Source organism: Varroa jacobsoni, unplaced genomic scaffold (genome assembly GCF_002532875.2).
Source record: "Varroa jacobsoni isolate VJ856 unplaced genomic scaffold, vjacob_1.0 scaffold_526, whole genome shotgun sequence".
In the NCBI taxonomy this organism is placed as follows: Eukaryota; Metazoa; Arthropoda; class Arachnida; order Mesostigmata; family Varroidae; genus Varroa; species Varroa jacobsoni.
In genome coordinates, this window is record NW_019213428.1 from 115,272 (window position 1) to 177,891 (window position 62,620).

A 62,620-nucleotide genomic window follows, 5' to 3' on the forward strand; every position below is an offset into this window, starting at 1 on the left:
GCTTCATTTCATAAATGCATAGGTCATTGTAACAGAATGTTGAAGCGGATATGGTTCGTATTATGGTACGTTAAAGATCTTCTAAGAAATTTGTTGGCCTACATTGGTTTGTAGTTCATGCCTTTTTACACAACCATCATCGTAAGCCTTGCTTCATTTAACTGATGATTCATGGGAGATGCCTAACTCTTCTACAACGACCCTGCGAGTCATACGGTGATTTTGTTTAGGTGTTCATCTGTATTCGCTGCGGGAAGATCTTTAGAATTTATTTTTAAAGCTCTTTCGTCCACAGCAAAATTGTTATTGACGCTCGGTATTAACTCAGACCCTAGCCTCCAACGGTAGTCACAACGCTACTTACGAACACTTCATTTTACTCTTAACGCAGACCAGGATGCACGTTTTCCAACACTTAATTTTCTTTTTTCAAGATAAGCAAAGGTCACAGAGGATTATTCAATTCAAAACGATTGCGAAAAGCAGAGCGGATATTCAGACGCTCTGAACTCGTCTTACAAATAATACACAGATAGGCGAGTGTGATGCCATAAGCCCGGTTACAGATTTTCTTTTAACCCGCAGAAGTGGAGAATTTTTCGTCGATGATTTTTTGTCTAGTCATTATATAACTTGCTATAACAGACCGAATAAGCTTTGTTAGAAGGACGTAAAACTCGAAATATATATAGTATATCTGAGGCTAAACTACACTAAGGTTATTGAAACTAGCAGGCAAATACGTTACCCACTGAGCTATTAAGGGACAGCCTGAAGTATAGTAGGTAATCTGAACGTCCCTATGGGGCGAACGTATGTATATAGGATAATATCTGAGAAATTTTAAGGATATGTACTGGAATCAGCCACTTCCTTTTGCCTAGCCCCTCACTCACAATCCAGAGGGTTATTGTGACCTAATTTTTTGGAGACAAGGCTGCCATTGAATGGGTCTAAAGTTTTGTATTTCAATATGACATACTTATGTATTTCTCATACCTTACTTTTTATGTTCTATTGTACTCAAATTAATTTAAAAAAGATTGAACAGTATCTTGTTATCTCAATATGGTATATTAAAGCGCATATATACAATTTGGTCAGTAAACAGCCTGTACACAGAAAAAAAAATAGAACATGTAACAATGTTATATACAAAGAGGCCGATATTGCAAGCCTCAGATAGCTCGCATTCTCTATTAAATCAGTGGACGTGAAAACCATGTTCCACGTTTCAAAAAGGCTGTTTCAGCTCTTCTGAAACACGCTGACTTTGTCAGTCCGAACCTTATCGCATCAGGCCACGTAGTGCTCGTTGATACTGTGTGTAGACTGAAATCTATTAGCGCTAGTTGGGTTTTCGGTTTTATTTTTTTGTAGTGCGCCAGAACATTGCATAAGCATTAAGTGTCAATAGGCAAACCCCACGATAGTAAATAACAGGAAACACGCCGAATCTGGCTTATTAGTAAGGTCTGAAGCGCGTCTAGCAGCGTAATGGTGGTTATCTAGGGCCGGAACACATCTTCTTTCTGATTAAAACAAAAATGAATGCAGCCCGTCATACAAACGACATTGGGCAAAAAGAGTTATCCATTGGACATTGAAAACATGAAAGCGAGGCACAATAAACACTGGCAGCAATTCTTCAGGATATTAACCGTAGTACAAAACACTATTTACAACACTAGCAAAAAGATGTCTTTAGGAAGCTTGTAATTTGCTAGAAGCTATTTTAAGCGGCACGTACTTCCTCTTTCCTACCAATGCTTGTGTGAAGCTTCTGACGTTAAAAGTAAAAAAAAAGTTATTCAGCAGAAATGATAGTCCAACTGTGAAAACAGCTTGCAGATCTGAATTGCTAGCATCGCTTTTGTACTCAGCAAAAAATTAGTTTCAAACGCGATAATAGTTTATTAAGTTGGCGTGGCGACTAAGGGCGAACCTAAAACTTTTATTGATGGGGCAAAAGTCTATGTGATAGTTGTAAGTCCACTTCGGCTTTTGGCTAATATTCATTTCTGAAATACATTCGATGCTATTCATCGTGATATCATATTGGAAGAAGCAAGGGAGAGAGCGCTGGACCTCATTCCGGTAATGTGGCTCAGGCGCAGGGAACTTACTCCACTTACCGTAAGTCTACTTGAACCACCTTCTTTGGTCAATGATCTATCGTCGAGCGATCCGTTAGAACCAGCCTTCTTTTAGCTTTAGTGCTTCGAACTTGACCGTCGCTTTACAAAAGTTCTGTCAGTTTCTGGTACTTAGATGATGAACCTCAAGGTTGTACTATAGAAGGTTGCAGCCGATTTATTAGATGTAATACAGTTTGATGCAAGTGGTTTATGTACAACGGTCACTGAATGTGAAGTATCTTGTAGAAATCCACGTGAGAAACAAGTATGCATATGAGGCAACAACAGGGACACCCTTAGAGAGTCAGGCAGGTTAAGCAGGGACATCTGGAACTTTTAGGTGTACATATTCAAGATTCAAGGAACTCATAGCACTCACAAAAATTCCCAAAGCTAATACATCTCCGTTATATGGTTATACATGTACCCTGTGTACCAGTCCCATTTATCTGGAGATCCGGTTTAGGCTTACTGGATTTACTCATATATTGCGCACATAGACGTGGAAGAGAGCAGAAGAAGGCCTTGAGAGTGCGAGCCGCTACGGAATTTGTCCCAGTTTGCTGCGCGTTTCATCTGCGGTTCGGCCAACTCACTGGATCTTAAGCTGTGAACAGATAGATTCACGTCCCTTAAGGGATTATTCAGAACAGTACACTCTTTAACGTCTTCAGATGTAGTGTTATTACAAAAGACACCTTCTTCTTTTGATTTTCTTAGAAAAGATTGTTTTTAACCGCATGCGACCTTTTCAATCGTGTCTGATTCAACTTCGTTTCACGTCATCAACATATTAAAGTAGGACACTAAGCCTCAAGTTATTCCGTATGGTTTCTGGTTGAGGTTGCGGGCACCATTATGTGAGGCCTTTAAATGCATCTCCTGTGACGCCACGATAAGCAGTGACGGTTTGCATTGCTTAGCCTAGTACAGGGATCCAAGTAGAGTGACAAAACATAGTGCAGAATTAAATGAGATCATTCGAAGTATACAGGGCACAAAAGAAGGAGCTCTGATTTCTGAGTCAAGAAATCACCGAGCACTAAGTGCGAAAAGAAAGCCGGATGATGGTCTGAAGGCAAGTGCTTACATATAGTACCAAGCGTAACTGTCTCAGGTTGAATGAACCGTTTCCATGTTGATCACAGCACTTCCACCACTGAATACCTAACCAAATATGCAAAAAGGACGCCAATATCCATGATAGAGGCCTGTTCAATCCAATTTTAATGGAGATTATGGGTTCTGTTAGTGACTGATTGGAAACACTTAAGAATTAACTCTAAATCTGGGTGAAAAATGGGAAGGGGCATTAATAAGGCGTGTTTCATGATTATTATGATTTCCTTTAATAATAATAACTTTTATTGTTATATCTTATGAGCGTTCACAATGGGTTACGCAAAATGAGAATCTAGATTTTCTGCTTGTGGATCATATTTCTCGTGCGATCAAAAAGTGTCTCGATGCTGGAGACGCTCACGTGGGTCAAGAACGCAATGATGATGATAATGATGCAGTAGAAAATACACGTGAATCTACGCTACTGGTATTACTAGGGAGGCGGTAAGAGTGCGCAGCGAACGAAGAGCGAATTCTGAAGCACGAGTGAGCCACGTTCTGACCCGCGCAGCGTTAAAGGGTTGCTAGCTAAGAGTGATACGATGAGAAAGGTTGAGCGCGATGGTGGAAGGGTGATAAAGGGAACAAAAGGATCGTTCTATTAACCTATTGCCACCGACGGAGAGTTTAATTAAGAGCTTCTGTGGCCTTCGGCAGAGAGGCCTGCAAACCGCCGAGACTCGCCGGCTCGATAAGCGCACAGGCGCAGGATTGGAAGCGACGCCAGCACCGCTCGCTATTAGTATAGCTAGGTCATTTGAGCCCAGCCGGCGTTGCTGGGCGCGATGCCGAGTAGTATCCACAAGCTTGATCGTAAAGCCCGACTCCCACATCGAGTTTTTCAATCCAAATTCCTTGGATTGCTATAGCCAACTGATTCGATGACGCACCTTCCGCGCACTACATTCATTTTTTTTGCTTCAGCAGATTACTCAACCTCCTCTGTTCTTCCTCCGTCTCTACGTTTTTAATTCTCTTACATAGCAAAACAGAACACGAGCGACTAACTCAAGCAAAGTGCAACATCTAGCCAAGTATCTCTATTTCGTTTGCAAAAAATACAGACGCCATGCCCGTACTCATGCAAAGAGACAAAAATCACCATACCCTTGTGCAGCACCGTATCTTTCTCTAGGCTACATTAACATCCATTTCCAAACGTACGTTACCTATAGCTAATTCGAATGCAAACGCACATGCGTACATATATCCCGATTACATGAAAATCTATAGAAGTTTCGTGTGCTGTAGATGAGTGGGTGGAAAATGGGAAACACAACCGCATACGCGAGTACACAGGCAAACCTAGATGGCAAAAAACCTGTATAAACAGATGCCATATGCAGAAGCAGCGACTTAATAATGACGTCGCTCGCCGCTAACTGCTAAAACCGTCTCGGAGAACAAATGCTGTGGTATATGCTGAGGTAATACGTCAGCTGGATGTTTTCTTGCAAACGGAGCGAACTCCAGGACGAATTTATACTTCACTGTTGCCTGCTTCAAACGTTATTGATTAAATAGGTTTAGCTGCAAAACAGATACGTTGGCTGTTAGGCGTTGCGATATAAATCCACAAGATGGCCATTGAGACAAATATTTCAGCCTATCATACAACACTTGGTACAAAAATAAAGACGACCTCCAATTAATAAGGATATATTTGACTTGTTTACAATTTAAAATCATTTCATGATGACTCATTTTTCCTTTAGGTCGATTAGAACTACGGCGGCAGGAGTTTGCAGAGAGTGTCACAAAATTTAATAGACATATGCACTGCGGCCGTTTAATCCACTCACATAATTGGATTCGCTGATCTGCTTCGAGCTAAAAGAGTTCCCCGAACCTTCCTCTAATAGTGGCCTACCTGCTGTCCGGCTTCTGCTGTAGCTTATTCTGGTGACTAGCAATGAGAAGCTGAATTTGCTTCGTTCGAAAGCTTCGTTTAACGAAAAATTACCTTCGCAACACACGACAATCATCTGCATTCATACTTATTATTTTCCCCTTTCTCTACAGACTTGGTAACACTCATTACGTGGTGGTCATTACATCATGGCTCAATATATTAGCCGATTTTAAACGTATGCTGGAAAGTCGATATTACCTTACGATCATTCTTATTATAGTTATTATATTACACACTCTTGCTGCATAATCGGCACTGTCTCAGACACGCTAATATAACTAAGGTACTGCATAACACAAGCTCATTATCTTGACTTCGGGGAGTCGTGGCAAGAAGTTTACCGCTTGTACCAGACACGTTCGGTGTTTTGCGTCGCTAGCTGCAAAATGCCGTTGAGACGCTAAAACGATGAACTAGAAAGACCCTCATCATCTCGCCGCTAAATGGTTAGGCCTCATGCAGTGATCCGCACAGCAGTGAGTGGAAGGAGCAGCTTTACAGAAGAAGCTGATTGTTTGCCGTGACTGTTGCCGTTTTCACGAGAAACGGTGAGATAAAGAGAAGGACCAAAGGGCTATTCGAATAGCGCGAATGAGCCGCTCCATCGTCCTTACTTGCGTTGTTCAATGTAGTTACCTTCGACGCTGAGGCGCAAACGAACAGGATATTAGACTACCCGAGACAGCAACGGCTGTCTCCTGGTAGAGAGTATTAATATGAAGTATTGTTGCCCGCTAGCTCTGGTTGATTGGCTAGGTTAACCTTAGTTATAGGCTTATAGTCAGCAGTGGGAGCTGCCGGCGTCCCCGGGGGAGAAATACTAAGCAAGCGGCCGCACTGGCCAAGTAGCTATCCCCAAGCGGCGACAATCGAAGCTTCTTTCTATTGCTGTCTTTGGTCGTTGTCCTTTTCAAAGTAATAGTTCATAATGTTCATCAATGCCTCGATGGCAGGACCCGACGAAAACAACGGGGCAAGAGAGGTAGCGAACCAAACAATAAGTAAATGATTAAACGAAAAGCAAAAAATACATCCACGGCAAAGGTTGGTAATCTAATAGCTGGATTTCCTGAGGCGGAACGCACATACGACTACGGCAAGCTGTCATATACATAAGAGCGGTACGCCGTAGCGATTCGTTTCCTATTAAGACATCAATGAGATTACAGAAACGTCCATAAAAACGTAGTATTTATATCGGAACATATATACATATATATAGCCTCATTAATGGGGAAAGATGCCTGAACTTGGAACAAGAGGAATTAGATGTTGTGCCGTGTTTTTTTTTACATATTTAAAACACTCGATATATTTTTAAGCTTCAGATTATTTATCCTAAGTAACTGATAGTTCTACGGTATTTAATATTTTCGTAAAATTATGAAGCGAAAAGAAACTATGGCTGCATCCTAGGATTCCAAAAGGCATCGAATCGTTATTGCTCCACGAAACACAAATGAGATTATTATAAGAGTATAAAATTTGACTAAAAGTCACTGAAAGGCTTGTATCCCTTTCGAAAGACTGTTACGGGACTAACTGCAAAATAACTGATGGGTTCTCGACTATATGCACGTAGTAGATTAGCGTTAATCATTTACTCTCCATCGGAAAGATAACATCCGGTCTCGCGAACGTTTGTCTATATTCAGTTCACATTCTGCTCATTTAAAACCTATCTTTTACCTATTCTACAAAAACAGGTTAATTGTAAGCTCTAATTGAAAGGCTTTTCACAGCTCGCCCACTCGAAAAGGCCAACCGTTTCACAGGTCATACGTAAAAGGGATTTAGCACATTTTGTCATCAGGGTTCATCTTGACAAAAACAACCCTACTACGTGTTGCTAATCTCGTTTAACGGCAAAACGTTACACAATGGCACAGGCAGTAACATGCTTTGATGATTCGTACGCTTGTAATTAAAGAAATATAACTAGTATATGATTTAATAAGTCCAAACTTGGGTAAAGGTCAAAAGTATTTCAGACGGTAAGGAATTATAGTAGTGTTTCCATAGGGTCTGTTCGATCAAATCTGTCCAGTAGTAGCAAGGCAGGTATATATGGTGCATAGTTTGCAGTGTAACACTATAAATACAATCAAAAGAAGAATAGCTCTAAGCTCTATCATTCCATAATATTTATTAGCAGCAACTTATTAGGTACACAACAGTGCCTTATTTAGTTACTCATAACAAATACTTGGCAAACGGCATTATCAAATTTGCTTTTATGGTTTACGTATACGCCTATTGAGCGTATACTCATTTATTCACAGTTTCGACTGTGTCTCTCGAAGACACTCCTCGATATCTGCAGCGAGCGAAGTTGGTTTATCAGCTGGTCCGTACCGCTTTACCGGCGTACCTTGACGATTCACGAGGAATTTAGAAAAGTTCCATTGAATATCGTCGCCTTCATAGCCATGCTGTTCACTCTTTAAGAACTTGTACAGGGGCGAAGTAACGTCTCCGTTGACATCTACTTTCCTGAACAGGTCAAAAGTTACCTTGAAGTTTTGTGAGGTGAACTTTTTGATTTCTTCTTCCGGTGCTGGCTCTTGTGAACCAAACTGGTTGCATGGGAATCCTAAAACCGAAAGACCCTGGCCATAATATTTGTCATGGAGTTCCTGTAGACCAGCGTACTGTTTCGTAAAAGCACACTTTGATGCCACATTAACAATGAGACAAACCCTACCGTTGTACTTTTTTAGCGATACATCATTGCCATCAATGTCCTTCACAACAAAATCGTATATTGTAGCGTTCCGGAATAATAACGTAGACATTATCCGCTGTAGCTCGCAAACCCCACCTCCCGATTCGTCGAGTATACGGTGACTTTATTTTGAATCGAGAACGGATGCAACGACCAAACGCATTCGACTACCAACCGGAAGAAGCGCATCTCTTAGCACCAAAGACGCAAATCATCATGACAGGGTATAGCTGAAACGGCGGAATGTCTCGTCTGCTGCCACACGGACGCGATCCTATATCATAACAATGACGATGTCCCGGAAAGGAGAGAGTACGAAGATCGACACGGAACAAGTTACGAAATGCTTTCACTACGTTTGAACGACGGCACTATACACTAATCGTCGTCTTTTTAGCAAGTGCTGTTTAAAAAAAAAACAACGCTCCGAGCAACGGTAACTTGGCTTTGTAAGTTAGGTGCTACCCTCGAGATTATGTATTGGATTCATTAATGTTTTTCGATGTGTTGCTGTATGCGTACGATACTAAGAAGGAGTTTCAAATTAGTCTAGTAGGATGTCACGTTGAACTTTACGCCAAAGTTACATACACCTTTACGCAATAACAGTAATGGTTATATGATTTGCATCGGTTCAAGTGTTATTCACGGGTTACTGTGATTACAATTATATAAACGGTATTAGCTGATGTAGTGCATGTTGTACAGAGTCGAGTGAAAGGAACTCTGAAAAGCAAAGCATCTTGTCTGGAACTTAAGAAAATTACCAAAACAGTAAGGCCTGCCCATAACTAGTCATAGTGACAATAACGATTTAAATCGGAGCCCTATTTAGCCCGAACCCATCGCAAATATAGAGATACGAACGTGCTTTTGCCAATCTCACAGTATAGAAGATAAGTAATGAAGATCTACTTCAATGCATGATTTTTCAAGCCATCGAATTATCCTTCGTACGCTTCAATTCGATTACTCGTCGCCGTCCTAAGTGGCTTTAATTGTGGTTTACTTTTAAGCGATCGTTTGTGTATTCAAAGCCGTCGTAATTCTCTATAAAAAGCGGTGCTCTATGAGTTACGTACCGCTTTCGGAAATACTTATCTTCTTCGATCTTTTTCGCAGTCATTAGTATAGGCGGTAAGTTAAACGTTCGAAGTGCGCAATATAGTTGAAGTGCTTATAACGAGTAGTTAGAAGTGCATGCACGGGGTTAGCGGTCAGAATCGGTCACTGATTTAATCCGTATGAGCTATATATTGAAGCGCGTTTTACTGTTTGCACATAGCGGTTGCTATGTGACGTAGCACGTCGATGCTCTCGTCGAGCAACATCAAAGAAAGGCTTAGGGTAGGTGGAAGCGTCACTAACTAAGCAGGTCTTCTTAAGTCGAATTAAGTTTCTAAGATAGTAGGGCTAAGTTTAAAAAGGTACAATTACCTCGATGTGGCGTTTCGGTAACTCATTAATATATCAGCTGTATGGCTATTGTCGAACTACGAAGCCGTATCACACCCATAGTTAACAAACAGTAACAAAGACAATCGAGCCTTGAAAATAACGCACCCACTGGATCCCTACGATTAATTACCAGCTCTCAATTATAGAATAAACTAAATATCTAATAAATAATTTATAGAACTTGATCATACGTTTGGGCCAATTAGAGATAACAGCAGTTATGTACAGTAGAATGACAATTTACATGAATCATCGGAGACATTTCTCTTATCCTATTTGAACTCCGAATAGATAGCTTCTATCTCTATTATCAGTGGAGATGGACGAAGATTTATAAATAGCAACTAATTAAGTGTATCTATCTAAGTGATCTTTGAATAGTCCAATTGGTTCTTTGCCTTTTATAAGCGTATTGACATAAATGAACTGCACTCTTTTCTTCGTCGCTTCAAGTTACTATCTTTGGTCTATACGATGTGTATGATGTATAGATCTAAGTTATAAATAGGTCTCTATTCTATATAGATTTTCACAAATGATTTTTGTTTGGGTAAGACTTTCAGGTATGCCCTGCTATTTGACCTCTAAGAGCAATTCGATTTTCGTCTATTCTAATTGCAGCTCATAGTACGATCATATTATAATAAAGTAGGATAAAATAGGGTTCATTTAGTTTGATTGACGCTTCCCAGTGTTGCTGTTCTATCTACCGGCAATGCACAAATCTAATCAGGTCCCTCCGTAACGTTCAGCTTTATAGTAGTGGCAGGAAATGTGAAACAAGAAAAAAGCCATTTGTCGAAAAATTACTGATTAAATGTTAATAACTACTTAATAAATAATAACACGTTCCGCTAACTAAAACTAGTAATTTTCAATTGTATGGACGTCCAACGAACGCTATGATGTTGCCATAGTGAATATAAGTTAGTGTAAAAAGAACTTCAATTAGACGTATTGGATATCATGCATGCAATTTCTACTAAAAAATGGCATGGAAGTATTCGCATTGTTTTCCGCATCGATTTTGGGCATACCCCATCCACAAACCTCTGATTAGTGTGAGAGAATGGCGCCGGTGGTTGAAAACGTTATCTGCGAGCGCTCGCTAGGATTAAGAGGGAACTTTTGGCGCTGCGTCTCTAACGCCCCTGGGCAAATATTTTTGAAAATGTGTAAATGAGTAACGATTTCGAAGACCAAAATATGAGCTAGTTAAGTGACTTCCAAAGTACCAATTTTGTTGATTGCTTTCTTCGAGGAAGGACGTTTATGATTAATAAAGAAAAGATATTAACGGGAACTTTGTTTTATGTCTAAGACGTGTCAATTACTGCTATTTTGATTTACTGGGTGAAAATATTTCGAGTGGTTTTATTATTTCAGTTTTCTTCATTTCTACACAGACAGGACATGGAGTGATTTATTAAATTATTCGACGGTTTTCGTTTAATGTTTTAACGCTGTATTCTCCAATTTATTTATTGTATTTTAGTACTATTATTAGTCGTTTATTTTATGCGAACAGGTTCTCAGGGTCATCAATTTTTTTAGATATAACTTTTCTCGATTCTTTATTTTTCCTTCTTTTTTTTTTTTTTTTTGTTTAATTATTAATATCTAACAGAAATTTGAACTAGCATGGTAGCATACTCGTTACTTGTGGTTACGAATAACAACGCACTTACGCATTATCCAGCGAAACCGAGTTACCATCTCTTTATTTGTTGATGGCTAATATCATATAGCTCAGAAAGGCTTTTTGTCTGGCCAGCCGTTGCCGCCTGTTTTGTCCAGGCCACAAGTTTTTACCCTAAACATTTATCCCAAACATACGACTATTACCACTCAAAAACGGCTTGCTATGATGAAACATAGCACCCTAAACCCGAAGAACATACCGTAGACATGAAGACTGACTTCGAGTTTTGAACTTTTAAAAAAAAATCGTTCTTAGGTGGGCCCGTATCTCTTAACTATTGGGCTTAACCGTCTTTACCGTAGAGAAAACAATTTTTTTTTCGCCGTACGCAAACCAAATTTTAGATGTTTCCCCACCTCTAGGACCTCGAAAAGTGGGTGTCACGAACTTATTTCTACTCGACGTACCCATCTTTGAAGTCCCAATTCAAGTTAGAAAAATTGTCACTTGGACAAAGCGATATTTTTCAAAGCACAAAGAACTTTTGGATACCATATAACGCCAAACATAACAAATAGCAAACGAAAAATTAAAAAAAGCGAGCCAATAAATAAAGCAGACCAATTTTTTGAGTAAACTAACACATGGCTCATTTGACACTTTAAAAATATAACTGTAACTTCAACTTACGCGTTTATGTGATAAAAGTATTAAAATCAAAAAAATTAGCGCCTACACACGAGCCGCAAGTCTAATATGACCTTCCTTGCGAAACGAATGTATTCAATAAGATTATGTGCACTACTGAATCTATGTAGATAAAGACAAACATTCGAATGGTCGAAATTGTATGTAGACATTTGCGTTTATAAACGCTAAATCGTTCTATATTGGATACGACCCTCCGTTAGTATCCTGTAGCATTCAACCTGTGGACTCCTTTGCGTTATCTATTCAGTGGACAACGCTCGATTGGCTCTTATATTCATTCATGTCAAGATCCAAGCATTGGGATGGGTGAACGGAGATGTATTGCGCGCGTGTTATGTACTGCAAGAAGAAGCAACGGCCAACAACTGCTACAAACGTAGCAGGGAGTTCGTCATAAGCCCGTACATCGGTATTTTACCAGGCCAGCTGCTGACAAATATACCATGGTGGTATACGACTGAAGGCTATACATCGCACTGAGTAAGAATGTACGTCTCATTTAGTTGTCAAGATAACATACAATCTACAGCTTACGAAATATGTGACACGAGATATACAATGATGAAAGGCCATAGCCTTTTTGACTTTCAGCATAGAGCTTTACCGCCTGCTCATATAAATCTTCGATGTTATAAAATAGATGATTTACTTCCGCGTCGTTGGGAAGTTTATCGAACTTCGTTTCGACTTCAGAGAATTGCCCTCAGCTGTTTGTATCTCCCATATAAACAGGGCAACATTTCTTAAGATAAGACGCCAAATGTGGTTACATAGGCTGGCACGCATATGAAAGAGCATTAGGGAAATTTGGAAAAGTACTATTCTGCGTTCCTTGGATATATAGGATGTAGAGAGAAAAGCTAATAGAAAAGAGCTGGAAATGATTTTTTTTTTAGAAATATTTTTATTTTTCTCTAAGTTTACCTCTGAATTCTAACCTTTTTCACAGACTAAGTTCTTTAAAAGTTTACGCCATCAATACTTATAACCTTCTCCCATTTAGATGGTAACTTGCTTAGCTAGCAGTCTATCTAGAGACTACGATACAAGTGCCTATAAAGTCCACAAGGGCAATTTCGACGTAATTAAATTTTTTAAAGAAAATCGTCGATATTCTTAATGTCTAGCTAATATGATGCTTAGCAAAAAAACGCAAAGTGTGACTTCTGCATTTTTAGCACCGTGATTCTTGCAATGTAAAGTCAAATCTTCTTTTTGTGCACGAGCTTATCTTTGTTCATTAATTTTGGCTGCCTAATGCGGAATCTCTCCACTATCTCCGTCAGTGTTCGACATTTTGCCTTAATCGACAAACCTGTCTATTTCGAGTTTTACGTTCAGCATCGCCATTAGACATTCCATCAAACGGCTCCCAACACGACATGAAGGGTGTCTTTGCCTGGATTCAGCCGACATGTTTCTAAGGTTAGCAGGCAAATACGTTACCCCCCTAAACTAACAAGGGGACAGCCTCGATCAAGAACCTAAAACTCGATAGAGTTGCAGGATAGTACCTGCATATGACCGCCAAAGAGATACAATAAGCTATTGCAGCTGCATATTTGCCTTAGCGTAATGTCCCGCCGGCTCAATTGCATCATTACATTCTGACAGTCTGCGACTGTTATAGAGAATCAATTTTTTATTACAAGTTACAAGGATGGGCCACAATTTGTAACATGGAAGCAGAACGAAGCGAAGGTTTCTATAGCATTGCTTTTTGATACCAGCTCGGATCATGCGGCGCACATTTGTCTGATTTTTTTACCTCTGAGTTTAAATGTGAGTCCGAATATTCAGGCATTTTGTGATGGCATGGCTTATATAACAGATCCAAGATCTTCGTTATTCTCCTTTACGGGAGTTCTTCCACGAGACCCATTTTCAAATTCAAAATGTTTTTTTTTTGCCAATTCTTTTTTACCCAACAGCTAACGGTATTTTTAGTAGTAAAACCTTTAAAGAATATAGGGCTTACACGGCGAGCTGTTTCTGCCAATGCAGTTCCAAGGTGAAATCCCTATTTGTAAGCTGCTCGAATTTTCTGCTTTCCCATGGCTTACTACAAGCCATCCACCAAAAGCCGAAATAACGATATTCGAATGCACGATCTTGTATCTTAAGAAGTACAAGCACAACCTCAATATCAAAAACATTTCAATATAAGATTAATATTTGTTACGCTTTATACCAAGGGATATATATACCAAATGCAGTAAGTACGCATAAGCTCGATAGTATTGTGCTTGTTATATGATGTTGTTCATTTTATCGTTCACTACAGTATCTTAAACACAGGCAACTGCGCCCCAAAGCCCCTAAGATAGTGCTTTTTACTATGCGTTTCTCCTGTATCATCAATAGCCGCTGCGACCAAGTGATCCGCGGAGTATTCGGGTTTACAGAGAGTTTACTTCGCTTTGCGCATGTACAAAGAAGCCTTAAGTTAGCACGTTTCTCATTTGACTCATTTTTGGCAATGCGAAATTATAGTTTTGTTTCGCTTACTACAAGCTATAATCAATATTTGTTTGCTATTTCGTGCAATATTCATACATAAATATAGGGCGGGTCACGTAAATGGGTCTGATTTTATTTGGGTTAGATATCTATAATTCCTTACTGCTGAAATAAGTTTATAATAGCTCGCAATACATGCAAGGATTATGCTTATTGAAGCTTGGCCAGTACAAAATGGATAATTTTATCGCTATACTTATTCCCGCTGCCATAATGGTTAAAGTAGTCAACTACCTATCGTTTGTTACATTATGATTGCTGATTTTCCCTCCATAGTCATTACATGCTAGTCAAGCTCTTATTGTATCGCTCCATACTCTATTAAAAAATCAGGAAAAAAACAACTGGCAGCAAAAAATGCAGTACTCATCCTTTGCTAAGAAATTATTGATCTCCTTTTAATTATTTTCACTGGAGGCTGAAAGCAGAAGAAGGGGTCCAGTCTGCTAGCTGTGTAAGAAACATGTATCGGTCTGCCAACGGAAAAGAAATGATAATTAACGACACTACGTACTGTTATGAGATCGTTCGACGGTGATGCCTGTGTATATAGTTTATTTTACTGCGAGTCCGCGATTTCTCCGACTTACCATTCAAAGCAGCTTCAGCCACAATATCCGCGGTTCAGTTCATAAGCACGGCAGCTCAGAGCCAATTACCACAATAACCTAGGTAAGTCTGTCTACTTAGCTGACATCGTCGGTTTACGAAGTTGAACACGTGTCTAACTATGCGTCCGTACCACCATTAGCATAAACAATCATAAAAAGTCAGATGCGATGTTTTGATTGTATGTACAAAAAATCTACACAGTTAGCTGAAGATCGTTGAACGAGGCAGAAAACCGAAAATGTTTGTTTCAGAGCTCTATTTGGTAATCGACTTGTTTCTAACTTGTTCATTTTTACGAATATGAAACCCAAAGTTGCCAAACAGCAAACAAGGTAGTAAATAAAAGCCAATAACTCTATCATGTTCGATTGTTTTCATCTAAATGGAAGGAAACGTTCATATTCAAGAGGTGACAAAAATATTTAGAGATGTACTTTATTCGACTACAGCGTTTAGAGCGTATGGATAAATTTCTTCGTCAAGGATCCTCATTATCAACACAATAGGGTGTACTAGATGCGGCAAGAATAACATAGATACGGACTATTTTTTGACCACACCTAATTTAGGTCCCATTCACACCTACGACAAGGACCAAAAATCAGCAATGATCTGTCGAGATATATGGCCAATAAAAATGACATCATGAGCCATCTGCAGTCACTGCAATATGCACCACATTTTACAACTCTGATGAATTTGTATGACAAGCAAATTTATACTATAGAAAGCATACTTTAGCTTCAATCAGATTGTAGCCTATAGCCGTTCACACAAATGTTTATAACCATTAAATATTTAGCTCCTCGTTAACGTGCTTTCAGTTGATAGTTCCGTCGGGCTTATATAATTTCAAAGCCTATGCAAAGACCGAAGTACAAAAGGTCTTAGAACTAAGACACGTCTAACATTGTGCTTATCTTTGTGCATATCACGTACGTACTTCTATTGGTCACTGACCTCTTCTGTATATTGAACTCGAATCAATGGAAACCATTTTTACGAGAGGTCCGACTCGCCTTTCCACTTTGCCTACGACGTCCTAATAGCGCATTTCCGTGAACGAGACTTTGTGAAAAATGTCATGGAAAACTATACATGTTCACAGGGCTCGTCGGATCTCCGTTATCATGCACCACTACTAATTGTCGCGTTTCGCACATTACCCCTGGCACCCATTCACTACTTCCGATTTTAATAAAGGAAAATCTCAAGACTCAAGTCTGTAGTAGCTTCACGAATAACTTTCATCGGACCCAGCAAGAAAACACCGATACGTCTCAAGTGATAAGCGGCTTTTGAGTGTTTGCTCCGGTTGTACTGCTTGACTGGTTCCGATTAATTTCAGCAGCTAATTTTTTAATATCCGTCTTAATCGCCTACGCTGACTGTAACTGGATAATAATGACAACGATGCCCAGATCGTACTTGTCTTCGAGACCTATCTTTTTTCTGTTCATGCGGCGCAGTCCTGCGGGCCGTTTGATTTGACACAACCGAAAACGGGGTCCGTCGAAAAATACGCTCTTCTATGTTTTGAAAAATAACAACGTGCCAGCTGGACTCAAGATGCATAGCTCGGACGAAACAAGAAATAAGTTTATTATGTTTACACTGCCCTCAAATCGTACGTCTATGTAATCAGAATACTGAGCGGGTACAGCAAAACACTTGTTCATACTTTTGTCATAGCGGCGACATTTTAGGTTTCGTAGCCACAACTATACCAATTCATTTTCTTTCACAAAATGAGTTTTCGAATGCTCTACCATCGATTCTCACACTTTCCGGCAATTTAGCCTACCGCTCCATAAATCGCAACGGCCAACCTTATCCGGAGGCATACAACGTAAACGAAGACCCGGCATCTGCATGCTAATTCTAGACGCTATTTATTCTGCTTACTGTAGACAAATTACGTACCTTACATAAATTACTCAAACACAAATTAGAAATACCATCTGGTACTACGTGCGTTACTCTCGGGCTCTCGATTCACACTACATTACGCAAAGGCGATCTCACGAAAGACCTGTTTAAAGTGATACCAGAGTAACAAGTGTTCGCCTACATATGCAATCCGAATGATCTTCGTAGCATACGTCTACACATATTGATGGAGCCAGGCGCAAGCACGGTTCGTGAAAGGCAGCAATCGTAGATAGGAGCGCACCGACAATGATTATTATTTCGGGAAACACATTGCTAATTAATGGAAGTGTCCTATCTTTCTGGCCGCTTTCGAGGCACCACTTGCTGAATCTAAGTTAAAAGCTGTAAGCTATGTAACAGCGCTAGCACTGAATATATGGCGATGTACACCATTAGGTCATATAGGGTGGAAATCTATTTTTGAAGCTAGCTATTGTACGATAGATCCTTGTAGCGCAACATATAATAGATAACAATGAGGCGTGAGGAAAAATTATGGAAATCTAGTCAAAACGGATTTAAAGGGCACACCGTCATTATTGAACTCCGGTTGCTGCATCTTTAATTCCTTAATAACTAGGTGGCAACTAGGAGCAGTTGTTGAAAACGCTTATCATCCAATGGTTAATGCAAAAGAGAAATTTCCATTCAGGTACAAGGTTTATACCCGCTCCGATTTGTAATCCATTAAACAATGCCTCTGTAATATAAGTAACGACAGTTAGCTTCGATGGTCTACTATCGTTAAAATCGACTTCAAGGAGAACTTGATATTTTCTTCTTCTAATTCATACAAACTTTAGATACGCTGCCTTACCTTAAGCATAACTCTCGAACCCTTAATACCGTAATTCATTTTTACTAAATGCTTCCACTTGATGTTTATAGCCGACGCCACGGCTTCCTGTAGACGCATAAAACTTCTGACGTAAAGAGAGTATGCGTAAGACAGCTGGCAAAGTGGGCGTAGCCATTTCCTAAAAGTGCTGAAAAAAATTAGCGTATACCAGAACCTAGCAATGCAAAAAGATAGATAGGTCATAAATATTTATCGATAGATAAATATAGTTCAATTTATTTCGCATGACTATGTGAGAACAAACGACGTCTTCATTTACTGATTGGCCTCTAGAAGGGGCGGAAATTCATTCACTTCTGACAGAATGTCTGCGAAAAGCCTTAAGCGCTAACGAAGCACAAAAAAATACGTACTTACTCCAAATATACCGGGCGTTGTTTGAGGCTCATTACACTGAGCTACAGGCCTGGAAAGTAACAGGACAAAATTTCGACATCTGAATGGCTCTCGCTGGATTGTTTGTTCGTAGGCTCAAAAAAAGCTAGCAGAAAAACTTTAGACAGGTTGTAGCGAACTATTATTTTCCGAAGTAATCGTCCACTTTAGATAGTAGCAAGCTTGCCATTTCCATCGGCCGCTTAATCGTCTCATAATTTGCATTAGGAAACTACGAACTAATTGTAAGTGGGTATATGGGAACAATCTGCCTAGAACTAACAGATGCTGAAGTAAACGTTACTGTGGACTACTGTTATTATCAAGTGGGACATGTCTCAGATCGATTAGAAATAGCAGAAGTTGTTTGTTTGTGTAAAATACTTTTTCGATTGAAGACTTTCACCGATTTGCATATACAAAACTCGCACTTATCAATGCACACTATCCGACCACAAAGTAGTATATTTATATTAATCTAGATTTTAAAACCTATACCTAGAATTTATGAAGGTGATGTTTATGAGCTTTGCCGTGAGCGCGACATAATCTTTGTCGACTGTTCATTGATTACTTTACCATGTATCGTTTCCAATTTTCAAACTCTACTATGAGATCTGATCGTTTACCACACTGCTGTAGTATTGTTTGCTCGGTATGATCGCACTGGAACACAGTTTAAATGCTCTGACTCAAATCAAAGTCCATGTCAGCTTCACTAATTCGATTCCTTGAACAATTATCGAGAGTTTGAACAATTATTACGAGACATATTTGGTCTTCTGTGCAATCATCTATTATGTATGTCTGTATATACCTGACCATTTTTATTTGTAACAAATGTGAATGAATCGTAGTATGCGTCTAGTTACATGAATTTTCCAAATATAAATGTCACGACCTCTCCTTAGGTTAGGCCGTTTCTGCATTTACAAACAGAGTTTTGGAATACTCATAACAACGTGAATTAATGAATGAAGTAAAGCTTTTTTTTCTGTAAGGTTAAATTAATTTTCATTGCTTTCCGTTGGTTGTTTAATGTTGGCAAATTAGGTGAAGTTTAGCGAACTTGTGCACTATCATCAAAGCTATTTCTTCGCGCGGTGTAAGAACGTCCTGTCAGCCTATTTGTGTTTCCGGCATGTAAATGTTCCTTCAACATTACTTTAGTCACATTCAGGTCAGGGGTGCTTCATATATTGCTGTGTGCAAGCAAGCGAGCGTGCTGAACGTATCCAAACCTCTAAAATAGTCATATGTAACGACTAACAGGCGGTAAAGTAGGGCGTCCAGGTCCAAGAAATGACTGCTTCGAGTTGTGCGGAAGGCAACCTGTGTATTCCTTTCAGGTTGTCACCCGGGAAAAGGGTTATCGCGTTTGTTAGTATAATCTGTTACGGAGTTCCAGCGAACGTCTATCCACTCAAAAGCCAAGTAGTTGTTTTAATATTAGGCTTTAAAAAGCATAGGACAAAGCACGACGATCTAAAGTCACGTAACCGCATACCACTTAGTCTTATTAAAAGTTTAAGCGTTTTCGCAATACGATGTGAACCTCGTTAAAAAAAAGTACATTTTCACCCAGTAGTGTATTAACCGTCGAGCTTCATGAAAACCATTTGGAGCGCCCTCTGTTGACTAAGGTACAAAGTTGGTGCGAGCGCAAGATTTCAACCTCAGCCACCGGTGGCGCCACAGGTATCGCGCGTTAAGTAGTCTGACATCCGGTTCCCAAACCAAATCTACAGAGAAGATTAAGTTGCATGTGCACCTTAGCAAACCTAGTCTAGCTTCATTTCCACTAGCCCTTTCTCTAGCCAAGTGACATGCAGGACAAGCTTACTTCAGGACCTACTCCTACCTTATAGCTGCGCTTGGGCAAGAAAGGGAACTAGCGAGGCGACCAGTGGTTAGTTCGCACACAATGGGTCTACTACTCGCTTTCACTACCACGTTACTACGAGGCTGTGAATAGATTATAATTGTGGCAAAAACCGCACGAAAGAACGGGTTTAGGGTAGAGGTTAACAAAAATCGTCATTTATTTGTTCATTGTACCTAAGCCTACTTAGGCGACACATAATTATTATTATACAACTATAAAAAGTTTTGGAACTGTATTTATTTGCTTGCGTTTCTGTGAGTTCCAGTACTTTCCTTGTAATAGAACGTAAACAAGCTGTGGGCGCTATTGCATATCGGCTTGCAGTAGAGTTAGATGGAATGTCTTTTTTGCTTCATTATGAAGAAAATAGGATGATTTTTTTTGTTTTCGTTATCAGTTTTCATACGGCCGCTATGCATAAATAGATGACACTTATATTTGGTATAGGCAACCGTCTGAAGGACTTCGAAAACCTCTTCACCGGAAAGGTGAAAACCGAAACTAATGATAATATGCTTATTATTAAGATTGCATCACTGGACCTTGTAATCTACGAAATAGATTTTCGCCATTTAGTTCCTATAAATATAAATGATTAAGTTTATCTGTTTCTTTATACCCTTCCCCCCGCCCCTCCCCCCACCTAATCACAATTGTTGAATTGAGATTAGTCAGCTATTACCATGCGGCCAGGTGTACGGGCCGATTGGATTACTTAATATTAGATAGCCTGCATTTTCTAATTTGAAAAACTAGTTGCTTATTAACAGGTAGAGAAAGGTAGAAAAAGTGAGTGTTTATTTGGCTAAGACGTAAGATAAGGATGTCCTGCACACGTTATCCAGGATAGGAGGCTAGGTACTGCTAGGCTAAAACATTTTTCGAAACATGGTAGCTACTTTCGTAGCAAACAAGCTCAAATCGAATAACATTATGTAACGACACAATATTGGTTCTGCACCGCCACACAATTAATAATACTCTTACTGAAAAAACTCATAGCGAGAGCCGATGTTTACTATGCCAATTGTAAGCTACGATTTATCTAAGCCCTTCGGGCGCAAAATTCGTAGGGCACAAAAACGGCGTATACTTATTGCTTTGTACTGCCTGTCATAAATTTCCGTAAGTGAAAACTCATATCATTTTTCGCATAGCGCATATCGCTTCTTGAGAAACCAGCAGACTCGTCATCTCTCGAAGAGGCACTTTATCAGATTGGCCCCTATTTGTACCCCGTCATATTTCAGCAAAATCTTGTGGTCAGTACTCGTTGGTGACTATCTATGTTAGCTTGAATATTTGCAACGTTATGTTATGCTATATTGAAAGATCGAAGCGGTATCACAATATGCGGTTTGCATTTGAAGCCGACAGCAAAACGAAATTCAGTTGAGAGCCAGACGTCTTTTTATCTGTGAAATCGATAAACCTTGAAGCAACACAGAACTCTGAAAACCAACAGACCTCTACCGGCTTTTTACATGCATTTATATCGTAGAATTTTATAAATATACTATTTCGAGTTTGCGAACTACCGAAAAGCTTCTGATGCGTCAATTTCTATTCAAAACCTCCGACTAAAAAACGTTTACACAACCGGCGCAGATACTGCTTTGCCACGCAGTAACAAAGGAGATAAGACGCTTGCGTATTTCTTTACGCATGAGACATAAACAAAATAAAAAGCCGGTTTCAATGCAGAAATCGACAAGGTTTTCTTGACAGGCTATTGTCACCTTCAGATACGTTTATAAGATGACTGATATAATCATACAAGAATAGCATCCATAATTCCTGTGCTTTTTTTTCGTGATTCACCTCTCTTTATATGCAGTTTCTGTGTAGACATGTTCACATAAAAGTTACCACAAATCAACATGCTGGTTGCCCTACCAGAATTCACGCGACAGTTCTCCAATGCAATATTTTATCTCACCTTATCCCTTATAAGATCAGATCTGTCAATTATCAAATGAAATCTCAAAGTGTATCACGTCTTTTCGGTCTACCGAATAGAGAGCATTACAAGTTAGCATATTAACTTGTATACACATACATATTCGTGTTGGAAGTACACTGATTAGCAGCCACCGGCTAAGCCACTTTCGAACTCTCCTAATAGAGATGAACCTTATTCGTTACAGGTGGTCCGTCGGCTCCTCACGTTCCGGTCCCAGAATTGATGCCGAGTACTACTTTGCTTCGTGATGGCTAATGCTGAAGCGAAACGGGCTGATTGAGGGCGTCTTGTTACGCAGAGACCAGCTGTATCATTAACCAAGTGGACAATGGCTTGAGATACGATGCTGGCAGTTCTGTTTGTCGCTGTCACCATGCAATTCTCCTTACGGACCAGCCACAAAACTTCGGATCCAGTAGCTTTGCTAATAGCTAGACTTCTATTATCATATAGAAGTAAGACAACATTAGCCCCGGATTGTGAAAAATTGCCGGTGCTACGCGACGCGTCTGCTATAACGGTTATAACTATCGGTGACGAGTCTGTAGAGGCCGAAGAATGTTAAGAATAAAGTGCCTGCAGACACTGCTATTCGGGGAGATTGCGCAACGCGTTCCTGTCGATAATCCTGATCGTATTATTAGGTGTGACAGGTCAACAACAATATGGTGGCTTGGGTCGTGCAAGTACGCAAGCAGCCTCTGTGGGATGCTGCAAACACTGCCGTTGCCACGATTTTTCGATAAAGCTTGAAAATTATGTATCAATGGCCCCATATAGTGAAATGTTAGTAGCAAAATCATTTAGCGGAATATGATGCCCAGGACATGGCTGTGTAAAAAGTACAATGCCATGCTAAAGAGCGCGCCTCAAAAGAAGGTCGGTTTTTGTTCTGCTCTGAGTGACCCTGCCATGTGACGGTTTATGGAAGTAGCTGCCGACGAAATCAACTTGAGTCCGGCAGTAGACTTAGCTCTGAACCTGCCAACTATAACAATGTCTCAGTTTTGTGCTTATGGTCAGGGTGTCTCGCCAGCTTTATTACGATTAGAATAAGAACGAAAGTGTTTTTGTTATAAAAATGCCATGAAAGTCTGCGGAGAAGCCTATTATACATAAAACAAGCAATGTGAAGAAGACAACGCTCTTCTACTTCGAACATTCGACGATGAAGATATATGTGTGTGTCTGTTAACTGGTGAACAAGACAAATATAAAGCTGTAATCTAAACCGCCTTGGATCTATTTGAACGTCGGTGGTCTGATACCTTACGCTTTTAGTTCAGCTCATGGTTCAGCTATGATTGTAATCGTTGTATTTACAACCGTGTGTATATACATGCATATATACAATAATATTTTGATGTTGTAGCCTGTCCAACTGTGCATTCTGAAGCCGCATAAATAAAGCCGCCGATCTTCAAGGGACTCATAGACGAAGTTAGTCAGACCATTATGCATCTCCTATTAACCTTCGAAAGTTCGTATACCAGCAAACGTCTTCAATCAAGCACTATGGCTGACATGTTCAAAAGCAAAGATAGTCATGGATAAGTATGCGTCATAGACCACTTGAAATCTTACAACTATTAATAGTGTTTACACTGATGATGGTTTTTAATAGAAAAAAATAGTGTTCGAACAAACTGAGCCACCGGCTGCCTAACCTTATACCACGACCGATTGCCGGGCATTTGGCTACCTTCTCGCAGCCAAACAGGGCAGCAGACCATAAACCGGTTGTTTTTTCGACAAAGCAATCCCTAGTGCATCATAAAGTGGGATAAAACCCTAAACGAAACAGACGAAAACTAGACACAGGCGGGAGAGAGGGATAGAGAGAGGGAGAGGAAGTAAATAACAAGGGTTCATGTACATTTATATAAAACCTTATTAGATTCATTATGATTGGCGCAACAGGCAGTCGACACATCGTTCGGCGTCGAGCCTCGTCACCTTGTGTGACGCCCTTATCAAGTGATAAGTGTAGGCGAAATAGCCTAGCTCCACCTCAAGAGGTTAACGAAAATTGTAGTCAAGATGGAGACCCACACGGTCGTACTCAAGATCCGCTGCATGATTATATTACCCCAACAGAAGCTAGAGAAGCAGGGCCATCGAAAGATCGAAACAAGCCGGATAACCAACGTCCAGCAATGTTGAGCTCACAACAGGGTTACGCCCCTGATTCACCTGGCAAAGTAAGCGACGAAGACAGCGGTTCTACCGGCAGCGGTATTTCGGGAAGCCCCGATCCACTGGAAACACCAATTCGACGTACGCCAGTAGGCTTAAGAAGAACTACCCCTCCAACACGTCTTTCGGTGCCCGATCTGCCACCGAGAACGACGATGAGCCGGCGACGAGCCGTCAACACTCTGGACCACAAAACATGTGCACTGCTACACTCGCGTTTAAAGGGAATCAACATGGGCGACGTTGCGTGAGTATCCCTTCTTGTTATTTAATTTTTTCTTCTTCTTCAGCGACGCTTTACGATGATGCGCAATAATTTTCTAAATATATGTTTAGGCCTAAGAATAAGAACAATGTCTTTCTGTCAAGCATTCAAATAAAATAGTTTTCATGTCCTGACAAATAGATAATTTGACTGCAACCTTCATTCAGGCTATTGCTGAGAATTCCTATTCGTTTCAGGTTCCTAAACCTGTACACTTGCATAAATTATTACTTTTGTTTTTTTCATCTCTAATATTTTTCGACAGCTTCAAGCTGTGCTTGTAAGCGAAGCGTACAATTTTGATTCAAAACCACACCTGCTGCAAAGATAGAGCGGCTTTTAAAGTGATTACGATAAAGCATAATACAAGTCTGAATGTTGTGGAGTTATTTAAAGGAAAACACGATATTCCTGATACAATTCTAGTTGATATTTGGTTTTAGCAGATCAGTAGTAGTAGTAGTAGTACACCAACCGTATCGCGTTAAATTGGATCGTTCCTCATTTTAGTCAATGAAAGTCCTCAGTTAAAATATTTTTATGAGGTCACAGCTTGACACTTTAATTAAATAATAAATATTCTTTATAAAGCAGCTGAAAATTATTATTATTATTATATTATCTCGTTGTCAAATACAAAGTTTCAAGGAGGTTGCTAATGCGTTGCTGGATAAAGTATGAGCACATAGGTTCTATTAAATGTCCAGCCCGTTAGGACCCGAATGATGCATTAACCCTTTAGTCTTTCCCCTTTGTGCCATTTCAGTCTTTCTAGGTAGTGATGAAGTTGTCAAACCCATTAAAAAAGCATAATATTGCATCATTTTCTTTTTCAATAAGCGAGATCTGTGATGAGTCTATAACATGAAATTGCCGACAACACGCAGCTCTTGGAAATATATCTAAATCTCTCTTGCATATTCAGTGTATCGTTTTATGCTGATATGCCTATATGAAGGGATGAAAAAGACCTAGAAACCTATCCTCTGCCTTTCGCGTTTATTCAGTGTACTAAAATTTGAAGCAGAGCAAACTCGATTTCGAGTCGATCGCTGTACAAATCGTACTTGTTGTACAGACCGCCCTTGGTATTCGTCCCCAATGGGCGTTTAGCTATTCGCTCCTGATCGAGACACCCAATTTTTCTCACTCCGCATAGCTTTTCTCTTTCGTGTATGCAAAGGCTAGCTAGCAGGTTCGGGCTAGATTTACGAGCTTTATAAACAAAGCGCTCGAGGTCTTTTGATAGGCAATGGCAAAGCAATGAGCACACGGTACAAAGATCTCGGCTAGTTATAGTGTGGAACATTAAATACTCAGCATTAGCTACTGCAGTCCGTATTTGTCGATTGCCGCTACCAAAGCACCTAACTTTACAGCCAAAAGAGTTGGCTACCTATAACTCAACCGCCTTCATTCTATATACTCTGTGCATAAGCATTGCGTTTTTCTCCGGAAACATCGAACAGCGAATAGCAACAGCAGCAGCAGCAGCAGTAGCAAACCCAGTGCGCGAGATCTAAACCCATGTACACTAATGCTAATCATTTGAACCAATAGATACGTTAAACGTTGCGTATTTTACGAAAGCAGCGACCTCTCTAGAGAGCGCCTTGCACTAGCGACAAATCTGTTGAATGGCTTCATTTGCACTTTGCGTGACTTCATGTATGTCGATGTAGTCGAAGCATGCCAGATACTTATGCTGAGATCGAAAGGCGACAATGTATAAATGAAGGGTTCACGTGAGGACGACAGCCCAGTTGGGCATGTTTTGCTGGTAATCAGATAGTGAACAGGCTAAAGTCTATATGCTGGTAAAAAGCGCTGACAAATATTAACTCATATACCATAATATGTTTGTCACGTGTTATAGCAAATACCTTGTCGTAGTGCCAAATTGTTCAACGATGGATCGCATCAGGTTCATCTTTATGCAGACGCATAGGCGTACTGGACCGCGCCTGGATCTGTATCGGCTTGTATTTGCTTTTTGCTCTTCTTTAAATAACAAATTATTTTATTCAATAAAATGTATTGCAAAGGTAATAGAAGAAGATACGTCGTGTCTTCCCGCAGTACTTTTTCCGTATCTTATTTCTATCGATTATATTGTAATCGATAAAAATCTCGGGTGAAATGTACTGCATTGGTTAGCCGCTGTTAAGACAACATACGATGATAATGAGGGTAATCACAATGATGGATTTAAAGCCCAGAAATATCAATCGTTGTTCAAGTATGTTATGTCGTCCGCTACATGGTATCATTGGCTGGATAAACAGAATTGGTTATGATCATCTTCTGAAAGATGAGTTAATAAATATAGAAACGCGGTTTATAGACGAATGTCAACACAATTGTTTTGCTTAAGTTTAGAATAGGAGCTGCCAGGAAGTTCGTTCAGGACAAGTTTGTTTCAAATGCATCAGGTCTAATTATAGTAATTACGACACAACGAACGTACTTTACGAAGTCCTGCATGTGACGTCAATACATGTATTTTAAAGAGTGAACCTCACCTGCTTGTGCTACTTAGTCGTCTTTTAACTTAAAGTTAAAAATCGTGTCCCTGTAATGAGCAGTATGTAATACTGCTTAATGCTTTGATTGCAAACGCTCGATTCATAGCATAAAGCACACATGATGCTTCGCTAAGGCAAGTTTCAACACTCGAAATTATAGGGGTATTTACGAGGTGAGATCTCAAATTTGATTCTTTTGAATGCGTATAGAGTAATTTAGTGGATTTAGTGCGAACTTAATCTCAGTCTACTCGGCCAAGGCTGAATCGAATTTTTGATATAGGTAGAAACAAATGTAGATATTTCACTAGAAACGTGTATACAAATAGTAGATTACGCAATCTACGACTTGCAAGTCGAAGCCCCCATCGTAGATCGTGCCCCCATTACGAATGTGTCGCTAGCGGCAGATGATATATCATCATGCGTCCTTTACTCGAGACGCCAATCGCTAGTATTGTGCAAAAGGACGTCCTTTGTTGTACACGCTTGATCCATATGAGCCCATGTTTAAACAGATGGCTTTATTGCTTGGCGGTGGCATGGGTCCGGCTAGGGGGTAGGTGCAGCAGCCGCTCTAGTAACCGGTCGACCCCTTAGTAAAAACTTCAACGTTCACTCAGCTGTAGTGAAATCTGTGGGTGCGCTGGGTCAATTTCTCCCACAGTCCTAATAATCAAGTCCTTTTCCATTATGCTCACGTCGACATTGCTGAAAAAAAATGCATCAACGGACATAGACGATGTATTCGGCTAGGCTCCCGATCGATGATCCTAACAGACAAAGGGACCTGTCGTCCGTTACCCGGCAGCCAGCAACGTTTTGTTTATGGCTAACACTTATATAATAATACTAGGGTCATTTGACTAAGCGGAACATGGTTAAGGGTATGACGCGCATGCTTTTAGATAAATAAAACTTATTCACGTATTCAAATATACTTACATATTACACGCCATTTCACTAGGCGAGGCATTACGGGTCGAGGCGTAGACAGATTAAAACTCGTATCACTGGCAGCATCTTTAACAGAATGAACTTTGGCGAAAAAGTTAATGCTAAAGAAAGGATTCAGATTCAAGGTCGCAGCTCAGCTACGCATCTTTCTTTAGTTTGACTTGTAACGGTCGACGTTTAAGCGTGTTTTCAACTTTCGCTTTAACTTACGTCGTCTATTCTACGGCATCGAACTAAAGTCAGTTAAATATTCGCTCATTTATCTTATTAAGTTGTGGGTACAGTATATTGCCAGCTGCTTAATGTTTATTTAGCATAGGTTCGAAAATTCGATAGTGAGAACTGTTCCACGGGCCATAGGAGAATAGGTCTGATAACTAATTACTCTAAGCTTATCGAACGAAGGTCCCATGCTATTTGTTTTCAATAACGCTTTTTCGTAAAATTGTTTTTATTATAAATTTCAAGTCATCGGAGATACAAATCTGCCGCGTAACATATTAGCTTTGTTAGGATTACGAATTTTAGAATCGGACTGATGCATTCGTGGATGCAGCATTAGATGGAGTAAGGCAAGAAACCAAAGTACCTCGAGCCTTTCGTAGAGATCTTGCATCGCACAGCGATCGGACACGTGAAATGACTGGAAAAACAAGGCCTCCCAATGACAATACTATATATAACACTCGGTCATAGAAAACGCTTATAGAAATAGAGCGAATACCTTGTCGTTTTCGAGGGAAAATGGTTTTGATCTGACAAACTTCTAGAACCACGATATACTGTGCTAAATACTACAAAATCTACTCTTAATATACATGCGCTTTGCTGTTAAATACCAATTACAGGTCGCGAGATCGAATCTATATTAACGGCTTTCTGAAGACCTTTTTTCGTTCAATATGTGTAGATTCGAGCCGATAGTTCATATGTACATCCTAAGGTTGACTCAAGCGATGTGTAAAATATGTTTTTGTTAGGCCTATGCACTACCGGGCTTCGAGAAGAGGGTACTGCATTGGAGGGTCTAGTACATTCCCAACGTTCGAACTACATTCGTATTGTCTTCTTCATCCTTTGCCTTAGGCGCATATGAGGACTTTTAAAGAAATTACCACCATTAACCGTTTCAAGCGACACGTTTAAGATGGAAAAGCAAACGAGCTATAACATTGCCCTAAACATATATTACATTATATGTATACGTAATGAGCTAACGAAAAAGAACATTTGCTTAAAAAAAGACAGTGCCAAACAACTGTAATGCCCCGTGGGGCTTAACCCACTGGACCTGTATAACGTTTCTATTAATGAGCCCCTGCCATCGTACAAGCTACATTTCTCATCGAGTGAGATTTATGGTACATATATATAAGCAACGTCGGACTGTAATTTCTTAGCTAAACCTCGTGGTCTATTTAAGAAGTTCATCGTGGCTCTTATTGTGGCTTTAACAGAATTACTATGTTAAAAATTTGGGACGCCCTATGTTACGAAGTTGGTAAATTTAACCGGATACGTACCTCGGAAAAATTCAACTAATTAATACTAACAACGATCGATATTGTTGGACTATGTAAAGCGTAAGCCATTCTTCTAATAGAGAATATTCATCCTCTAGAAGAGTCCTTGCTGACAGAGCGTAGCTTGGCCTAAGTTAGAGGGTCTGTTATTTGTCAGCCAACAGTTAGGTACATACGCAAATGCGCATCGAATGTTGTAATTGTCACAGGACAATCTATTAAGGTATACAGTTTCTGCTTTATAATTATCTACCATTTCATCTTAGTATTAGCTATTTTATCTTGGAGGGTTTGGTAGCGCTGTTAAGAAGTACCCATTTGAAGCGTCTCCTCACTTGCTGCTGGTGGATTGAACTTTACGTCAGTTATGGTATTTTCATCCCCAATGCCAATGACTGTTCCTATCACAGTAGCATGAAAAACACATATAGGTAAATATAACAATGCTAGTTGACGTATCATCTATCTTTTTTATTATGTTCGTAACGGTCCTGTAACTCTCTCGCTAGAATCTGGCACGCGATGCTAACCTCAGGTATCGTCGGCGATTTAAGCTAAAATTTAGGATAATTTGAAACAAAGTTTCAAATAATCGACATTTACTACAGTTTCCCGCAAATTTTCCCAAAACCCCGTGTACTGCTTTGATGTTGCCATCAACTATCCGGCAATCGTCTGCCTACGAACACAATGCCTTTGGCGTACAACCGTGCTAATTTGAAAACGAAATTTTACCATGGTAACTTAAATTTTCCGTCTTCTCTGCCAAAAGTTGCATCAGTTTATAACAAACAATGTGATCAACCTGCCGCCACCGAACAGGCGCATTCATCTACGACAAAGGCAACGGGCAGACGCAAAAAAGAATTCTTTTAGAGACAAACATAGAGCTTGTCTCATCAGTAATCATTCACTGAATACGGCAATACGTATAACGTAAGTCGGTTTTCAAGCCCTTCTTCCAATCACTATGTTCCTTAAATGAAGTGACGCATACCGACTTTAGCTTTAAAGTGATGACCCCGTCTGAGGCAGTCGACTGCGTTACTGACCATAGTTAGCGAGTTATATACTCACCATTTATACGCAAGACCATTCGATAAATATGTACCTTGAATAACAAAGAGTGCCAAGGGTTACTTTTCAACTGGCAATTCTCTTTCCTAGTGATCCAGACGTCGCGCAGGCCCTGAAGAAGGATATCGGCAACAATGAACATTAGTTGGTTTGTTCAGGAATTTGACGATGGGTCTCACAGTTCCCCTTTAACTTCTGCGTTATGGCAATTTTTCTCGGATTCTTCAGAAGCCGCATGAAAACTGGTCATAAAACAGAATCTTAATTAAAAAAAAAAAAAAAATTTGTCAGTCTTGTTAGCGCTTCGCCCAGCGCGAAGAAATCGGGTAATAACTGATATTGGCGAATTCTGAAAACGACGCACTGTTGCCAAACCCGTTGTTGTATTCTATGAAGAACTGGCTTTCGTCTGGCAGCAGGACTAGGGGATGAACGACGGACAAGCCATTAGAGTTTCCCCAACTTAAACGTTACATCCTATGTATTATACGGTGCCTAGTGTGAAGAAGGCCTTTTCTACCACTGGCTAGTTAGTGATAAAATAGGCCCATTTCTATCCGAACGGTTATCTATTATTTAATGATGCAGCCATTGCGGGAACACTCTCAGGGAATTTAAGCCGATCGCCCAGACTGACCACGTGCAAAATAAGCAAGTGAACTTAATTATGGTATCAGCTTTCTGTACAAGGGATGTTTGCTAGGCAGCATATTCCCGGGGAGACGTCGAACATCTAATATCTTCTAATCTATCTAATAATAATATAAAAAGTACAAATGTGCATGCACCTAGACCCAACTGTGTACTTCAGCACCGCACGAATAGGAATTCGGTACGCAGAGCTTAACTGCTCATCTATTGCATACATTACGTCAGTCATGTATGCAATAGATGCAACTTCATCAGCAATATACCAAATAGCGGTCGCCCATAAAACAGGAAGCTTTATTTTTTTGTATTACCTTTTTAGGACTTAAGCCTTTTTATTCCGGTGCTCGTCGAAGGCTTTTGAGCTGCGGTGTTACCGGCGTCTCTTTATAGAAAACGAAGTTGCAATTGTCAAAGGAATTTCTTTTGAATAACTGTTATTTCAGTCAGCCGACTAATAATAATGAACTTTCTATAAAGACTACGTTAAAACTAAGCTTCATTATACCCTAACTTTTAACTACGCGAAATAATAGTAATTCATAACGAGAATATTCGCTAGCCAAAACGAGATGATAATCGTACTCGTAACAAATGATGTTTGTAATAATGCTGGATGATGTGATTGGCTACCGGCCCACGTTTTCTTTGTCAATCAACCCATCGGCTTCAATACACCTACGTGCATAAAGCGCCCACTCGCATCAAGCCCAATGAAGGACGGAATGGAAAAGGGAGGGCAAGTAGTGATGACTGTGGACCAAGCAGATAAACCCGTACCACCGGCTCGAATCATGTCACCAGTTGCTTCGAGTTCCTGGTCTCGCCCAGAGGGCGCTGTGCTCCGGCATCGCGAGAGGGCCCGCCCAGTGGCGCCCTTCAGTCAAAACTTTGCGGCCATGCCAGGAACTCGCGAGACCGAGATACTTGCTCGCAATGGCCCTTTGGTTGACTTAACGTATAAGTGATGAAGACGATGACACGAATATTGCCGACGACGATAACTTTCGCCATGACCTGCTGTTGCTAACTTTGTCTTTAGAAACAGCTCCAGGAGTTGTTACACCGCGAGCAGAAAATCTATTTCAATGTAGAGATAGACCCCTAGATAAAAAAAGAAAACATTTGGAAAAAAGCGAGAAAAGTTTGTCTGTTTTTTTTCTACCTTCCTATAAGTCTCTCTCATATTTTCGCTGTTCATCGTATTCACCTGTGTGTCCATACATTTATGAGCGTTTATATATTGGCCCAGTGTGTTCAATATGTCATGTGGATAGAAAACAAAGTTAAAAGTCATGCGTTAGTCTTCCCGGTTCAAGGTGCAGAGTGTTATGAGGATAGTAGTCGGCGGAGCGATGAGTGACTTTCTTGCCTCGGGCATGCGCTACGAAATAATGTCGACCGTCAATATCTCCAATGGTCGACAACAGTCATATGCCCACATAGGATATAGATCATTTGATTCGACGGTTCCGTTCACCGAATTTTTAAGGAAAAAACATATTTTTATCGCGGTTACTACGGTTTTTCAATAAAATTTGGATTCGATTGGCGCGATGACCCGCCGGCGGAAGGGAAACGGGGTCCGAAGCCACCGTCGAGCTCTTCTCTAGAATATAGAAGAAAGGGTAGGCAAATCGCTCTAAGCAGAACCGTTTGTCCGAGTAGTGCAACAATGTTGGCAGAATTCGAAGTTCACGTGCCATTCCTAATGCTGGTAAACTTACAGCGTTATACGAAGTGCTTACGTGCAAAGTGTACTCTGAGATCACCTGTTCACTTTTCTACCGGTGGTAGAAAATTTCTACTGGAGGTGCGGATATTCCGTACCGTAGCAACGCTGAAATGGAAACAACTTTACGTAAACAATGAAAACGGAAAAAAAGATTTGATCTATGCTTCGAATCAGGAATAAAGCCGCGTTTTGCTCTCTATTTGTGCAAATCGAGTCCAAAGGTCGTTAGCTTTTTAAAATCGCCTCGGTCAGTTTGTGACTCTGCATGACAATACGCTACGTTATGTCAGGTTTTGTATCGTGTGAACTGCGGCAGAATTCCATAGCCAGATATGACACCTAGGATATACGAATGACCTAGTAATAAGTAATAGCATAATTACAATTGACTAAGCACAGCGTTTATGTACTCGTCAAGCAAAAATGAAGCAATGATTAAGCTACGAAAGCAGGAAAGCTGTGCCGGAAATCGGGTGCCGTTTCATAGCTCCTGCGTTTCGTAGTTAACGAATGCTGTCCGCCAGATAATTATTAGAGTAGTAATGACAGCCACCAGGTGAAACGTTTAACAAGCTTCCTAGTAGAAGAATCATCATAATTTAGGAACGACAAAGGAATAAACCGCTAAATTTCAAACCAGAGTACAAAGTTAGCGAATCGTAGGAAGACGAATAGCAAGCTACAAGATGTTACCTGTACGATCATACAGCGTGCGTATGAAGCGCCGAAACATGGAAACGGAGGCGTCCATGCGAAAAAGCGTCTACAGGCGACGCTTTCACGCCAAGGGTGGCGCGACAGATGAGCCTGGTACGCTTTCGACTCCGACACGACGAATCTTCGGTAGCACGAACTTAACACCAGCAGCAGCCCGAACTGCTTCTATCGGTAGCAGCGCCGATGGTCCTTTACAAACGCCTCTTCGCTGCCAATTTGGTTTCGTCAGATCGCAACAACTGCGCGCAGCAACAGCGGCCACATCAGGACCGAAGTCACCTCAAACAGCCACCACGGGAACTCGTAATACGGTCGCCGAAAATGCACCGGACAGTAACTCTCTGCTAACCCCTGCCAAGGTACACATCACTCTGCCCGAGGATGACGCACTAATGATACCAGTGGGCGCAACGCCAATGGATCGCGGGTCTCCAGGCTCTAACGCTTCGTCTCTTCAACCCAAGTCGCTAGGGCTTCTTGAGGTACCCACAATGGCCGAACCGGACGTTCCACAAGAACCTGATGATGACGAATATGATGCATTCATTGACGATGACGAAGTTAAGGAAGCGGAGCCGATTGACCGACCGGAACGCGGTTCACGGCTGGCCCGTATATCGCCGTCATATGTAGTAGCTAATTCTAGAGAGGCAATGAGGAACGCGACAACGCGAAGACATCAGGACACTGCTCAAGAGCAGGATGAACGAATTAACCGAAAGCCGAGCTCGTTTTTCTCTATGTATGGTCCAACCTTCACAGAAAGTGTGGCCACCGTCGTCGGCGATAAAGTGTTTATTACTGCGTTGAAAACCAAGTCGCCGTTGAATGATAATGGAGGTCTGGATACGACTGTTTCGATACAAAAGGGCTCGGTCGCCCCCAGTAAGATGGTTACTTTCCGAATCGCAAGTCTTCAAACCGATCAAAGGTAGGTGCTACAGTGTCAACGTAGACAGGGTATCGGTAACACTTAACGCGCTATTTAATGTACTGAGTATTTACTAACCTGCAGGACTCTACCTAAATTGTAACGGTTTGAAGGTTGTCTCCTGTGTAATTTACTTTAGTTAATCGTTCACCACAAGCATGTACAACATAAGCAGCGCATATATTTACGTGAAAAAGAGCAGTGGAGGAATATGAACGAAATCATTCTTTGTTTAAAATGCCGTTATCTATTCAAAATATTAGTCAATGTCTGATATCCTTGAAGACGCGTTTTTTAAATGTTTCTCTAATAAACGATGCCGGAGAATGAACTGGGCAGAATATTATTTTGGGAACCATTCAAACTGAATTTAATGTCTTGTATGAATACACCACAAGCATATAATTATAGGTATATGGAAAAAAGAAGGACTACTTTCAGTAATAGCTAACCAAGAAAAGATAATAATATCTAAACCTGAATTAAACGTTCGAACGTGTGCACATATATCCGCATATTCTAGTTCCACAATGAGAGAAACCCTATTTTATGTATGCAAAGGTTCTAATCTAAAATTGCACCGCCTCTGCCAGAAAAACGTGGGAGATTTAAAAAAAAATACCAGGACAATGAGGCATTGAAAATCGTTAGCAAAAGACCCATCTTCATTAGCCAGTTTGCTTGCAAAAAAGGTACAGCAAAAATTAGGTCGGTCTACCAAACAAAAGCCGTCACTCTGTCCTTAACAGATTTAAACTTTATTCTTGGGCTTTATTAAAGTCCAAGGCAATATTCACGTGACTAATGTACATCTTCCCTGTGAAGCTAAGAAACATCTTATCACAGATCAGTAGGACTGAATTTAGCCTGTTTTCTAGCATCTATACTACACACGTGTGCGATCCAATCGAAGTAGAAGATCTATTGCGACCGGAGGTGTCGTTATACGTAGGATGTTCATATAGTAAACTGTTGTCATAGAGACTTTATGGGGTATTTTTGTTCAACGAGTTGAATAAGCAAGTAGTGGCTTTTACTGGCAATCTAGTGAGATATTTAAACATTTGCTCGTAGAAACCTTGAGAAACGTTTCTGTCGAACATTAACGTGTGGTAACAACTTCGCTATAGTATAGTTAAATCTAGAGGAAGTTAGGGCAGCTGACTAACTAGCTAATTAGTCAAGTAGCAAGCTAAATGATATGAGATATGGTGGCGGCGGGCTTGAAGACAAAGGCGCTTCAACGACTTGCGTGATTCCTTACGTTTCTAAATGGGTCAACGGTGACAAAGACATCCCAAGAATCGAGTTCATTAGCGTGCTTACTAAGCGCTAAGGATTCAATAGGCCCTAGGCTGCTCTGACTTTCGCCAAGGTATATAAAATTTCAGTAATGTAAAAATGACACATCGTGTAAGCGTCAATGGCCAACCTTCTCCAGCAATGGGCTGTAAGCCACTAGCCTTCTACATATTTCTTACTCGGTCTATGCTATTTCCAGCATAAGGAAACATGTGCTTTATCGAACTTGCAGGTCACTTTAGGCACTTCCCGTTTTTTTGTCCTTTAGAGTTTTCCTTCGATCTGTCATTAGTAGCGTCGTTTTCTATATAGTACGTTTTGCTTGAGTCAGATAAACGCCAGCAAGGTAGAAATGCTTGGTTTCAGGCTGTTGGAGGATAGTTCTACGCGGGTGGCAGCTGTGGACACCTAGTGGCGCAATACTCAATACGACGGATGCCGGCTGACCGCAATGCAATCTCACAAGTCCATACGGGACCGGGTAGCAGAAAAACAACCTGTAGCTTCAATGAGCATCTGGCTTCTTTTATGAATTTTCACCGTAGTGTAATAAAATGTTTAACACGTGTTTTAACATATCAGTACACAATAAAAGTACCGTTCTCCTAAACGTATTCCTTTCGCTGACCATAAATAATTACATGACCTATAACAAGAAGAGAACTGAATAATGACGAGTCGCTCTTGTTTCCGTCATATAGTCAATGAGCTCCCACAGCTTTTTGTCGCTGAAGGCGAACACTAATCAGCGCGGTGATGGTGGGCTATATGGTGCCGATTTTACTATGTTTTACGTATGTACCATCCTTCCACTTTTACTGCTGCTACTAGCACACTACTGCCAACATTCGCTGCAACGACAATTTCGTCGTTCCTCGCCGTAGTGACGGATGGAATGGATAGCGTATTAGGGATCGCCACCAAAAAACCTAAGATCGTACTAGGCGCGGCTGGCTTATAATAGCCCACTAAGTCGCTTTCTGCCGACTACAGTGTCAAAGACTCAAGCGCCAGACACAGTCAGTGAAGCATTCCCGGAGCAGCACTGCCCTGCTGCTGCGTTCGAGCAAATACTATTCCGATAAGGCCGCTGTTAGGTAGATACATCCAGGGGTTGCTGCGCGGGTGAACCTGCCTGCCCGCCTAAAATAACCACGTGTCTCAACTCTCACGGCAACTAGCACCCATGGTAACGTTAGCGGAGGCAGTGGCTCAGTTGGTCGTATGCCTAACGGGCAGTAAGGGAATGATAATAATAAACAGCGTTTTTTTTCTTTCCTTCACATGTTTTCGGTTTGTATCGTTCCCTCATTCTCGGTATCATTCTTCCTCATAAGCCGGTGGCATTGATAGTCCTCTACAATGGATCTCCATATAGAGTTTCGAGGACTAGCAGCAAGAAGCAAGCCCCAAATGGCCTTGAGGGCGGAGACCAATGGCTAGGTATGATCCGGTCCACGAAGAGAAGGAGCCAGTGGCAGGGCGACGAGCTAGGCAGACAAAAGGAAAGAACTGAAAAAATCGGACCGCCGATATCCAGTCATGGTACAGACCAATACAGAAAAGTCAATAATATACCACTGGCTATTTTTCGTAACCTTTAGCCTAAAAGCCTATCTAACAGATGAGAAGATTCGACAAGCCCGAATATGTTCAACAGTCTCCAGCGCACGATGCTTGGCCTAGAAAGGCGGAAAGAAATATATATATTGATTGATATTATATTATCTGTTAAATATAGAACAAGGTTCAGCAGAAACGAAATATGCGCAATAATTGTTACCTTTAGTTGTTTCTGTTTAAGAAATTTAGCGCTAAAAGGGTCTTAAAAAATAGAAGTTTAAGGGATGCTCTATCTATATATTTCAACTGAATATTCCTATCCCACCGTCTACTCTAACTGAACAAGCGAAGGTAATACAAGAAACGGTCCTATACGTATGTCTGTTAGTGCGCGAACTCCATAAACTACCCAGTCAACTCATATGAAACGAAATTAATTGTCACTGCTAATTTTTATAAGGATTTTTCATCTGTAGAAGAAAAAGCGATTTTCAGGCTTCAAGTGGTGTTGGATCAGATTGCCATCCAATCGATCGACCGTCAAGGTAACGGTATCTTAACTAGTAGAGAGCGACAGTGAAAGCGGCCTTCACAGTTTTCAATATTTCATAATCTTTACAATTTCAATAGCAATGGGTAACAACGTCACACTGGATCAAAGTAGACATCTTAGCGTCGGAGGGGAATTTCACATTTATTTGCTTGCTTAGATGCACGTACTGTTGAGAGATTATTAAACCGTTAAATATAGTCAAACTGTTGTCGCTCTCAGCAACATCGTCATATCTGTCGTAGAGTCAATGAATGATTCGTGATCTCGGAGCTCTACTTCGGCATTTGAATTGAACTCGCTCTGAGTAATGTCTCAGGTGGAATAGGTGGCGAGCGACCTCTGGCGCTTTTTAGTTGCGCACGACAGACGAACAGATCAAACTGTCCCGTATTGCCCTCAGCAAGCAGCATTCTGTTATATAAATATAAATAGCACATCAGCAGCAGGAAGCTAGAACAGAGCAGTATCAGCAGTTAACAGATGCGCGTTGTCGGCAACCAGCGTTGCACCGCCTGCTAGTTCATCGTGCCCACGCCAGAATAGCGAGACCGCTAATCCCCCTTTCTACTCCTATTTCCTCTGACTGGCACGCTCATAACTCAGCCATCTTACACACCCTATCCACTCAACTCCCTATCACCCCAATATTCTGCCTTTCGGTCTTAGAGTCCTTTCTGTTCTCAGGCATTCAGAAAGCGGCGTTACCTGCATCAATCGCACTCGCCACACAAAGAAAAACGGGTTCTAACGCTAAAAATAGTGTCATCAACCAGATACATATGCCACTGCTGCTTTCACCACTAGGGTTAGTGAGCGAGTCCGAATTCGGAAGAAAGGCTCTAGCGGAAGAAGATGCAAGATATAGGTTATACGAGGGTATAACTATATACTAGGGTATACTACAATATATATATACTAGGGTATCGGGGATAACAGAGACCTACGAGACGGGACAACAAAACAAGGAAGGATTACGAGAAGACGCGGGTACGTTCTCAAGATAGTGTCTACCTTTGGATCTGTTAAATCGTAATATTACGTAGGTAATTAAGTAAGTTGAATTATAGTTGGTCGTCTGAATGCAACGTAAAATCAGCGTTCAGTTTCACTACGTGGAACTGGAAGCGTACACATGCGTTAGGACCATGCATATTCGAATTACATAGCCACATGTAAAGGATACATTTTTTAGATCCGTAAATGACTTATGAAAAAGTTCCACTGGAAAATTGAGAATGCAACGATGCGACTAGAAGGCACAAAGCTCTTTAGGCCTCACAGAACCAATCGTCCGATCAGGAGTGTAGCTAAAATGACACGATCAGCTGTTTCTCTGAGTAAACTAAGTACTTTGGTTTAAGTCTGATACGGCCGTTAAGCATTACCTCGGGACGATGTTTTTCTGACTATGTAAAAACATAAATTATCTCTCTTAACGTGGTCAGTATGTTTGCATTGGGTGCTACATCGCCGAAGGTTTATATCTCTGTTAATACTGTTCGAACACCCTGTATTGTCGTCAATCATAATTATTATCATATCATAACATTAACGAACCACTGGAATACCTACTGGATATTGAAAAAAATAACTATATATATATATATATATATATAACAGGTCATATATTCATTTTTGTGCGCTATTTTTACACTAGAATAAATTAATAAGTGTAACTGGGCCGAGAATTGGCCGAATACAGGCGACTTCTTAACTTTATGCTTGACAGTCATTAGCTTACTTGATAATTATACATACGAAGACTACATAATGTTCTGGGAAATTTGTTTAATCATAGATGTACAAAAAGAAAAATATCACCTTCGAGGCAGATTTGTTATAGAACTGTTGGGGAATTTCGATTGTATCTGAATAGATTTCAATCTGATTTGATAATAGCGAAGTTCGCATATGAACAAGAAGGAGGAGAAGGACGAAGCAAAGTTGAGGGAGTTTGCAGTTTGAAAGTACAGTGACTATGGGCTCGCAATGGCACATGAATACCAAACTTGGTTCAGCATCGGCCATCTTGTTTATTGGTGTAAAGTATAGAGTCTTTATTTGCTTTGCAGATCCTTTGAATAAACGGCTATTAAGTCGTAGAAGAGCCCAGCAACAGCGACCCGCAAGAGGTCGTAACAGTCAAACGAATTTCCTAACCCGCAATGTTCCAATCTAGTTGTCAGTGCAGATCCAGGACCAGAAAATTTGAATAGGGCTTAGCCATGTACTTTGGTTACTAAAAAGGTTAGACACCAAATGCATATTCCTGACATCGGCGGAATATCTTTCAATAAACTATCAGCTCAGGTCTTATCTGAAAATTAATATCGCAAAGCTAAGTTGTTTGTGTAATAAAAAAAGAAGTTACTTAAAATAATCTGTAACATTCTTTTTGCGATCTGTTGCAAAACAAATATGCTAAGTAAGTTAATTTCCTATCGTATGAATAAAAATTAAATATTCTTATATTGACGCATCGATTCATTGATCTGTTGTAGAAGCCACTATGTACCAGAATCGTGGCAAATATTTTCTGGGTCATTTCAGCCAAAAAATAGAAGAATAAATCAAACGACGTTTCGTATGTATGGGTTTATAAGTTAAATGGGTTTCCATTTCCCTCTAAATTATTTTCGCAATTAGATCCATGTTTATAGCGATCATTGTATGGTACATAATGCCGCTGGCCATCTGTTTTAAGAACATAACGGGTAGTGGCGACTGGATAGCTGTTTATTATTATTGACGCCGCCTAAAAAATGCTTAAATTTTCCGATAAATTTAGAACATTAGCAGTATTGCTTGCTTCTAAGCAATTTCTTTTGTTTTTGCAACACAAATGCACAGCGAGGACTAGGCCATTTCAGTGTTTACAGACTGAGTAAATGGCGTCGGCGGCTTTTTCCCTTGATATAATATCTGTCCTTTTGCGTCAGCGTAATGCTTGTCAGTTTGTTTGACTGCTGTTTGCTAAACGCATCTGTGCAGAATAATAATCCAGCAAATATGTTGGCATTGAGTAGAATACGGCTCGCTCAATCAAGTAGCTACCACTATCAACACACTCATCTGTCATTCAATTGTTTGCCAGTTTTGAAATTCAGGACGCAGGGCTAAAGGAGCCGATCTATAGACAGAGTCGCACCACGGGACCGATCCTTCAACAAAGGAAGGATCTTCCTCCGATTTATCTCGCTCGATGCTAGCCCACTGGGGACAGCCCAATAGCCTTGAAAATAAACCTAACGACCTAAAACATTGAAACGATAATGATATGTTACTGTTGGTGAAAACAATCTTCACTATTACCCATTTAATTGAAAATTATTACATAGCCATATTGGTAATTGACCAACAAGGTCAATCGCTTTTGTGCTTGCTTACTATATCAATTCTTTTTATCGTATAGATCGGATTCATTTGTAGGTGTGATACGCTCACCGCAACCCTGACTATGCGTATTTATCTAAACAGAGAATTTATAACTCACTGCATTTACGAACGAGTTAACGAATAAGTTAGAATCCTCGAACACCTATTATTTATATAACTTGTAGTTGTATATATTCAAGAAGTAAGTAGTTATATTAAATATAAATATGTAGAAATTTGCTTGAGCAGCGGGCTACCATGAATCGTAATTTCTACGCCGTGTCTTCTCTTGAACATGCTTTTTGAGACGGAGTAATATTCAACATATAATAAACATAATAATAAACAATTCCTTAGAGAGCTAAGGTCAAAAGAGATGACAGTAATGTAATACAAATCGGAATGAGCACGCATGCATTGATGTACCTAGATAAACCATTCTTACTACCATTTTATTTCACGTTGAACTAAACCGTGTTTCCGTTTAAGTAGTTAATGTTAGCGGCGTCTTATCTTCGTGAAGCTTGGACTACTTTTCGTTAAATGATTGATTCACCAGTCATCTCATGCGCATCAACTCTGTGATGAAATGTATCTACTTAATTTTTGGCGTAGTTAGATTGATTCCGATTATTCGGTAAAAGAAAGCTTTTAGAGGTCACTGTTTTGAAACGTCACTTGCTGGACGTTTAAATGGTGAACAGTATGGTTGTCCGGATGATTGATCCTGTCTGATGTGACACCTGACAAAATTCAGGATCGATCTGGCACTTGTCACGACTTGGTGTGGATATTTTTTTTATCTAAATAAACGTTAACAACGTTTTAGACCGAGTGAAGGATGACTTTGGTTATACCACAATCGACCTGGATCAGTGATGTCAGGCTATATGTCAGTTTTGTCAGAAACAGAGAAAACAGCTACTTTAAGTCATTGTTGCTGAATCCGTCTTCCACATTCGGACGCAAAAATCCATAAAAGTCCATATTTTAGCCACCGGTACATGATGATGCAATTTATGGTGCTCAAAAATATTACGTTGATCGTCATAGAAAAACACATCCAGCCCTACACGACTGGAGCCTTTCTTTAATTTCTTTTTCATAACACATGGCACACTACGTGGTATCTAATCTTGGGCAGCTTTGTTCAACGCCATAGAACCGCGTGATCTTTCTGGCACCCTGTGCAAAGTAGTTCTGTTTAGGGAGAATGTTTCAATATAATTTCTATTTCTTAAGAATCAGTTATCAGATTCAGCTCGAAGCCGGCGCCCTCTGTAGAAATTTAGCAACATCTATTTGTAATTCACCCAACATGTAATAACAGCGCAAATGTTTGAATGCAGAAGCACTGTCTGTAAAGTATTCAAATCAATAAACCTTAATCTCTGCATATATGACAATGGATATATTTCGCCCGTCAATCCTGTCAGGGATTGGCTGTAAGAAAAGTTCGTTATAAACGATGCGAGGCGAAACTGTTGCCTGACTCGCATATCACTAACCGCTCAAGGGGCTTGACCATGTAAACCCTCGATTTCATAACATTGTGCCAGGCTATCAATTGGATTAACTAAGTTTTGCAGGGTGTCTCTTCTTTAAATGAGCAGACATTTCATAAAAGCGGCTTAGTTGGTGAGCATTGTTAGCTTTCAGACGATCCAGATGATTACGCGTTCAGTCTGTTATATCAACGAAGACAGAAATTCAGCGGAATTCATCATAAACCGCTGGTTAGCATAGCAAAATGAAGCCTGCTCCTCAGACGTAAACAGCAGAAAATTTAATTAAGTACCGTTTTTTGATCCTACAGTACGGCACCAGATTTACAAGATGAAAGCTATTCGTAACGGTTACATTCCTATTACCTCTATCATTCGCTTTCAATTTCTATTATTGATTCGTTTGCGTGGGCAGAAACATGAATACATCTGCACAAGTCACTCGTAAGTAGTACAAAAAAAAGCCCGCCTATGGCGCTTCTCGCGAAGTTTGCTATTCTCTGATCTGCGGTGTCCGTGTACGTAATTAGTTAGTTCTCTCGAGACGCTATTACACAGAGAGAAGCGTGCAGGGAGTTTATTCAGTACGTGGGGTCTGCTTGCTGGACTTATACGAACGTGCTTGTTGCTCCTAACGTTACGTGTATTGCATCCAATGGCATCAAAGCATCACTGTTTAAGCAAGTACGAAAGAATACCCCCTAGCTAGCCCGTAGAGCAATTATCTATCAGTGTCGTTTTGTTTGCATAGTCTAGCATTGTTTTGCTCGTTCGAAGGAAATCATATTTAATAATAATAACAGCACCGACTCATACGATCAGTTGTCTTCTGCCTGCACTAGTCCGTCCGCCATAAATGGCAAGGCCTCCTATCTCGATTCCCCAAAACGTACGCTGCACGGTGTCATTAATATCATGTACCAGTAATGCCGTTTGTCTTCAACCTGCCTATGTAACAATTTCGCCGTAAACATAATTGCCCACAATGCCAAGAGGTAGGCTCACACATTCGTAAATCTCGTCTCTATCCATTTCTCCGCCCATTGTAACGTTTTCTGTTAGTTATCGATGCGCTTTCATGTTTCAAATCATGTACATTGTATACACGAAAATGTCCAGCAATTGGGTATTAATTCGTTGCTGGGTCGTATCAATATTCTAAGGTAGTAAAAGACGCCATATGTCTCGGAGTCCGTTAGAGTTGGCGATCTCTTCACATGACCTTTTTCGGTAGATGATTGCTTTGTTTCGTTGTACTCTGAGTATCACTGTCGTCGAGTGGCAATAGCCTACCGTTTTCGCTAAGCGGCGGGCCACCTCAAGGCAGGATAATAAGTAGTACACGTTCGACACTCCGAGCGAGCTGTATGCTCTACTGCATACCTATTCATATCCAGCTATTACGAAAAAACAACTTATTGTTAGAGCTGTCAGTAGAGAGAGACGAGGACTAAGCGCTTTTAATATGGACTCTCCATTGCGTCGGGTTTTGACGATCCGAAAATTTGAGGCAGACTCGTGTGCGGCTGTTGGAGATTCTGAAGGTCAACGGAAGTCTGCTGGAGCGAGCGACGTTCCTCGCCAATCCCCTTCACCTCTAATCGACCGCTCGGCTGCGTTCGAATACTGCGGCAGAGAGACCACGCGTCCTGTCAGCGTTGCATTGTTTGGTCGTTTTCCGTTATCATCCTTATAGTTGACTCGCGTCCTATTTCGTTATCTCTCTCCTTCTCTGACAGATATACAAAAACTTTCCGACCATTCTTCCGTGATAAGTCGCATTCATTTGGACAGACAACTACGTATAGTGGACGTCTTTTTTTTGCACACACCTCCATTACTACTATTTTAGCATTCAGATATTTGGGCCCCTGCCACAGCTATATAATATAGATCAAGCCGTCAAGTAAGCTTGACGCTTGCCGAGATTGGGGAAAAATTTTATCATTATTGTTACAGATAGGGTCAACGTAAGGCTTGCAGTAGAATTAAACATGCCTTTATAATTACGAATAATACGTTCGTAGCTGAACAAATTAATTTACAGTAAAAAAAAAAAAAAAAAAAAAGCATTCGTTCGAACAATCAGTTTTCTTCCAAATGCTTTTCCCTGCTATAAAAAATAAGAAGCGTATGTTCTATGTTGTGGTAAACACCGTTCCACTTTTCTTCCTTGTACATTGACTATTGATGTCAAAAGACAGATTACTCAGAAAGTATAAGGACTACTTTTTAAGCATTTACTAAAATACAACCTGCCTTTTATAATTTTATTAATACAGTCGAAAAAACGTTAAGTCCCATTAAATGCATGGATCATCATTAACAACCGGAGCCTCTTCATAGGTTAGCATACTCATTGCTTATATCTTCATGAATACAACAAAAATATATAGAAAGTTTTATAGCGGGCCCATGGTGACATATGATGCAAATAATCGAACCATTAAAACTCGTCGAAAGCGCAGTTTTTTTTTGCTTTTATTTATAGTAATATCTGCGCCCGGTGTTGTCCAGATTATCGCTTTCCTGCATTTAAAAGTGTGGAGATTCATTGTCTCACGTGTCACACTGTCGTAGTCTACGGATCATCAAATGGTATCCAACGCATAGAAAAGTAGATATTTCAAGCAAAGCATACACAAAATGCAATATGCCATAAACGGATCGCCAAGTAATTTTTTAAAAGGATTGGGGCGGATGCGATGTTATCGTTGAACAGTTTCGTCGATTCTGTCTCATTAAGCAGGAAATTAGAAATCGCCATAAGTGCCTGTTGTTATCGACGATCAGATGACAGGATTACGTTCCCATATGTTTACGATGTCTACGGTGTTATTTGGGGTAAGCTGGTGCAGCCGAGGGTGAGTTCCCTACGAGCTGGAAAAGTTTAGTCGTCTAAAAGATTTCCCTGAAGACTCATCTATCACTTCGGGACTCACTCGGGCCCTTCCTCATAGTTTCTCCTTTTTATCTTCTTACATATTATTGATTGGAGCTATTATGATTGTTATTGCCTTTGTCCGTATAGCCTTCTCCTGTTTTAGAACGCTTTAGTCTACTTTAAAGAACCGACTGCATATATTTAACTTGAACATTGCAGCCGGTAGATGTGGCATCATTTTACGTAGTTGCTTAAATTGCTCGAAATATTACGAAATGGAATTGCTAGAATTTGACTTGGAAGCGCTATAGCTCGAATCTTCATGATGTCTACAACGAACACGCCCTCTGTAGCCGGGCCTGATAGCTCTGGTTCAAGGACCTCTGTACAACATTCTAGTTCAGGATATAGCTACTAAAAACTGAAAGAATAATTTCGAATTCGAAAATTATAAAGACAACACCAGCGCCAATGAAAAACTTAAATCTAACCTAGCTACATTCACAAAACTCACGAGACTAATATCTGCCTTGAACAGAAAATGGGCCTCCCTTAGAATGATGATCCTTAAATACCTCAAATGTTGACATTGATAGCGTATCAACGTATTTTACATGCGAAAGGTGGAAAAGATTATTACTGGTATTCGCCTCATTGCGAGGAAGCACACTGTATGGCCTAAGTGGGCTAACAGAAAATACTCATGCAGACGCGCGCATTAGGCTCAAACAGCTCCGTTGCAGGATGGGGCAATGGAGATACTATAGTGGCGATTCGCGACACTTGCCAGAGTCCTACAGGTAAACATACTGGTAGCAGCACTTCGGGGTAGAGAGGTACGGGTGAGGAAGTATCATACGTCGACAGTATTGGTCGCATTTTTTTGCTTTCTCGGCCGCAACTAGTTAGGCTGCCAGCTAAGTTGTTCTTCGCCCCACATCCAGCCACTGCTCATAGCACATTTTGCTGTACCAAAGATCTCTGCCTTACCCTGCATCGTATCTGCTTGTCACACGCTCTCTCCGTTAATTTGTTAAAGATCTGCGTAAGCTAGATATTGTCCGAACAACAGGGTAGCGGGTGGTAAAGACAAGCGGTGGGCGATAGCGTGAACAACCATTATCATTACCTATAATAGTTCTCCATTATAGTTTCCCTCGATCAATTCAACCAGCCGTATTGTAGTAACTTTCGCTTTCACTCCGAAGGCGGCACAGCCACTACACGCATTTCAACTGACGTTGGCTTCGTTGCTATAGTCTCAACATCAGAAGATCTGTAGATGGACAATGGAAGAGTAACGGGGGTGGACGTGAACGATGAGCGACTGCATAGCATCTCGCAGTTTATGAGCATGCGAATGCTGGCGAAGAAGAAAGTCTTGGCTGTTCTATCGCACACCCCGTACAAGGCTGCCGATAGAGAAGTGCGGATAGAGAAAACGACGGTGTGGATAACTTTGGCTGTTGGGAAGGGGGTCGCCTATTGTTACATAATGTGCGATTGCTACATGTAGCCCACTGTTTATGTCGCGTTTGATGCTAAGACGAGATATAAATTTATGAGCAATGTGCAGTAATGGTTATGCAACTGGCATGTCATACTGCGGTGTTCTTTCGTCGGTGGGTAACTGCACAAATGCGCAATAAACAATTGGCGGAAGAGGATATAGGGAGTGTTAACTGTTCGCATTATTGGGAAGTTTCCTTTTTAAAAGTAGCGTTTTTGCCAGGAACTCTATGCCTAAATGTCGTTGAACAGTTTTATTTGCCCTAAACAGACAATGCTCGAAGACGTAGGATCGCCTGGAAAACCTTGAATGAAAAATTATTCGGTAAGGAACACAAAACTTGAACGCTATTTGTATAACAGTGCTTCTTTATGCAAGTCAAAAGGGCATCGATCTAGTATGCATTTTAATTGTTGCGTGCAGACAAGAACCTTCAAAAAGTTATAAACAAAAAACGATAACGAGTGCCCAAAGCTGTCTATGTCAAAATGATTTTTCAGTTAAAAAAATTTTTCAGTTAGAGACATAAACTTCGGTCCATCAACGCACAGTACGTACTAACCAACGTATAACGATTTGAAAGATGTGCCTGTTCATACATGACATTGGTCATTGAAAAAACAACGCTTGTCGCTTGTTCTTAAATTCTAAATTTCGCTGAAAAAAATCAAGAGCTGGTGTCGACATGCGTGGTGCACGTTGCATAAACATTTCCAATAGGCAAAGCACATGTTTTGGAGACCATTATCCAACAAAACATAGTTCTTCGCACTATGAACCTAATACATAGTTATACTGCACCGTGTTGCATTTATATTATATAACATGTAGATACACTGTAACCCTGCATTACCGCTTGCATGGTGAAAAGGAGTTTTTTGTGATTATATTTGTTGATCTTGAATTTAAGTAGTTTGCTTGGATGATAGTACTTCTGTATTATACTCCCGAGTTCCAAGTAGAATGTCTGGATGCCGTGGCAAACAACATGCAGGTTAAGGTTTGGGCATAAACAAAATTGGCTTCACCTTGTTACTGGATCCGCCATTGTGCCAAATATCAAAAAAAAGGGCAAAGTTCCGTTTTAATCATGGGCTTCTTTAATACCATGGATTTGTTTGGATAATAATAACAATACATGATTATTTCAGAGTTGGCCGTCAGTGTCATGCACGTAGATAAAATTGTTACCTCAACTGGGCTGCACATATGGAATGCTCTCTAGAACCTAGTGTACCTCTGCTGATAACTTCAACTCCGTTTCTGGATTGTTTCATACGAATATTTCCTCAACCCATATCCAGTTCGCCATGACGTCTATCTAAACCCGCGTATTAAATCACTGGCACTTTTAAAAATAGAAACAGTCAGCTTGAGAAGAATCTGCAGCGTGTGCATTATACCATGTGCGTAGTGCAAAATCAATCGTCAGCATCTGCCGTTAGCGCAGAGCCGGATCCTTTTATATCCATGTCATTGTACCTATGAGTATATCCTGGTTTGACTGTGTGGCTGCACGGGTTAATTGCTTCTCAAACAGGCCTGCATCAGAGTCTGCTTCTTTTCTTGGTATGAAAAGCTCGCTGACGAGAATATGTTGTCCCATTTCTCATTGGCGCTCTATTGTGTCCACCGTCACGACCACGAGGCAAGAGCATCATCATCGGGACGCGATTTAATTCAAAGCGACGATGACGGTGGTGTAAGCGGCGTAATGGCGACCCGGTCCCGCATACTAGGAACCTGTGTGCTTTCGTTATGTTACGACACTCTATCAAAGTACACACAAACTCATCAACTCGGTAGGGTTGAATTGGTGTATCGTACATTTTACCTGTACAGCTATGGATTGCTTATGCCACTTTGAAGGACACAGGTCACTGCGTATGCACAGATGCAGGGGAAGACGCCGCCCCCTATTTTTTCTTAGCGCTGTGGTGGGAAACAACACGGGAAAGATGCCTCGTCTCCAACTTTTGTGCCCTTCGTCACTGGCTTGTCATTGTCGACGGCCGGCCACATGACTTTTACAAAATGCAGGTCTCAAGACTTATGGTTTAGCGCAGTTGCGGAGGCCTACCTCAAGACCTACCTAACTGTCACTGCAAGAACAGCAATTATGCTGTTGTCTTAACTAGCAATGGGTACCAGAACAACTGCACACAGCTTATCTGTTGGCTGTGTAATCTGCATGGGTCTCTGTTTACTAGCTAGATATTGCTTGCTACAGCAGGACTGCTTTGTTGTAGCCGTTTGCAAATGATCATTCTTGACTAAAACTCAAACAGTATCAAACACTTGGTCAGACCAGCTAGTTAACTTGTCTGGCGGTCTATCAGCTTCTTGCAAATACAATCGCCATCAATTGTGTACTCTAAATCAATGCGCATGTATACCTCTGCTCGTTCCAGCGGCTGACGAAGGCTCACTTCATTCGAGTAGCTCTATGGCTGAAACTGCCTGCAGTGACATTGAAAAAAAGATACGCTTGTCTATGTAATTTGCATGCAAGTGAATTTTGGGGCGCGGCAGTGGTTTTTCTCGAATGGTGACCATATATCGACATCTGGGTCTATGTATAATAGGCGCTTCTATAAAAGGTATTGATGTAAGAACTAAGTCACAGTAAAAAGAAATTAGGTATATTGATGAGTGATGGCCAGGAATTTCATCTTTTTCATTTTATGGATCATAAACAGGAAGTTACTGAATATACATTTGTAAGTTTAATAAATGGGCAAAGTGGCGAATATGTTTCTACTGTAACGTCAAAATTCACTGCTGTCGGAAGGATAGTAGGTGAAAGCTAGTTAGGCGCATAGTTTGTAAAAAAAATCGGAACTAATAAAATAACTCGACAATTTATCAAATCGTCGAGAAAGGATAGCAACTTCACCTTAAATTTGGAACTATTTTCGTAATTATTTCCATAAATTTGGAGTCGATCTAAGAAAAGGCTACGATATCGCAAATAAACTTAAGATATATAGACAAGAGGGCGCAGGTAGTAAGGCCCAGTTGTGAGCCTTACAGTATGGTTTTATGTTTTAGCCTTTGAAATGATTATTCGATCAAAATCGGCGCCACGAAAAAACGACTTTCTCAGCGTCAGTTTACAGCATTATGGTATAATATTGCTAATCCTCGTCAACTCTTGGCCTGCGCCTGCTCTTCTTAAGCCTCGTAGTAAGGAGCTTCTATGTCAGCTCCCCCAGTCGCCTGTCATCTGCAGCTAACCACAGTCCTGTAAACCACGGTAGCTCCTACCTGTTTTATGCTAGGTAAGTAGGTATTCCAATAGTGAATTGTTGCAGTTATCCATGGCTCATATTTATTCGTAACGAAGTGCATTCAGCGAACTCTGCTCTGTTTGAAAACGGCGCTCATGACGGTTGTTATTTGAAAGAATCAAGATGCAAGAGGAAGGCTTAGGTTCGAGAACTCGGATAGCTTTACTCCCGTTTTAGGGTTCCGTACCGTCACACCCCCGATTGGTGACGTTCGAACGCGGTGCAGTCCTGTATAGCCGAACGACTTTTTGCGGATCATATTCATTAATAATAACTCCTTTACCGAGGCAGAAATTCCGTATACCTTCGTTGTTAAGAGACACTTGTCTTGACTTCGAGACTGAAGCTCTTTCAGCTTTTCAACAACCTACTCTGCACACAAATTTCGTAAATTTCAAGATCTTGTAATATGGGTTCTCTGATGAAGGAAGGCGGATGGGAGAAGATCAGGTTTAACGGATCTTTCTGTAGGAATGTTTATACAATTTTTAGTTATCTATTGCATGTTAGTGTATCAGCGTACTTGAAATAACCGCATTTTAGGAAATTAGTTAGCATAATGCTTAGAAAATTGTATATACAAGGTCTAAAGTTTGAAGCGTGCTACAAACGACAAAGTTGCACGCACAATGTATTCTCAAATTTTTTTTGCACTAAAAAAAATTATCAATAAAAACAGCAAGGCAGGCACTATAATATACTACTGAGTTTATGCACGAAGTACAAAAACAGGAAAAAAAAAACTGGAATATCATAATAGAGTGAATTAGCTCCTACCTGACAAAGGTTTTTCCTAAGTGCGTATGTCATGCAACCGCTGTAGTGGACGATTATTCTAACATCAATGTTATTCAAATAGTACTTAATACAAGATAAAACCTACACTATCAACGGGATGAAAATTTAATTTGAAAACGTTTTAACCTATTATAATCGAAAGATGTGACAGTGTAAAAAAGGCCAAGCAGAGTTGACTAGCTCCTCAGCGGTTCTCAAATACGCAATGACCAGATCTTTCAATTGATTATCTTTCCAATGACAGCACAAAGCTAAAATAGCCTTTGATCTTCTTTGTTAGCTTTTGAGGCTCCTTTATTTATTTATTTTTAGCTAGCTTGTATTTTGAAGATTTTTATTCGCTTACTGATTATGTTCTGGGTATCTACTTTAGCTGGGATTGTTTTTGGTTGTTTGGATGAGAAAGTAAAAAATGCATGACCTACCCTTTTGGAGGTTTAGTTCACCGTTAGCATATTTATGGTCCGTATAAGGTGTCGAGGGCAATCAGGAACCCTCTCTGTTTGCAACACGTAACAACAATACTTAATATATAGGAAAATGGCCTATATATAATATAGTGTATCAGTGGGAAGTGGCTTCATGTAAATTTTAGCCGCTTAGGAATTTAAATTTGAATCGAGGACATACTCACCTATCCCGTCTTTTGCATAAAAAGCAGTTGCAAGTATACCACGAAACTATTTGTCTGTGTATTTCTTCTTCGTTCTTAGAAATAGGACAAATATACGACATAGGATGGTTTAAGATGGGTTACTAATAACAATTTTTGTTTACTTTAGGTTAAGTTTCCAATACAAGCCGTTTAGTTACAAGATTTTGCTATCTGTTTTCGTTGGATTGGATATAACAATGCATGATATCGTTCCGGTCTCTGAGACGCGGAAGTGAATGTGACCATTTAATTCACGTGGCGTGCTCTGTTTGTGTACTTCTAGAGGTGCGTCATCGATCCTTGTTCTTATCGCCAGTTTAGAACCCCAGAAAGAATGGGCTTTCATCAACCGTCATCGTCATGTGTAATTCTTTACTTAGAATGTTGTGAGATAAGATCGTAGTAGCGGCAAACAAGGATCCATGTCGAACTTAAGACAACAAACAACTTAGAATGTGACCAATACGATCATTGACTTTAAAACAGTGAACGTAGTTGAAAAAAAATCTCAGAATGTCATTGTTGACCAAGTAAACAACACGTTTCACGAAGTGTCTGATAATAGAATTGTATAGTATTTATTCGTGACATGTTATAGTTGTGTTTTTCCACTAGAAAATAGTTGTGCAAATCCCGCCGAAGGTACTTTCCCGAGGAAGCGAAAAAAGCGAAAAAGTTAGTTTCTGAAAAAGTTACGACACATATACGTCATACTTTGACAAATTGATATGACGAACAGGTGTGGTTGACTGTCATAAAACAAGTGTCAAGTCCTTCTATGATATGCTAGTCTTCGAATACATCAATATACGTTGATACTCTTTTTTTTATCCCTTTGATTTTATACAGCAGCATTTTGTGGCAGCATGCACCTTTGCATACAGCTCAGGGTGAAGACAATTTCCACAGTACAGATAGCCATATATGTTAAGGTCTTATGTCTGTGTGATGACATAATGACCAAACTAACCACTCTGTGTGTTCTTGAGTTTATTCTACTGGGTTCGTCTAACCTGATCATTACGATGCGACAGGATAAGTGCCGCAACGAGTGCTGGGGCGCAGTATAAAACGTTGATGGGCGGCATGTGTGGAACAGGGGGACATTAGCTGCACTTCGACATCCGTTGTTCACCGCCGCAGCAAATTAAAACGGAAAAGATTATCAATAGATTGCATTTACGCGGAAAGTAGGATTTAAGCCTTGAGCTTGAAGGGTTTGCCTGCAACAGTGGTTTTGCGAAAAGATGAAAGTAAGTTTGGTTAGAGGTGACAAGAGAGGCGGTGGCCTGTAGTACTACCGTTGCTGCTAACGTTGATGAGATGAAGGGCAGCGCCAATGCGACGAGACGTAGTTAGCTAGAGAGGCGACACGCACCCAAGACAGTCATTTGTTGTCTAACTAGGCCTATTCTGGCTTTAAAGGAGGGAAGCGGGTTCTCCTCGTAGCAGTTCCCTCTGAGACGATCGCTACCAACTGACCTCCCCTATTAGCCTATACCCCTCGCATCGACCTTTTTTCCTTTATGTTATTCATCATGGCCTGTTTGCTTCCTTTTTCTTTTCTGGTTAAACCCTACAACTCGGTCCTATTCCCCCGTCTCCCCCACTATGTGATCTAGTTAGGCTTGCACTTGGGCAAGTTTCAAAGTTTACCTGTTCCCTAAATGCTTATTTGACTCAGTCGAGTAGACTCCCCCCCCCCCGCCCTCTCTCTCTCTCAATCTTTCGGATTCGTTCTATGGCCTCTGTGCCGTTCTGTCCAGTCATCGTCCTATCGTCGAAGCGTTACGCGCCAGTCCCACTGTCACTGCTCCGGGTAGAAGTGACAATGATTGTCCTTATTGTTATACCAAAGCGCAGCACAGAGAACATTTCTATCATGTTAGGGCCATCACCGACCGCGCTTCTAGTGGTCCTATATAGGAGCTAGATGTCATGAGAAAGAAGCCAGCTCGGCATACAAGGCTGGAGATACACTGTCACACACCCACGTGTATACGGAAAGCCACCGAAGCCTCGAGGGTCCTCCCGGCCAGAGTCAGCTACAGAGTTTGCTTGTCTGCCTGCCAATCGCTAACCAAACAAATGGTGTTGCAGAGAACACAGCGACTACTGACCAGAACAAGCGACCAAGCAGAAGTACCTGTGTGTGCATATGGGCAAAAGAAGGATCGTCTGAATGAGGTCAACTGGCTGCCTGTTTGTCTCTGCAGGATAAGGACAGGAGAGAAACAAGGGGAAAAGGCATTGAAAGAATACGAATACAGAGGAGTCTTTCACGTGGTCTGTTTGTTGAACGCAGGTGTCATCCACCATAACGGCTACCATTCATTCTGGTCATTATGCCTCTATTAATGTTTCTAATACAATGATATGAGCGGGGCGTATGTCCACGTGCTGTTTCCCGTGTAACGCGGATACTTAGTTTCAAGCTCTGTTCGGTAGTAGCCAGAGAGCGACGACAATATGCCATCTGATACATGCAAAATGTGTCTACGCGAATCTTTCTCTTTAAAAAATAGCTTGTGCCATAGCTAACTTTTAGTTGTCGCTTTTATGACGGCATAGAATACCGTTGTTTTTGCACTAGGTGGGAGGGCTCGATACAAACAATCTGTAGAGACCAAAGAGGAGAGGGGATTACTATATTCGTCACCTAGAAATATATGTCTACGTCCAGATTCGACCGTAGAATATCGGTGTAACCTTCCAGTTAAGGGACAAACACGTTGCCGCTTCATCACCGCGAGGTGATCATCCTTTTTCCTGTCATCTTCTTAATATTAGTCTTTCCTCACCTCTTCTTATTTCATAGTAATAGCCGCTACACCGCTATTCACATAGGCACTTATATAGATTTCTATACAGTTACGAACACAGCGAAAGGGTCCCTAATTCCTTGGCCGATATAGCTTCTTATTGCTGTTCACTGAAGTTGTTCGGGCTTAACCGAAGTTCCCCTACTAGACATATCCGACCTTTGCCAGATTCAACATGTATGCATTAATGCTCAAGCACTATACACTTTAAGCTCATAATATATATTCTAGCCTAAATAGATCTATTTCATTACCGCGAAAGTATAGAAATAAAAAGTTGGTGCAAAGGATGGGGGGACGAGGTGCCGGAGGTTCAGATAAGTGAACAGCTCCGTGCTGTTACCACCAAAGAACAACTAATGTGTCGTGTTATAGACATCTTGACATCGACAGTTTAAATATTGGATGGAACCACGGCACGAAAATGGACAAAATGGCGAAGAAATAAAGGGTCCGATGGTTCGTTCGTTGACACGCTGGACACGCCCCGGACGCAAGCGCTAGATTACTAGTGTAACCAGTCAGCAGAAGCGCCTTGTATCAGATTCCGACGAGTGGTCGTCGTAATTGTTGTTGCCGTCGTAATTATTGTTGCCGTCGTCACCATCATTATCGAAAACGCGTCTGCTGTTGCTGCTGCAATTTTTAACTAAAGTACAACACACAGACGGACGTATAACCATAGGTACGTACATAGGCACAGAACACTGAATTTCGGGAAGCGAGTTTAAGCTTTTGTCGTGCGGAAACCACGACAGTGCACACAAGGAGGGAGAAGGAGGAGTGGTTTCATCGTTGTCCTATCACCCAATGTCGTCGCAGCGTTCACTAGCGTCCGGCCAGCCAGTGAGGGCCAACCAGGCTTTGTAACGATGCCTAACATACGCAGTATGTAGATAACCCACAACTGGCAGAAAACCAGACTAGGCCGTGCGTCTCTTTACCCCCCTTTTCCTGATGTTCGGTCAGCTCGCCTGATATAGCTCCAATGATGAGTAGCATAGCAAACGAGCAGTGGTAGCGACAACGCCTTTAACGGTGACGATGTAGGCCTTTGAGTCAACGAAACAGAGCGAAGCAGCAAAATTGAAATGCAGAACAGAATAAAAAAAATTAGGTTGCTGCCATTCTATCTTGCTTGCGAGCGGAAACCGCTCAAACTTTTTGCTCGGGCTTGAGTGAGTCCTAAAACAGTCAAACGAGGTTTGCTAAAGTAAGTTAAGGCGACCGCTGGGTGCCAGCCGAGCTGCGGGTCCAGTATGACGGAACAGAGGGCGACACCACCGGAATCGACCACAGCGTTTCCATTGTGCTGAGTCATACTGAATTTAGCGACCGGTACAAACGGCCACTGCAACGCCAGCGGTCGCAGCTGCGGCACCACCGCCGTGCAGCTGCCGCTTATTCTGGAAATATAGGAGGATCAGAAAAAGGTCAAGAGGATAAAAGGATGGAACGATAGTCCAGAATTAAAGTTTCTATTCAAAAGAACCGAAGCGGCTTTTACTGACGGCGAAGACCTAGGACCTGCGTTAGCTCGCATTAGTTACCACGATTTTGAGCATTTTATCCTATCAAACGTGCGTTTTCCTGACCACATGCCAATGGTTAGCCAGTTTTACCAGAGAAATATCTATGCTGGTACGCGGTTCGGCTCATCCGACTTTTCTTTCTTTAGCATTAAAAGAGTGTAAACAAGCTCTATTAATCGACATTGAACGATTAAACCTAAAGAGAAATTTTATACCAACTCGAGCAAATGTTGAATGATCGTCGTCGATTGTAGTAATATTCGCTGAAGCCGTTACACGTTCAACCGGCCTGTAGCATATCCGCATGTGCCTCTGATTATATAAGACGCTACCGATATTCAGCTCACATACGTACATCCGCAGTGTGTAATAATCCACGCTCAAAAGGCCAAATCCCACTATAAAACGTCTATTAGATACATATGCGAGCGAATAGTTTCAACAGTTTTTTTTTGCCTGGGATAATGATCTACTTGACATGCGTAATTCCTTTAGCTATCTTTGTAAGAATACTGGGAATCAGCGCCATAATCTTTTGACGCAGATGATAGGGCCTATAGTAATTCGATTACCGATAAACTGTTCCCACGTCGAAATGAGATAGCAAAGCTTCGCTGTGCCAAACCCATACCCAGTGGTGGCACTCTGTATTCCTCTCCATTGGCTCGCTCTATGCCCAACAGTGCTCGCTTTTTTTCGTTCTCCCATATCCCGACATTTGAAGTGGAAGACGACATAGAGAGAATTAGGCTTCATCACGGTGGTGTCACGAGAAACTCGTAATGCTATGCTAGGCCTTGTGTGGGGTACAAGTGGTGGTTAATAGTAAGGAAAAATGCTTCAACGAACATTCGTACCACAGAAAGGCCAATTAGACTCTTCTTTCCACACATGATATTTAGAATTTTATGCAAGAGACGACCACGTTTCCGGTCAGTGTAATCAACAAAATTCATGCAAATTATAGTATAAAGCAGGACCGGACTAATTTAATCGTGATAAATGTTTTAACCGTCCGTCCTTCTGAGCGTACTTCTGTTACGGATATTATAAGATGGTTATCAGTCAGGAGTTTAAGGATCATGTCCCTGTTGTAGGTCAAATAGATAGTCACATCGGGAAGGAAATGTTGTTGGCCCACAATCGCACATTGTAATGGCGCCTCGCAGACACTGCATCTATGGTATAGATGTCGCTATGATTATGCTGCAATAAACTTCAATACTCTATATTTAAATGTAACTAGTATAACCTCAACCATACAGCAGTATAAGCCATACAACGAGCAGAACATCAATATTTAATATAGCGACTTAGTGGTCGCCTTCCCTAATGCACGGGTATATTTACGGAAAATAAGGGCTATATTGGCCAGTCGACGGACATTTTATGCCATCGAAGCTGTGAGGTTTTTCCAGTGACATGTAACGTACAAGTTTCCCTGCCGGTCAGGCGACGTTCAGGTCAGCTTGTAGTTATATTTGCTATCAGGCAAAAGGAAACGACGGGATTAAGGCTGTTGCGAGCTAGTCGTAGAAAAAATAGTTAGTAGAGTTGAGGTAAGCTACGGCCAAGGTCGCAATTGCTCGGCAGCTGCACAATTGCGTGGTAGTCGTCGGCTCAGTGTTGCAACCTAGGGTGGCGGCTCTGGTTAGCCACTTGACGGCTCACTCGAGGCAGGTGCAACTAATCAGCTCTCTAAAGTTGACCTCTTCGGATTCGTATTGTTCTACGGCGACCCCCGGCGGTCTTTTGCTTACATCAGCCTTCCCACCGAAACCACTGACTCCGATCGACGCAGTGCGTGCCACGAACCGTACTGGACTGGTGATAGTAATTGGCTATAAATAGTATAATGTTAGTCGAAGCTCAACATCCTTGAAAGCTTTTTCCATTTACCAACAGCAGGCTAAAAAAGTACGGTAAGAAAGGGGTAAATCAACTTAAGGAAAATATTTATAATGAGCTAATCTCACATCACTAGCCCGGAATTTACAGATTCAACTAAGCCAACAAAGACTGCAAACAAAACCGCAATTACTAAAGTAAGTCTTTTGGGACAATAACTGAAAATGGAGGGGAATACTGATCTAACAATCGCGGTGCATTTGCGAGCCTAGGTTTTTTCAAAAGAGAAAGCATCTACCCATGCAAGGGGGGATTTTCGGCATGCTGCCCGTTAAAAGGCTTTTGATAATTCATGTTAATGTTCCTTCATTGCTTTGCAGTCTCTTTTTTCGAAATGGTGTGGTGCACGCCGATGGCACTTGGCAAAATCCAGCTCACTATCATATTATGGTTTATGAAGGAACAGTCCAGTCAAATGTAAGCGTTCACGCTGCACTAGGCAACTTTACATGTTGCTGGCCTAGGCGCTACTCGAATGATGAGACAACTTTCGTGATCGACTTTGTCTCGTGGACATTAATCCTATGTACTTTCAGCCCGTTTGCCGCTTAATATAACCTTATGCAGCGCCTCCGCCGTCGCCAAATTAAGTTTAGATAGCGACATACTTCTCCTTAAGGTACTTGAGATAGAAGCCAATGTCTGTTACTTCAGTATGGAAATACGGCAGTCCCTACACGGGCGAGTATATGTAGCAGCCGTAGTAAGTAAAGCCTCAAGTAAAACAGTTTGAGTTGAACTTCGCTTGTTATTGGGGACTAGCCAATTAAAGCAGTGATTAACGGCGAGTCCCGAATGCCAAACTAGAAGTACAATTGACTAGTGCCAAAAAAGAGTAATTGATTCTCCGCTGTCTGCTTAGTTGTTAGTAGTAGTGTGGTTAAGTAATAAATAGTACGTAATGAATTCCGACTTCAATATGAGATACGTGATCGTCTGTTGTATACAATTGTTTGTCTTTTGAACCTACTTCTTTCTCGTTTGGTTTGAGGTCGGATAAGAAACATTCATTTTCAAGTAGCAAGAGAGTCTTCTTTCTCTCTCCTGGTGATAGCGAACCACATGCGTAAAGCTAATTTTTCTTGAGGTCACAAATAGGAATAAGTTTGTCAATCTTACGCAGTACGCTGTACGATTTTTAACGTCCTACCTGATAAAAAATACACTGGTTCCTAATTAACCATAGTGACGTGTTAAGGTATTACTGCTAGCGCATTATCTGTCTCTAATTCTTTTTTAACCCCCGTGTTCAACCAAGTTGTAGCCGAGATCAGCTGTTCTGCCTGTCCCACACTGCAGTAATCAGCTCAGTCGGGTACGTTCTCGTCACATTAGTTATGGTGATAGCAACAACTAGATGAAGCCTTTGGTACATTGCGACCCCGTACGAACCTACTGAAAACATCGAACATAAAAGAGTTCTTCTTAGTTCCATCGCAAAAAACCTTATGTCTATCGAAATAAAGGCTATCCGTACTTTAGTTTACATTATTACTGTGTCTCAGAGTCAAATGATCCGCTTTTTCCACGAGGTTTACCTGTTGAATCTGCCTCATGCGACACGCGCCGTAGCGGACTCCTTTACTAAATCAACACCTTGCCAGTGCTACTGAAAGCAACATAATCCTTACAATAGAGGACAGCTCTTGTCCGCTTTTTGTTTGGTTCTAAACAAAAAAGAATCGTCTGTAATGGCAAGGAGAAATTCGTCCGAGCATTAATTTTTTCTAATGCTAAATGTGCTGCCAGCTGCTATTGTCGTTTTTATTTTTAAATTATCTCTGCTTGTGACAGTTTTTTATTGGAATGAACTTCCAACCATCTCAAGCAAACAGGTAAGAAGAAAGAAGGAATGTAACGCCCAAATAAGTTACATATCTACATTATTATGGTGTTGTACTTCATACCTAACTTTACAACGAACCCGGAGCTTATTTTTCCTTTGTCTTATACGTTCAACTGTCTTTTGTTCTAGTTTGATCAGTTGTACTGGAAAACCTAGGTTGGATAAGTCTAATGAAAATCTCTTGGGTTGCAGTTTACCATTTCAACATTTTTTTTTTTTTGTTATAGGTCATGAGTCGTAATGATAGATGATCATAGCCCAGGAAGTCAACTTATACTTACGAGTGCATTGATATATACAATAGACGCTCCTTCTTTCGATCATCATCAAAATAATGTCCTCCAAGTATAGGTTCTCAAGGACAGTGAGAACCCGCCATAACGTCATATTATCAGATTATCCTTACCTATTTACAGCTTAGCCAACAGCATTGAACAAGTTCCTACAGGGCATGACATAATTCGTGCACGCAAGAGCTAAAAAAACACTCGCACTTTGCGCGTTGTATACCCAGTATTTTGTTACATAAACAGCTAGGTGATTGCGATGTACCGCCGTTTTATGGAACACAACTTGCCGACGAACGTCATATTAGCATAAGTTGCTTTTGTTACACCTTAACGCAACCGCAAACGAGACTTCGCAGAAAACAGAAATACTTATTTTTTTAGCTAATGCCACTATTTACGAGCAGGTTCTCTCAATAGCTCTAAGACATGGCCTTTCTCGATTTTTTCGGCTTACAGCGGCTGAATAGCTAGCTCGGATGCCCTCCGTTAGTGTGCCATGGACAATCCGATACGTAAGCAATACACTTTGTGTGGTGAACCAAAATTCAAGATTCGACTCGTCCTTTCCGAAGTAAAGGGATAAAGCTCCGGCTGAATTGACTCCTCGTCCAACTGCTTGTAATCGTAGCAGCGGACAACAAATAGTCACTCCCCCTGTGCTGCTCTGGTCCTCACACATTCACGAGCAACGTGTCGTTCGGTCAAAAAGTATTTCCGACACGAGCCAGTGGGCCAAGAGACTTTTGAGTTGGAGCAAGATCTAAACCATGAACTTCATCCACATGTCGCCTGGTAGGCAAAATTGTTGGCCATGGTCCAAGAGGCTAAAAATACTGTACTTAGCTAGATCGCTTTTACTTGTCACTATTGCCGCCTACCTGCGTTACAGACGAGCATACAGTGTCATTGTCCTATGGCCTCTTCTTTGCTTGGTTATCTCTCTAGCAACGACGATATGGTGAGTGCAGTTAGGCAAGAAGAATCCAGAAAGCCACGCGCTCAAGCCCCTTGTTTTTCTTGCAGATGATTTTGTATGGGATCGCCGACGGGTTTACAATGGCGAGCAGCAAAACGGGTGTTTTTTGCAATAGCCGAACCACCAATATTAATCTCAGTTCTATCATGGTTTTATTAAGGTCGTACAAGGTTTGTTCAAGGAAAAAGAGGCTCTTTGACAGCCACGTTGGTTTGTCTGAAAGCTCCATGACAGAAAGTCTATTGAAGGAATTTCCAAACATTCAACTTAGACTGACTTAAATCAGCAAAGGGTTTTCCCATTACGGAATATTAATCATCCAGAAATATCCTTGTCGTTACTAATAAATGTCGGATAATCTTTTATCGTGTCGGATAATCTTATATCTGATATCGTTTTATCTTTATAATCGTGATCCAGGATTTTATTCATAGAGAAAATTACTTGCACATCTGTACACCTAACTTCCACAATCGTCTGCACCCACTTTACGAAATATGGATATAACGACAGATGTCATTTTTCGTAATTGTATACAGACATTGTTAATAGACATTTCTGAAATATGTGTAGATACGTTTTTAGCGATATGCTGACTGCCAGTTTGAGAACCAATTGAGACTCTAATAACGCGTGGTTAGAGTAGTGCGCAAGAAACATGTCGATCAACAAGAAAAGCCATATTAAAAATGAAAAAAAAAAACATAATAATCTGTTGCATCATGAGTAATAAAAAAAATAGATATCAAAACACAATCGTCTAAAGACACGCTACCGCTTTTACCCAGTCCCTAGCTGACCTATAAAGAAAAAGGTCAAATCCTTCGCATAAAAGACAAACCTGTGAATGTTATTGTGTGAACATGTCGTTATTGAATTTATAGAGGACCAATAACGTATTATACAAAAAGATGGAACAAATGTACCGCTAATTTTTTAACAAATCAAAATATATACCGCAATCGTGTATACTTCAATTTCAAATTCCGATTATAATTAGATGCAGAATTACAACAAGCCTTTTAGGCTTTGGCATGCTCACCAGTTATAGATCACGCTACGTACGTTTACAATAGCGTCCTGTCTATATATGACATCTACAAACGTCATCTGGAAGTTCAATTGATACCGTATGATTATTATTACTAGTATAATGTTAATTCAACTTATATAAGGTGCTCCTTTGCTGATTTTGGCTCAAGCGAGTTCCTATCTAAGCTTTAGTCTAATTCTATATTAGATACTAAAAATAGATACTAAAGGTATATTTTATGACGACCTTTCACAACGACAACACAGCCTATATATCTTAGATTTTATATTTATTAGCAGCCCTCTGTGAAATTAATATGACAGGCTTTGCAACTTGACAACACAATATAT

General features: G+C 40.8%; 2 protein-coding genes across 2 annotated transcripts; one reads left to right on the forward strand and one right to left on the reverse strand.

Annotated features, from left to right (window-relative positions):
* Positions 1–7,292: 7,292 nt before the first annotated feature.
* LOC111261166 (glutathione peroxidase) lies at positions 7,293–8,204 on the reverse strand. The gene has a single exon (XM_022834454.2). It carries the CDS (start codon positions 7,965–7,967, stop codon positions 7,449–7,451), a length of 519 nt encoding a protein of 172 aa, XP_022690189.1. The 5' UTR covers positions 7,968–8,204; the 3' UTR covers positions 7,293–7,448.
* A 23,360-nt stretch (positions 8,205–31,564) lies between these two features.
* On the forward strand, positions 31,565–36,381 carry LOC111261167 (uncharacterized). Its single transcript, XM_022834456.2, has 2 exons — positions 31,565–34,428; positions 36,097–36,381. Exons 1-2 carry the CDS (start codon positions 33,467–33,469, stop codon positions 36,140–36,142), a joined length of 1,008 nt encoding a protein of 335 aa, XP_022690191.1. The 5' UTR covers positions 31,565–33,466; the 3' UTR covers positions 36,143–36,381.
* The last annotated feature ends 26,239 nt before the right edge of the window (positions 36,382–62,620 follow it).

Excerpts from the sequence above, each read along its gene's own strand:
- LOC111261166 (XM_022834454.2), bottom strand. The coding sequence starts at position 7,967 with ATGTCTACGTTATTATTCCGGAACGCTACAATATACGATTTTGTTGTG.
- LOC111261167 (XM_022834456.2), top strand. The coding sequence starts at position 33,467 with ATGTTACCTGTACGATCATACAGCGTGCGTATGAAGCGCCGAAACATG. Across the intron at positions 34,429-36,096 it reads AGTCTTCAAACCGATCAAAG|GCTGTTGGAGGATAGTTCTA; the intron begins GTAGGTGCTACA and ends GCTTGGTTTCAG.